Genomic DNA, 72,089 nt, shown 5'->3' with positions numbered 1-72,089 from the left:
TCTTCTACTACTTTTGTTGTTATTCTGTTCTTCTTTTTCTAGGGCTTTGAACTGTAATGTTAGGTTGTTTAGTTGTTGACTTTTCATTCTTTTTTGGAATGCATTCCATGCAATGAATTTTCCTCTTAGTACTGCTTTCATAGTGTCCCAGAGATTTTGATATGTTGTATCATTGTTCTCATTGACCTCTAAGAAGTTTTTTATCTCATCCCTGAGGATTTCTGTTTTCCATGTTTTATTCAATAGCATATTATTTGGGCTTGAGGTGTTGGAGTAATTTCTGTTTTATATTTTGTCATTGGTTTCTACTCTCAGTTCATTATGATCTGATAGAACACAAGGCAGTATCTCTATTTTTTTTGCATTTCCTAAGGGCTGCTTTGTGGCATAACATATGGTCTATTTTTGAAAAGGTTCCATGTGCTGCTGAGAAGAAAGTGAATCCGCCCATTGATGGATGGAATATTCTATATATGTCTATTAAATCTAGGTTATTGATTGTGTTATTGAGTTCTATGGTTTCTTTGGTTGGTTTTTGTTTGGAAGATCTATCTAGTGGTGACAGCGGTATGTTAAAGTCACCCAGAATTATTGTGTTGTGGTCTATGAGATTCCTGAAATTGAGAAGGATTTGTTTGATGTACAGGGATGCACCATTGTTTGGGGCATAAGTATTTACTATCATTATGTCTTCCTGATTTATGATTCCCTTAAGCAGTATGAAATGTCCATTTTTATCCCTTTTGACTAACTTTGGCTTGAAGTCTACTTTATCTGATATAAGGATGTAAACCCCCGCTTTTTTACTGAGTCCATGTGCATGGTAGGTTTTTTTCCCATCCTTTCACCTTTAGTCTGTGGATGTTTTTTCTATGAGATGAGTCTCTTGCAGGCAGCATATTGTTGGGTGTTTCTTTTTAATCCATTCTGCCAGTCTATGTCTTTTGATTGATGAATTTAGGCCATTAAAATTCAGGGTTATTATTGAGATATGATTTGTATTCCCAGTCATTTGGGCTTATTTTTGGTTTTTAAGTTGGCTCGGTTTCTCCTTCAAGTGGTTTTTCTCTAAGGTAGTTCCGCCCTTTGCTGACCTCCATTGTTGTTTTTCATTTCCTCCTCATGGGATATTTTGTTGAGAACATTCTGTAGTGCAGGCTTTCTATTTGTAAATTCTTTTAACGTTTGTTTATCATGGAAGGATTTTATTTCATCTACAAATTTAAGGTTAGTTTTGTTGGGTATAGGATTCTTGGTTGGCAACCATGTTCTTTCAGAGCTTGAAATATGTTGTTCCAGGCCCTTCTACCTTTTAGAGTCTGGGTTGAGAAGTCTGTTGCTATCCATATTGGTTTCCCCCATATGTAATCTGATGCTTTTCTCCTGTGGCCTTCAAAATCCTCTCTTTATTTTGAATGTTAGGCATTTTCATTATAATGTGACTTGGTGTGAATCTGTTGTGATTTTGTGCATTTGGTGTTCTGTAAGCCTCTTGTATTTGATTTTCCATTTTATTCTTCAGATTTGGGAAATATTCTGATATTATTTCATTGAATAAGTTGTTCATTCCTTTGGTTTGTATCTCTGTGCCTTCCTCAATCACAATTATTCTTAAATTTGGTCTTTTCATGATGTCCCATAGTTCTTGGAGATTCTGTTCATGATTTCTTACCATCTTCTCTGTTTGGGCTACTTTATTTTTAAGGTTAAATATTTTGTCTTCATTGTCTGAGGTTCTGTCTTCCAAGTGTTCTAGTCTTTTGGTTATGCTTTCCATTGAGTTTTTTATTTGATTTATTGTTTCCTTCATTTCAAGGATTTCCGTTTGGTTTTTTTTTTTTTTTTTTTTTTAGAATCTCTATCTCTTTGTTGAAATGATCTTTTGCTTCCTGCAGTTGCTCTTTCAACTGCTTATTGGTATTATCATTCACTGCCTGCATTTGCTCTCTTATCTCATCCTTTGCTTCGTGAATCATCTTAATCATGTATAATCTGAAGTCCTTTTCTGACATTTTTTCTACCATACTGTCATTGGATTTTATTAATATAGAATCTAGATTTGTTTGGATCATTTTCTTTTCTTGTTTTTTCATGTTGTTCATGTATCTTCCCCTCCAGCAGTGCAGATCTGGGGTATTGCAGATTTCCCCCTATAGGCTTATAGTGACCCTATAGGTTTCCAAAATCTTTTCTTTAAGGGGAGATCAATATTAACAGTGTCCAATTCAGACACTATGCAATCCTAGACCAAATAGTCCCTATGAGGACAATAAGAAAATTGTCATAATAAACAGAATGAGTTCAAATATTATCTTCAGTATAACAAACAGATGTGCAATAATGTCTGCAGTTTCTAATGGAGGACAAAGAGGATGAAAAGGGATGTAGGATGTAGCAGTTAATGGGATAAGAAAAGAATATAAAGAAGTTCTAGATAATAGAAAGTGTGAGAGTGTAATCAAAAGAAGTTGGATGTTAGCATGCAAAAAGTGAGAAAGAGACTCTGAGGGAACAGGTAAATAAAAGGAAAAGAGAGCCAAAAAAAGTAACAAAATTAAAAATTTAAAATTTTTCAATAAGGAGAAGAAAGAAAATCTACACTATAACAGAAATATAGTATTCAAAACTCCCAGTCTTCAGTATCCTGATGCATGAGAGGTACCTGACAATGAGCTTCAAGTCTCCAGCAGGTGTCTCAGGATGGGATTTGCCCCACCTAAAGATCAAAGCTACGACTTCCAGGATTATCCAAGATGGCCGCTCTGGCTTCCGAGTGTGTTGGCAAATGGAGAGCTACAGCTCGGGGTGTGGACATGGTTGGCTGGAGGTACTAGAGTCGGGGTGCCGTTGGTCAGGCAGGGGTCCTGTAGGTTGGGTGTGTTTGGTGTGTTTGCAGGATCCTGGAGGCTGGGTGCAATCAGTTGGTCTGGGGTCTCGGTGATAGGATGCAGTCAGTTGATCTGGGGGTCCTGGTGGCAGGGAGCAGTCAGCCGATGTGAGGGTCCCGGAAGCAGGGAGTGATCTGTCGGGCTGAAGGATCCTAGAGATGGGGCTCAGTCAGTCTGGCCAGGGGTCCTACGGGGCCTGGCTGTTGTCTCAAAATGACGGCAACCACTTGTAACCAAACCTGCAGGTACTGCGACAGAGAACTTTCAGGCAACAGCAGGCAGCTGGCACCCCACTGGCGGTCCATGGTCGGTCTGCTGGCAGCTGTCAGGCGATCAGGAGGTGAATCTTGGGTGGTGGGTGATGGGTAGGTGAAAGGCAGGCATGGACAGGCAAGAGGCAGGCAAATGGCGGATGATAGGTGCCTGACAGTGAGTAATCTGAACTCAAAAAAGGCATCAATATGCTGTCAGACTGCAGGTGATCACACCAGGCAAATGGGGTAAACACCAGGGGATCGATAAGCAGCAAAAACTGCCTCACCAAGAAACAGATAGCCTCTGCTTGAAACCGGAGTTACAGAGCAACAAGGAACACAGCCTCCCTCTTGACCGCCATCTTGGGTCTCCTGGGCATCGGAATTCTGAATCCATTCTTGACACAATTCAAGCTAATGTATTTACTTATTCTTAGTGAGAGAAAGCTTATGAAACAATAGATTATGCACCACACAAAGAGTAATGCTTTTCACAACATCCATGGTAGTACTGCATGAACAGTAATATCTTGACTTGGTTTAAGGTTTATCGATGCACAACTGTCAAAGGATGTTCATGAAAGTTCATGAGCATAACTATTTTCCTTTCTTTCTGTTCTTTGATATTTCTGTAGACTCCGTGACTTTTCATTTGAAGACACATCTGTATGCAGATGACTTCAGTGTCTCTTTTAGTGCAATTCCTCACCTAAATTATGTCAAACCACTCCTGAGCTGTTAAATCATGTGCTTAGAGTAGACACTAGTGCAGATTTGCTCCATACAGTTATAAAGGCTGAGGGAGGACATTAAGAAAGAACAGTCATGTAGATTAAGAAGAAATTTGACAATGCCATAGCTGTCTCAAAATCTCAGACTCTGCTCAGAAAAGTTGTTTCACTGATTGATCATTTTGTGAAATACTAATTGTCATACTATTTCTTAAGTGTTCAGAAATTTTATTAGTAAATAATAAAATTTTCAAAAATTTATTTTCAATTGGACTTTTTAGATCCATTAGTTTGCTTGATATATTTAACCTAAAATTTTCCAAATGCACATATTATTTTTAGACAGCTGCCTTGGATATGCTATAGAAAATTCTTTGGAAAGTACAAATTTCAGGTTGTAGTGATGCAAATATCAGAAATGATAAGTAGAAGTTAAATACTTCTTTGTAGGTTCATCATTATGTTATGTGTTTCATATAAATTATACATTTTAAAGATATACAAAATTGGTTCTTTTATTATCCACAACTTAGAGCTGGGGAGACTGAATTCTAAATACATTGTTCAGATCACTCAGTTAGCTAAGAGGCAAGTCTTTATATGAACCTTATGAAGCCTTAGATGATATCATGATTTTCTACAAGTATCCAGAGTGTCATCCACAACCTATACCTGGGGGAAGCTTAGTAGAAAGGCATTAGGAGTGGTGTGTTGCCATAGTCTGTTTTAGTACTATGTGGGAAAAGATCCTTGGAGCTGGCATCATTTACAATTTGCCGAAAGGCTATTCTGTAGGAAAATCCCTTAAACTTTCCTGCTGTCTTTTGCTTTTTCCCTCTTTGTTCTATTTGCAGCCACCTTGAAACCATAAGACAATATTAATGGGATGAAAAAAATCCAAGATGCTATATGTTGAAGGGAGACAAGATAGAATAAGCCTATATATTGATCACATTAAGACAGGTTTCTGTCTTGAGGTTTTGACCTATAGCATTTTTAGAAGAAAAATAATCCCCTATTTCATTGATACCACCATCAAGTTTACATCACTTTTAATTAAATTTACTTCTTGGTCTCATGGGAAATGTGGGTTTAGACTTCCATCAAAAGGGTAGATATGTGGTAATGGGCATATTGCCATGCAGGTAAAGTTAACTGAAGTATTGAACTCTAGAGGAATGTGAAATAAAATTTGTAGGGTATGGAAGATGAAGTGCTGTCACATAATGGATAGCTTTGAGACCCAGCCATAGGAATTTAATATCAAAATCCTATTAGATATTTTAGTGCTAACATAAATGAAATGAAGTAAGCTGCTATGATGTTGATTTAAATTTTTGTATTATAACAATTTTCTACAATAAAATTTTATTAAGTGAAGTTTTATAGCAAAGAGTACAATAACCATTCTTATACAGCATCATTATTGATTGAAGTTAACTTGACAGTTGCTTACAATGATAGTGACTTTACCAAAAATACCATTATTTTCATTTTTCAATTTAAGACTATTTGTTAAATATCCATTCCATCCATTGCTTTTTCCTAAGGTGTTAAATAATATGAAAAAAAAAAAAAAAGAAAAAATTACTCATGTTCTGAAAGCCATACACAGAAGATAGTATTTTTAGTTCTCTGGGTGTTCATGTAATTATATATGTTTTAAATAATTATATATAATGTCAATATTTGCTTTTAGTCTCATATGAAATTTTTCTAAAGAATAAAAAAAGAGGCAAGATAAAAAGTAAGAAAAAGTATCTGACTAGAAGTCTTGACACATTTAAACAAACAGAAAGAGGTTATATTGGCTTATTTGAAATATAAAAATGAACCAGCATTGTTAAATTCAATAAAAAAATATTTGTTTAACCCACACAATGTCTCAGGTACTGTCTCCAGTGCTATGAAATGAAAATTAAACAAAATGAAGATCTTGCTTGCAAAGAATGTAGATTATATTAGAATCAATCTAACCATAAACACAACCAGAGCTTATAATAAATAAGAACAAAATCGAATGGATAATGTTATATAGAGCAAGCTTTAAGACAATGCTGTCTTTATAGAGGTAATATTTGAGTGATTATCTAAAAGAAATAAGGGAGTAAGTCACATGGACAATCTTGGAAACTATGATCAAGGAGGAGCAAAAATCAAGAATGATTAGACCATCATGAGTACCAAGAAATATAAGAGTTAAGTTCAGAAAGTTAACCAAAAGTGGAACTTGGAAAGTAATTTTGACACTAACTAGGACTTAGGCGGATCAAGATGCAGATAAATTGAATGGTTTTGACAAAGGGGTAACATGGTTGATTTGTGTTTAAGATGATCCTGGTGGCAAGTGTCTATAAAAATAGGGTGTGAAGACTGGAGCATTAAATAGGGGTGTAGATTTGAGGACCAGTTCTTATGCCAGAGAGAGATGAGCAATGATGGTGGTCTGAACTGTGTTGATGGAGTAGTGAACAGTAATCAAATTCAAGGAAAAGATGATAGGAGTATTGATGGATTTTGTACAGATGGAGAAAGAAAAAATGATATTAAAATAGAGAGTAATACCTATTTAATAGCTATTGGAGATATTGAGAGACAACTTGGATATATCAGTTTATAGTGTAAAGAGGGAGTAAGACTAAGAGAGATAAAATTAACTGTCCTCAGGGCTGGGGATATAGCTCAGCTGGTAGAGTTATTGCCTCATAAGCACAAGGCCCTGGGTTCAGTTCCCAGCACTGCAAAAAAGAAAAAAAATAATAACTGTTCTCAGATTAAGACTTGCATTAGAATCTGTAATGCTATATGAACTCAGGAAGAAAATTATAATCAAAAGAACAGGAGTGGGGATTTATTCATAAGATTTTCTAATATTCCAAAGTTGGTGAAATTTATTCATCTGAATAAAATATTCTCCTGAATATTTTATTCAGGAGATGTGCCTGAGAATTAAAGACCATAATTTCCAATTACTCAAGGTCTAATGCTGTTAGATCAAGATAAGACTGAATATTGACAATTAATTGCATGTAGTGATCTGGAGATGATAATGATCTCTATAAGATAGACCATTCTGTTCAGATGCCAGTATAACTTTATCAGGCAACACTTTACTTTTCAGTTCTCCCTCATCCCAAACCTCTGGTGGAGACCAGAAATAATCTCATCATGTGAAGTTACCACATAGCCACTATTATCACCGTTCATCACATCGCTAGTCATGCTGTGCATCTGTCCTGCACTGTTAAGTGATTCACTTTCAGAATCTCATCAGAAAGCTGATGAGAGTTATGTTGGTATCAACTGTCTTAGCTGAGGTTTACTCTAAAACTTAGAGACTGAGATAAAAGGTGTGTTATGGGAGAATGATGCATTCGAATAGGAGTGCCTGAAAATGAAGTCAAGAAAGAAGAGGAAGCCATGCAAGGATTATATATCTGTTATGCATGTGGTGTATCTATTCACTACTTTGTAAAGAAGTCTTATTTTTTCCTCACCGGGAGTTCTGCTCTTTGGCCTCAGAATTACCTATTTCTGGATAATTCTGGATAATGATGGGAGGAGGATTGCTTGCCGTTTTCGTGGGTAGTGCTAACTCACCCACAGTTTTAGTTTGTGCTGAGAGCAGAAATGTCTCCAGCAGCATCCTACATTGTATCATTAGGAAAGTGAACAATTGAGGGTAAAAGTGGTCAATATTTGGCTGGAAGTAAGGCTAAGAGGATGTGAGTGAGTGCTCGAGATATTTCCGTGTTCTTTGTGAGAAACCAATGGTTTACAGGAGATCTTAAATACAGCAAAGAATTCACTTTCAGGAGTGCTCTGGTGAGGAAGGCTGCACGTAGACTTGCATGTTTCTGTAAGTGTGTGTATGTATTCATGAGCAGGGAATTAGAATGTCTGGTGGATGGAAATGTGTGAAGACCATTAAGAGGAAGGAAGTATGTGCCATTTGAGTACTTGAAGGAAAGAGAAAGTGGTTAAGATTCACAGAACTGTGAGGGGAAAAAAAGAAGCTAGAAGCATAGGCAGAAGACAAATTCCATAAATGTCTTCTAGAACATATTTAAGATAGACATCCAACAGCACTTTTTACACAGGAGAGAAGGATACCTATTTAGGTTTATTTTTAAAATAGGAAATAGGATATACAGCTGTGATATGAGAATATAGTAAAGGAGGTCAAGACCAAATGCAATAAAACACATGAGTATTTTTTGTTGTTGTTGTTTTGTTTTGTTTTCCCAGAAATCTAAGCTAGATATGATGGAAGTGTGAACTGACTTGAAAAAAAAAAAAGGAAAATAAATGGATTCAACTCATTTATAATACGTGTATGTATATGAAAATATCAAGCATTTTGTCAACTATACCTCAATAAGATTAAAAGAATGTTTTAAAAAGAAAGTAAATTGATTCAGGAGATATTTCAGAGGTATAGGAAAGAACTCAAACAGGCCTTATATGAATAGTCAGAGTAAAGAAAAAAGGATAGCTCCTGAATTATAAGACTTGGATAATGGGTTACATGGTAGAGTCATTGCTGAGATATGAAACACCGGAGGAGGGGGACTCAATCTTGGTTCTGATATGCAGTTCAACAGCTACATTTTCAACTTATTGATTTGTTGAACCTGGTGTCATTTGAGTAGAATTGTATAAACATGTTTTATAGCATGTAACTTGAACGAATCTAGTTTTAGATAATTACTTATCACTTTCCTAATTTTATATTGTCTATAAACTGCCAATGTATAGTTTGACAATTATTAAAAAAAAGACTACTAGACTTCTACAATTTAATAGACTAAACTACTGTATCAGATGTTGTTTGCTGCTGCTTCCCCTCTGATCCTCTTACTAGGTAGTGAGAGTTGACTGGCTCTCCCTGTTTCATAGCTCTACCATTCTCTAGATAACTGCCCAGGCTACATTCCTAGAGATGACCGAAAGGGCCATACTTCCTCACATCAACCCTAAAACACATTTCAGAGCCCCTTGCAGTCTCAGTATGAGGTGAGACTTCTGAGCTTAGAAGACATATTGATTATATAAATAATTTACTATATATATCTTTTTGCCCCTCCCTGTCCTGCTTTCCTCCCTTCTTTACATAGCTCTTGGATAAGAATTCTTTTATCAGGGTTTAATTCTTGGTATTCACCCTCAGATATTTTCAAGCATATCCTCCTTCCTCCCCCCAAGAGATTTAAGCACACTTAAAGTCCTTTTTTCATTAAAGAAAAGTTTTCCAGTAGGACTTTGACACAATTCTGGGCAAAAAGAAAGTTGGTCTTTCATTTGACTTCAAATTCCACTTCCTAATTTCCCTAACAAGAGCCCATGTTGTCACATGTGTATTAAGTAAAACTTAGTTACTCTGAAAAACAACAAATATAATGCTGATTTTTTTCAGGCACCCATCAGAAAAAACAACATGCTTAATGATAACCAGTCATGATGGTCAAGTGTTTTAGTTGATTTACTTTACCTAGGCACAAGTTATTTACTAATCCTGCCATATGACAAAATTTAAGAATCTGTTTGCTGAAATATTCTTTAAAGAAGAAATTACTAGGTCAATATAATATTATGTGAAAATAAGTTTTATGATTACATTACAAGATAACCAGATTTGTTGGTGATTGAACTTAACAGTACTAATAAGAATTTTGGAAATTTAACAGGAAGATACCATGTAATAACTCCCAATATTATTAAAATGAAGAGCATTTTATATCTGAACATCTTATTGATTTAGTATCCAAAGAAAAACTTAAGGAAGTCATTCTAGAACTCGCAAATGAGATCTCGCTAATGTTCTGTTTACTAACATCATCAAAAATTTATACATCCGGTTTAATACCCACTCAGTTTCCAATGCTTTTCAGGCTTATAATTAAATATCATTTTCTAGTGTTTATCAGTGCTGATGTAAGTTATATCATTTAGAAAATGCTTCTATTTCTACTGCAAACTCAGTTGAAAATGTCATCCACCACATTACTCACATCTTCTTATATTAAGACCCATGTTGTTAATTACTTCTTAGAATTGATATTAGAAAAATATTTATGCTTATAAGATGAGCTTCTGTTTGACTTTTCTCTGAGTAAACCCAGTGCTAAGTGCAATGTCAAATTGTCATTGCAAGCTCATTTTCAGTGTCTCCTAACATTAAAATATTTAATTATTTTTGCCCTTTTTTATGTTTACTTGTTCTGTTTCATACTGTATTTGAATAAGGTACTTTTGTACTTGACACTCAAAAGAGTGATCTTCATTAATTTGGAAGGGTACAGTAATAAAAGACTATAAACCTTAAATAAATATTTCATTAATATAAAAGTTGAGCAAGAAATTGATGCAACACAGAAATACCCTGGTTATTACATTGGATTCCTCAGAACATTTTATAAACAAAACTATTTTCTCTTTTTTAGTCTGGCTAATATGAAGAACATTTTTATTGACACCCAACTGTTCTGCAACTTCCTTACCTTTGAGGGGAAACAAATATGAGATGAATTTCTGTTAGACAAATGTTTATTATGATGCAAAATATAGTTTGCTATGAATGCAGGGACATGATTCATTGTGTTTTCCTATTTTGAATTCAGGGGGGAATGTTGAACATCTCTAAATATAAACATGGAAAACTTCCATAACATCTGCTGCTAATTTCTGCCAACTGAAAAGTGATAATGATGATGAATATTTTTGTTGATGATGCGGATACATTGGTCTAACTAAATTAACTTGTAGACTATGGGTATCTAATTGAAAACACATGATTGGTAATATCACATGGTTGGCTTTATGTTTAGTTACATCTCTAATTGTTCCAAAATGTATAGTTCTGTGACTTGTACTTTTTAAAGCTAAAAAAATACTACAAATGGGAAATGTGGTAGAGTATGTCATGCTGGCATAGACATTCATTTTTTCAATCACCACCTTATAGTTTTAAAAGCAAAATTTGAAAGTTGTACTTTCAGGGCAGGAACCAGCAGTCACTGAGAAGGGGAAAAGATGAAAATTCATTTAACTAAGACACTTTTAAACACTGTTCTACAATTCACTATTTTATTTGGACCAAGTAAATATGTCTTCAAGATATGCCTACATAATTTGACATTTTAAAAGGGTTAATATTAAAAGTCTTTAATATAAATTAAATGTTTAAATAGGCAAAATTTATTTATAAACCCTCTGCTACACAATAAACTCATTATAGCTTAGTGGGTCCAGGTAGATAAATAAAACTTCAATCTTCAGCATTGACTATAATAATAACTATAACACTTTATATTCAAAGCCTGTAGTAAAGAAGTTCTACCATTTCATGTGCCTTCTTATTTAAGAAACATGGGGCTATTTCATAACTTTTTTAACTGGAATGATTTGGTTGATGGCATTTTTGCCTAACAGGTTTTTTTGCAAATTCTCTGGACCAGAATATTAATGCTTGTTAAGGGTACATTATATACTTGCCTGGTAAAAGGCTTTGATTCAAAATCCTTGTGATTTATTATTTAACCAAACATGCAACTCTTATTAAATATCAATTAACTGCATATTTGGTTTTATTTTATAGTTTGGTTAACAAATTAAGACAGGTGCTATTATCCATAACAAATGTTTTACATGTAATTTTGCAAAATTAATATAAATGAAAAGGTACTTATGGCAGAATAACAGATGGAAAATGGTAAACTTTGAAAGGTGAGAATTTTGCCTTTTAGCAAACTTTTTTTCAAAGGCTCAACTAAAGTTCAGAATGAATTTCTGAAGTGGAAGCTATTACAGTTTTCCATTCTTCATGATTTATTTTGAACATGCAACCTGCAAAATTCTTTTTACTATTCACCAAGAAAACAAAGAAAAATTCATATTATGTACATATAATATCAGCAATCATTAATTAAAAATTCTTCATCTGTGATTTGCTAATATGCAAGTCCCTAAATGACTGAGAGCTACTTTTGAGTTACATTATTTCCCCGTGTAGTCTTTGTGTTGATTGGGATCTCTTACACACTTTCAAATACAAATTGCTGGATCACACCTTCATCACTTTTCTCATATCTCAATTCACTTCATTAATACTAATTTTCCTCAATGTTACATATTCAATAATCTCTTCCTGATGTACTCTGGAACTCTGTAATTTATTCTGGTAGATACATGTTAATAAGCTTCAGTATTTTCTTTTGATTACTCTACTTCAGTCTGTCCAGTACTTATGTATTCGTTCTGCCCTCCATTACTATATACTCATTCATAAACTCAGAAGTCTATCATCTCTAATCATTACAGGATTCAGGTATTCAATTTAGGCTTTCTCAAAGAGCATTTCTTATATTTCTGGAAATATAGCATGATTTGGCTTAAATCTCAGATCAGGAATTTATCTGTTGGGATACCTCGTCTGACTTACTTAATATTTTTGGAGAATAAGAATTCTCATAGAGGTTCTTGTTACTCTCTTTTGTCTGTTCCTTATTCTTTGGCCATACACTTGCATATAACCACTGTATTTAAACCTCCCCAAAACTCCCAAATTTGAGTATGCTGTTTCCTACTGAGACCCTGATCTTTGTGCTCTCTTATGTAATATGGAGCACCAATACTTATGTGGTCCATGAACCTGTGTCTTCAAACTATATGACTGTCTATGAAGAGATAAGTATCAAATGGGAGAGAGTCAAGTACTTAGAAACTTGAGAGAGTGTTTAGCAACTTGAAGCAATATGACATTGTCCTGACATTGCAATGTCATTATTCTTTTGGTCATTTCTTTTCATTGTATCAGTCCATGATCATTTTTAAAGATCAACTAAAATAGGTTCTTCTAAAGGTAGTTTGGGAGGTACGGGCATAGTAGTTTCATCCTTATTGAAATGTCCTGTTGATTCATTAACACTTTGGTGCTTTGTGGATTTGATCTCCTCCCTTGAAAGAAGGTTGTCAAGAAAACCAGTGTAATGAACTCATCCTGAAAAATAAGGTGGTGTTACATCATAAGTAGGAGATGAGCAAATTTAATGTAACCAGGCTCCTAAGTATTATTGATGAACAACAGACAGAGTCAGGATCTGGTCATTTGAGAATCAATTTTAAAAAAATAGAGAAAACAGAAAGACCTGAATAGAAATCCAAGCTGAATAGGGTAAATATTCATTTTAAAAAACTCTGCTTTGAAAAATTTTCACATGTATTCATAGTTACTCATTTAAATATGCTTTTTATTAAATATGTGACAATTAGGGCTGGGGAGATAGCTCAGCTGGTAGAGTGTTTGCCTCACAAGTACAAGGCCCTGAGTTCAATCCCCAGTACCGAAAAAAAAAAAATTAAATATGTGACAATTAAATCATGGACATATACTAAACAGTGATAGAGTCATAAATAAGAAAGATAAAATTCATATAATTCTCTACTTTTCTATGGATGAACAACAGATAAATGATAATAGTTTGACAAATCTTTATTTTGGAAAGAGAGGGAAAGAGAAAAAAGGAGTAGGAGGGTAGGGGGGAAGAGAGAGAGTTTTTACTCTGCAAACATCATGGAAGTAAAGACATTTATGTATACTCACATTCTAGTAATAGAATAATTCAAAATCTCTAAAATATCAAAGTGACATTTTTTCCTCTCACCAGGATTTTGTCCACCTAATATTTGGTTATAGGGAAAAAAGATGCAATAATAAATTATTACAAGCAGCATCCCTGTGGAAATTATTTGTACAGTTCTATGACTTCCTGTGTGGTGTGGAGCAAGAATGGAATTGTTGGGTCATAGCTTGTGTTTGTCTTTAGCTTAAACCACCAGCAGTGCATAACAGTTCTACTTGTTATATATCCTTACCAAAACCTTGAATTTTCTTTTTTTCTTTTAATTAATCTGCTAAGAGTTGAGAGGATGGATAATAGAGTTGCCATAAGAATACAATCGGAGTTTTATTTTTCCCCTAGTGACTAGTGATGGCGAGCACATAAAGTACTTAATTTTATGCTTTCTCCAAGTGTTTTAAAGTATGAATAAAAATTGCATATGCTAATCCTTAAATCAGTACAAGTTGAAACTGAATTTAGAGTCAGAAAAAAGTGAAGACTAGCACATTGGTTTGTTTATATTTGCCCACTGTGCAACTCTCAGCTATTTCTAATTATTACATGGTTTGTATGAATGTATTATTAATAAACTTAAGTATAATTAATTCATAACATATAATGCATATCATAGGCATAGGTTGTCTCTGCAACATTTGTTAATTATTTTTAACAATTGTGTGGGAATGATGAGCTGCTATTAGGACAGCTAAAGCCAATTCATTAGTGTTTGCTATGGTATTTCAGCAGGTCAGTAGTGTCTTGTTCACCTAACCATTTCTTTTTGGGAAAGTTTACACTATTTTAATAGTGATGCTTTAAAGAAATCTCTTTTCAAATACTATAATTCAAAGTAATGATGTGCTTCAAGTTTAAATAGTCACTGTTTATATAGCTAGTGATATGCTAGTAGGAGTTGTGGATATATTATTTTAATTTATCTATTGTTATCAGAGAAACAACTTATTGAGTACTGCATATATAAGCAATTTTACTAAGAAGTGTAATTTAAGTGAATATTAAAAAATAAAATATTTCTTACTTTTCCATTCTTATTTTCCTTTTATCAAATTTCCCATAATGTGATGTACTTCTAAGCTAAGTAAATAGAGCATAATATTACCACTAAAAATTCTATATTTGCCTTTTAAGATCTAATATATTTGACTGAAATAGGTAAGTAGACTTGAAGGCATAACTCAGTGATAAATCCAAAGTTAAAATAGAAAAGCAATGGTATTTTAAAATTTCTAAATAATACTCTGAATATTTGTATTTCACTCTACTTTAATGGCATAAAGGACAGTCCTGAATAAAAATATTTCTGATGAAAATATATAAACTATATTTCTTCTATGAACTAAATCAATTCATGAGTACTTGGTAAGCTAATTAGTGAATCAAATCATTTAAATTGCATAGAAACATCATTAGAAAAGTCTGTAATTAGGGTATAAGCAGAGATCACATATATTGAATTAAGGTACTGGCTTTAATGATCAATGAAATAATGTTCAAGTACTTTTAGAGAATAAAGTAATTAGAGATATTTACAGTGACCTTGAAAAATATTTATGTAACAAAGACGGGCTAGAAGTTACTGAATTTACTTTCTGTTTCAGGACACAACATTAAATGTAAAGTTTCACCCCACTTACCATATTGATTATTGCTTTCCAATGGAAAGTTAAACAAAGTGATGTATCATTGCCTATCCAGGGCAGTTAAAGTTCTGTATTTGTTCTTAATTTCTCTCTCTTCTCTCCTTTTCTTATTGTTTTGATGTAAAATATCTACAGAACATTTCAGAACTCAGGGACTTATGGAGACACTTAACCATGAGTCTGTTGCACTGAAATGTTTAGATCTGTTGTCATCAGATGATCTACCTCAACTAATGAAATTTCAATTTAATTTATGTATTAAGCACCAATTCCTTTGAAACCTCCTCAGTTAATACAAATTTATTCTCTGTCTTTAGATGGTAAATTCAGAAAATTTATTTACATTTCACCAGCAGTTGATTCATCTTATAATCACTGACTTCTTGAAATTCTTTTATCCCCTGAAATCCATGCTAACAGACTTTTTGACCTACATGATAGTCTGCTTCTTTTCAGAATTTTATGCCAGTGTCTCTTCTTTCCTTAAATGTTAAGAGTACTACAGAGGTAATCTTCAACTTTCCTCATGGTCATTATATCTTCTCTGGCTGATTTCATTCAGGTTCACCTCAGATCCTTTCTTTTCAGATCACCAACAGCTTTATTAGTTCTCTTCTTCATACCCAAATCTTGACACTCCCACTGGGTACCTAAGATTAAAAACAGCATATTCAAAAGAGAATTTTTATTGTGCTCCAAACTGTTTTTCTTTCTAGTCTTCTCCACTTTTGTTTATGGCATTAGCATTTGTCCAGAGTTATTTGGTGTAAAACTCAAGAAGTTATTTTTGATTTATCTCTTTCCTTCATTTTCTGCTTCTGGTCTACTTGGCTCTTTCTTCAAAATATATCTATTGCTTCTCATTATTTCCCCAGCTGCCTGTTTTAGTCAACTTTTCATTATTGTAATCAAAAGACCTAAGAAGAACAGATTTAAAGGAGGAAAACTTATCTTGGCTCATGGTTTCAGAAGTTCCATCTATGGTTGACCAACTCCATAATTCTGTGCCCAAGGAAAGGGAGAACATCATGGCAGAAGCCTGTGGAGAAGGAAAGCAGTTCAGGCCATGGCAATCAAGAAGCTGAGAGAGATCTCTGCTCACCAGGGACAAAATATAAACTCCATAATAACACCCCTAGGGACCAACTTTCTGCAGCCACACCCTAACTGTTCTCAGTTACCACCAAGTTAACCCATATCTGTGGGTTAATCTACCCAAAGAGTTAGAATTCTCATAATCTAATCATTTCACCTCGTATCATTCTTACATTATCTCACATTAGTTTTTGGGGACACCTCATATCTAAATCACAACACTTCTGAAGATGAAAGTCATGTTTCATCTGGATTTAAGCATTTTAAACAAGGAAGTGATATGACCTCACTTATAATTTCAAAAGACAGTGAGCTTCCTGTTAATGTGTTTTTCCCCCTTGATTCTGTTAGACAATAGAAAGTGGACTTTATTTTTGTTTTAGCAGCAATTAAATCATATATCTTCTCAACTCAAAAATCACAAGGTGATTCTGCTTTTTACAAAATCCAAATTTATACCATGGTGTCCAACTGCATCTCATAACATTAACCATGAACTGATATAAAGCTATAAAGACTGACATAACCACTGAATGAAAGAATTAAATTTTAATATGCTTTCATAAGTCAGAATAATGGCTCATAATTTATCAGTTAGATGAAATTTAGTAAAACATATTTAGTTTGAATAATGAATTAACTAGGTTTATATAGTCTAAAAGTCCAAGTTATCCCCCTTCTTTTATTTAAATTTGTGTGAATTATATTCAAAGTGATATCTGAAAATTTCTAAAGAAGAAAATGAGAGAGAGGGTGGTATGAAAAATGGTGGAATAAGACAGACATCATTATCCTATGTACATGTATGATTACACGAATGGTATGAATCTACATTGCGTGCAACCATAGAAATGAAATTATGTACCCCATTTGTGTACAATGAATCAAAATGCAGTCTGTAAAAATAAAAGCTAAATAAAAATAATAATAAAAAAAGTTTCTTGTTATCTATAGATTTTTCAATGTATCATTTTATTTGTTCATGAAACCAGAATGATTGTCCTATATTCTATAGACTTTCCACTCTGGATTTTGCTGATTTCATTTTTCTTTTAGCCATCTGCAAAAGTTTAATTTAAATGGTTATATATATATATATATATATATATATATATATTATTTTTACAGACTGCATTTTAATTCAATGTACACAAATGGGTTACGACTTTTCATTCTATGGTTGTATACAATGTAGATTCACACCATTCTTTTAATCATACATGTATGTAGGATAATAATGTCTGTTTCAGTCCACTGTGTTTCCTTCCCCCACCTCTTTCCACTCCCATTGCCCTCTACACAATCCAAAGTTCCTCCATTCTTCTACCCCACTACTCCCCACCCCCATTATGTATCATCATCCACTTATCAGAGAAAACTTTCAGTATTTGGATTTTTGGGATTGGCTTTTTTCACTTAACATGATATTCTCCAGTTCCATCCATTTACCAGCAAATGCCATAATTTTATTATTCTTTATGACTGAATAGTATTTCATTGTGTGTACATACCACAGTTTCTTTATCCATTCATCAATTCAAGGGCATCTAGGTTGGTTCCACAATCTGGCTATTGTGAATTGAGCAGCTATGAACATTAATGTGGCTGCATCACTGTAGTATGCTGATTTTAAGCTCTTTGGTATAAACCAAGTAGTGGGATAGCTAGGCCAAATGGTGGGTCCATTCCAAGTTTTCTGAGGAATCTCCATACTGTTTTCCAAAGTGGCTGCACCAATGTACAACTTCACCAGCAATGTATGAGTGTGCCTTTTCCCCTACATCCATGCCAACACTTACTATTGTTTGTGTTCCTGATAATAGTCATTCTAATTGAAGTTACATGAAATATTAGTGTGGTTTTAATTTGCATTTCTCTAATTACTAGAGATGACAAGCACTTTTTCATATATTTGTTGATCGCCTATACATCTTCTTCTGTGATTCGTGTGCCCATTTCCTTAGCCCATTTATTGATTGGGTTCTTTGTATTGTTGGTGTTTTTAAGTTCTTTATCAATTTTGGAGAATAGTGCTCTATCTGAAGTGTGTGTGGAAAAGATTTTCTCCCACTCTGCGGGCTCTTTTTTCACATTATTGATTTTTCTTTTGCTGAGAAAAAGCTTTTTAGTTTGAATTCATCCCATTTATTGATTCTTGCTTTTATTTCTTGTGCTCCAGGAGTCTTGTTAAGGAAATCTGTTCCAAAGTCAACATGATGAAGATTTGGGCCTATCTTTTTTTTTATTTGGTGAAGGGTCTCAGGTCTAATTCCTAGATCCTTGATCCATTTTGAGTTGAGTTTTGTTCAGGTGAGAGATAGGGGTTTAGTTTCATTTTGTTGCATATGAATTCCAGTTTTTCCAGCACCATTTGTTGAAAAGGCTCTCTTTCCTCCATTGTATATTTTTGGGTCCTATGTCTAGTATGAGGTAACTGTACTTATGTTGGTGTCTCTGTGTCTTCTATTCTGTACCATTGGTCTATCTGTCTGTTTTGGTGCTAATACCATGCCATTTTTGTTACTTTTGCTCTTTAGTAGAGTTTAAGGTCTGGTATTGTGATACCTCCTGCATCACTCTTCCTACACAGGATTGCTTTGGATATTCTGGGTCTTTTATTCTTCCAGATAAATTTTATGATTGCTTTCTCTATTTCTACATGGGATGTCATTGGAATTTTAATTGGAATTGTATAACACCCCTTCATGATCAAAACACTAGAAAAAGTAGGGATAAATCTGAACATCTCAACATTGTAAAGGCTATCTAAGCTAAACCCATGGCCAATATCATTCTTAATGGAGAAAAACTGAAAGCATTCCCCCTAAAAACTAGAACAAGGCAGGGATGCCCTCTTTCACCACTTCTATTCAACATCATTTTTGAAACACTAACCACAGTAATCAGACACACCAAAGAAATTAAAGGGATATGAATAGGAAAAGAACTCAAGTTATCACTATTTGCCAACAACATGATTCCATATTTAGAAGATCCAAAAAACTACACCAGAAAACTTCTAGAACTAATAAATGGATTCAGCAAAGTAGCAGTATATAAAATCAATACACATAAATCTAATGCATTTCTATTCATAAGTGATGAATCCTCTGAAAGAGAAATTAGGAAAACTATCCCATTCACAATAACCTCAAAAAAAAATACTTGGGAATCAATCTAACAAAAGAGGTGAAAGACCTCTGCAGTGAGAACTACAGAACACTAAAGAAATAAATTAAAGAAAACCTTAGAAGATGGCAAGATCTCCCATATTCTTGGAGGCAGAATTAATATTGTCAAAATGCTTATACTTCCAAAGGCACTATACAGATTTAACACAATTCCAATTAAAATCCCTAGTTTCATTTTTGTTAAATAGGATATATTCTTCTCATATCTACATAGGAGAACATAGTCAATGCTGTATTATTTCACCAAGAGAAATAAACTTGAGGAATGATTATTTATCATTTCTCTTTGTATAAATGTTAGAGCATGCTCAAAACTGATTTTCTGGGCATTATATTTAGAAAAATGTCCAAATTGTTTCTGACATATCTCTCTCATTAAGAAACATCTTTATAAGTAAAATAATAGAATTTTCTTAAGTCCCAATATAATCTACCAATAAAAGGAAGAAATTAGCTGAGCTTACTTTATGTCCAATATGATTGGTATTTAAAAAAATAGAACAATGATCAAGGACTAAAGGAAGCAATTTTGTTTCATTTTTCATACCTGCATTTTAATTTAATTCAAGTGCTTTAATATCTGTCACAAATATTCATATATGGAAATGAATAACATAAATCAGTATTTTCCAAACTTGTATAATCATTGGAAGATATAACTTGACAATTAAAGATACCTGGTATCCATTTCAGCAATTATCAGAATCTCTAGGGAAAAGGCTTGAGGGTTCTAGATTTAAAATGATTATACCAAATAACTCTGATGTGAAGTTATATTAAGAAAACAGTGGCATACACTGAAAAAGAAGAAAAATAAACTTCAGAATTTATTGTTTAATCACAGACAAAGATTTTTCCCTCTCTAGCTTCAATATTCATGAGGAGAGAGATTATTAATTTCAAATTCTCTTAATAATCTCTCTCTACTTAGCATAAAGTTTATGCTGAATTCATAGTACAAGTTAGTCACTCTTCCCAGATTTCACTTCTCTCTAAAACTTTAATGTTGACAGTAATTATTTTTTAAATAATTTATATAATTTATCAGTAAAGGTTTTGAAAAACTTTTAAATTGTAAATCTAATAATAATATACAATGCTTATGAACTTTTTCCTCTCATCATAATTAGTAGGTTGTATTTTGCTAGAAAGTCATCCATTTAGTCTTTTTTATTAAAATTTAAAGTAAAAATGGGCATGACTTTATACTTCTTTTATCATAATATCTGCACATTTTTTGTAAAGTATATTTTTTATTCCTGACATTTAATTTCAATATTTTTGTCCTATATTTGATTCCTCAGTCTTACTGGAAGCCATTTCTTAAAGTGCTAAAATATTACATTAAGAAAAATTTCAAATGCATACAAAATAATAAAACTATACCCTCCTCCCATTTATACAAATTCCAGTATAACTGTTAATCATGACTAGTCTTGTTATCTACCCCCATTCTAGTATATTCTAGTACATTTGCATAGGTCCTAAATTTCATCCAAACAATTAGTGTTTACTTTCACTGCACATCACCTGTAATCATTACACCATGTTTTAGCTTTCCATAATTGTCATACCCCACTATTTTGTGAAAAGATTTAGCATAAAATATGCCACAGTTATGCTCTGAAATATGGTATCACTAAAAAAAGGACACTTCCTGAAATATAATAACAAACCATTATCATCCTAATATTTAATAGCAACTTAATATGCTTGAATTTCCAGTCACCAAATTTGTCACCAAAGTTTTCATCTTTCTTTCTATATTTACTTTGATCAAATCAAAATTTAAGTAAAAAGTCCATACATTTTATTGGGTTGTGATGTACTTACAATGTTCTTTTTGTTGTTGTTGTTGTTCTAATTAGTTATACATGACTGTAGAATGCATTTATGCATTTTCATAAATCATACATAAATGGAGTATAATTTCTCATTTTTCTGATTGTTTGTATTGTAGGATCACATCGATCATGCAGTCATATATGTTCATGAGGTAATAATATCTATTTCACTCTACTATCCTTCCCACCCCTATATCCCCTCCTCTCCCTTCACTCCCCTCTACCTAATCTAGCACCCCCTGCCCCTTATTGTGAATTAACATTCACATATCAGAGGAAACATTGTCTTTGTTTTTTGGGGTTTGGTTTATTTTGCTTAGCATGATATTCTCCAGTTCCATCTATTTATCAGCAAGTGCCATAATTTCATTCTTCTTTACAATATTCCATTGTATATATGTATATATATATGTATATATATATATATATATGTATCACATTATCTTTATCCATTCATCTGCTGAAGAACAACTAGGTTGGTTCCATAGTTTAGCTATTGTGAATTGAACTTCGTAAACACTGATGTGAGTGCATCACTGTAGTATGCTGATTTTAAGTTCTTTGGGTATAAACCAAGGAGTGGGATAGCTGGGTCATTCCAAGTTTTCTGAGGAATCTCCATACTGCTTTCCATAATGACTACACTAATTTGCATTCCCACCAGCAATGTATGAGTGTATCTTTTCCCCCACATCCTTGCCAACATTTATTGTTGCTTGTATTCTTGATAATTGCCATTATGCCTGGAGTGAGATGAAATCTTAGAGTAGTCTTGATATGCATTACTCTAATTGCTAGAGATGTTGAACATTTTTTTCATATATTTGTTGATCGATTATATATCTTCTGTGAAGTGTTTATTCAGTTCCTTAGCCCATTTATTGATTGTTTTTTTTTTTCTTTTGGTGTTGAGTTTTTTGAGTTCTTTATATATCCTAGAGATTAATGCTTTATCTGAGGCTCATGTGGTAAAGATTTTTCTCCCATTTTATAGACTTTCTCTTCACATTATTGATTGTTTCTTTTGCTTAGAAGATGCTTTTTAATTTGAATCCATCCCATTTATTTATTCTTGATTTAACTTCTTTCACTTTAGGGGTCTTGTTAAGGAAGTCAAAACGTAGGTGTTTAGCTATAGTTTTTACTTCTCAATTATTTTACCTTTGTAGTATATATGTCTTTTATTCCATTAGATATTTCTATGTATGGGAATTTGCTCACTACCTCTTGTGCTTACCTTTACCTATTTCTATGTTGCCCTAAATTTCTCATAAACAGTAGTTTGATTTAGAGGTTTGAGGAGATTAAGGCCTGAAGGAATACTTCAGAGCTGATGTTGAGTACTTTCTTACCAAGACTTACCTTTTCTGTTTGCTGCTTTTGGGGGATGTTGAGAATGATGAGCTAGTTCAGTTGTTACCTGCCTGCTTTATCCACTATAAATTTTACTATCTCTCTTTCATCTATAGTTTTAGTGTCCATTGGTGGTTATTGCATATATTCATTATTTTACTACAGGTTACAAGATACTAAAACATTAATAGTGATTATTAGCTAAATATTTTTAGAGGTTTATCATTGTCTTTTAGTACACAAGCCATCTCAACTTTGTTAAACTTTTAAAATTGTTTCAAAGTCATGTCAAATTTTCTAGTGATTTTTGAAAATTTTCTTTACTTTGCCTTTTCACAAAAGGTTTTAAGTTCATCTTGTTCATATCCTGCCCCAAATGTTGAATCAGCAAATTCCCCCAGGACCTCTACTGAATATTAGAAAATAACATAGATGTCAGTATTCCATATTATTTTTACATTTATTTAACCTTATTTTTCTTTGAATTATGGCGTACTTAGAAGTGTTCTTAATTTTTATTTGTATAGGGAAGAGTCTCATTTTCTTTTTGTTATTGTTTTCTTATCTAATTGTATTATAACTAGGGAACATGTTCTACCTAAGAAGCTAGCAAACTATGGCCTGCTGGTCAAATACAGCAACCTACCATCTCTGTTTTTATGAGGTATTATTGATAAACTCCTTTATTCTCTGTCTCTCCCTCTTTCTCTCTTTCTTCTTCCCTCCCTCCATCCTTCCCTCCATATTGTCTATGGATACTTTCAGACTTCAGTGACAAAGATCACATTGCCCACAAAACCTAGGATATTTACCCTCTACTGTTTTACATAATTTTCATAAAATGAAAGTAGGAATAGGAATTCTCATCATTGAAATGCATTATGACTTGCTCTACAACCTGATATAGGTTCCTTTTGAAAAATATTTCATGTGGGTTTGCAAAAGTTGTGTAGCCCAAAGTAGTTGGATTCAATGCCCTGTGTGTCCATTTGGTTCTATTTACTAGTGGGTTGTTTAGCACTTTCATATTCTAACTAATGTTTAATCTGCTTATTTTATCAAAAACAGAGATTTATTCAAGTATCCTTTTTTAGCTTCTTATTTCTGTCTTTATTGTTGAAATTTAATGTGTTTCATCATTCTTTACTTTATATAATAGTTGAAAAATTACTCATTTTTTATTTGATTAATTATTGAGAGAATTATTAAAAGGTGGATCCTTAACTTATAAAAGTCTGCTGTTTATTGAAGTTTCATTATCCTATTAGGAAAATGCAAATTCCTATAGCATTTTGACTCTATTTCCTCCCCTCCTGGGAAAAATATGTGAATTTTCTTGATGTAGTTCTATATCCACATACATTTTAACAGTCACTTTTCATTTCATTTAACTTTCCATTCTTCTTTGTATCTTTTCATATTTCTATGATTCTAAAATTAGCTTCCTGTCTGAAATTACCAAACTTTTATTAGTTCCTTTAATGCAGGTCTCCTGATTGTGAATCCTCAGAATTTTTCCCTATTCATCTTACAATATCTTTTTTTCCTCTCATCAAAGCATATTTTTCAATCATGAATACAATTCTAATGTGAAAATTATTGTCTTAGCATATTAAAATATCTACTATCATCTGGCTGACATTATTGCTTTTGTGAGATAAACTGTCATTCTAAATGCTGTTCATTTGACGATAAGCCACAACCTCTGCAAACATAATATTATTAGGGGTGTGAGTGTGCTTGTGAGAGTGAGTGTGTATTTAGTAAAACTGTATTTTTTCCTCATGTGAATTTCTTTTCTCTTTCTACCTGAAATGAATTGGACTTTTTGGAACTTAGAACTCTCTCATCTGAATCTTTTCTAAAATATACCCTCGACATTCTTGCCCTATTCTCTATGTTCATTACCTTCTCACTTCCATACTTTTATCATTTTTCCTTTCTTTGCTTCTTTATAAGTGATTTACTTTTAACTATGTTTTACTACACTAATCTCACTTTAACTGGATTGTCATTTTTAAATTCACAATTGTGTTCTAATTTGCTTATTGTATTTATTTCTACCAATTTTAGTTTTCTTTTTTTAAATGTTATTTTACTGTTTTCTAGTTTTAATTCTCTGCTAACATGGATAAATTTGGTTTTACTTCCAATACGTAAGAACTGTATCAATTACTTCCAGTATTGAAACATAGTTTTTTTTTTCTAAAATCATGTTTTATGCTAATTTTCATTTGTTTCTTTTTTTAAATTTTATAAATGATTTCACTTTGATTTTGTTCTATAGTTGTGTTTCTAAAAATATTCCTACAAATAATGTGTGGTCTATGATCTTGCTTTCCTTCAGAAAGAATATTATCATATTCTGATAAATTGCTTGGGACACTAATAATCTGGGGTCTCTTTAATCCATTTCAGATGTTGAGATTTCCATCATACCTTGATAATAAGAGTTGGTATTGGATCTGTGGTCAAGATGCTTCTTGTAGTTAACTCTTACAGAAAGAGAATGGTTATTTTAATTTTTCTTGACAATAATTTCTCTTTGATTTTCAAAGCAACAGCCCTTACTCTGACTTTTAGTCCTACTAGCTCTGTAAAGTTGGTAAAAATTTTTCTCAGCATCTCATATGTACTTATAAATACCTACTGAGAAAAGTGTGATTAAACGTAAGCCCAGTGTGGTTATTTAACGTATGGTTAAACATAAGTGGATTTCTCTCTTCTTCATGTTAGTGTCACCTGGAGCCACATAAAATGATGTTTTGCACTGTAAAACCAGAAGTTACATTACCATTTCTGACATGTAAACCTACATATAAGTATATCTTCAGTAATTCCCACTAAATTAGTTATAAGTAATAACTAGTTTCTATCTATCTTATTTCAATCATCTATGGAAAATGCTTAATATAATTTCTATTCTATGTCTTAGGTATTGGTCAATGTTTTTTACTCCTACATAAGCAGAAACAAATGGTGTTCACAATAATTCATGTCCCACAGGATAATTTAGTTGCCACGGAGGTTTTATTGAATTCTCCAGATTACCTCTCTTATGAACTTTGGTCTGTAAAGTTGAAACTAACATTTTTCTTTGGTTTGCTCATTGACTTGTTTCAATTATGAACAGTAACTTTGTTTAAATATTATATGTGTGTGCAAAGAAAAGCAAGGGAAAGGCCTAGTAAGCAAAAATTTATAAACTTTCATGAGAATTTGAGGATTCCTGAAGGGAAAGAAATACTTCAGATTAAGCCAGTAGCTTATTTTTGAGTGACACAACATATAATCCTATAAGGGTATTGATGTTTTCTGAGTTTGAATTCATTAATAAGGTACACTGCCAATAACACCATTGCATTTTTCACTCTTGTGCTTTCTTAAAAGTTTCGATCATGATTTTTTAACAAGTTGTCATTCACGATCATGCTCTTGAAACTTCTTGCCTTAATTAAACTTGGAAGAGGCTCAAAAGCACTGAGGAAAGTAGGGGAAAGGAGCAAACCCTAAATCATTGCTCTATTCTTCTTCATCAATATTTTTTCCAGAGAGTTGCCTCTGTAACTGATGATGCTTCATAAAATTTCTCCCTGTTTATCACCCTCCTAATGTCACATTCTCTTTCTGTAGTCAAATATTATGTAGAAAAAGTAGGTATTAGTGGGAAACATTGGGATATTTTCAGTTATTCTAGTTTTAGAATGCCAGTAGATACTTGCCTCCTTTTCTTCTGTGAACCAATGGTTAGAAAGAGCTCTTTATTTGAATAACTATTCTCACACTTACATACAATTGAAAATAATGGCCTAATAACATATTATCCATGATCAATTTTTGGTCAATCATAGGAATAGTGTGAATTACATGAATTTTCTGTTTCTTACTCACTGCTGTGTCACCATGGCTTAGCAGTCCCTATATTAGTCATGAATATCTCCTGAATAAAAGCATGGCTAAATGAGTAAAAGTGGATAGATGGAAAGATTTATACCAATGTCCACAGTATTTGTCAGGGATTGAGTATTCTGTTCAGTTTGGTTGCTGATCAGGGTTGCTATCATTTCTCTTTCATAGTCACACCACCCTACAAAAGGGTTCCTTCATCTCAACACTATAGATCATTTGGGCAGAATAATTCTTGCTGGTGTAGGTCCCTTGCATGGCAGGATGGTTTTCCACACCCTTGGCCAATGTCCAGAAGATGCCATTAATACTCTTCCAATTCTATCAACCCAAAATATCTAGAAATATTGCTGAGTATCCCTGGGATGAAAAGATGACTCTGGTTGTGAACCATGGCTCTAAAAGTAGAGCAGAAATGGTCCAGTTAGTTAAGTCTCTAAGGTTTACCAGTAACAATCACAGTCTTCTCACACAGTTTCTTCATCCATGTTTGAGGTAGCCTCAGTGAGCATTCATTTATCATGTCTCACCAAGTTTATGAGCCTGGCTTCAAACTTGTGATTCTCCTGCATCAGCATCTCAAGTTGCTGAGATTAAAGTTGTGCCTAGCCACATTCATAGAAGTATTAATTCCTAAAATTAAGTTGCTAAACCAGGTCTGAAATCCAGATTTTAGTAACTTGGTTCTAATCTTTAAAAAATGCTTTATATGCTTTATTCCCAAGTCTTTGTGCCCCAAAAGTATTTGTTTTAAAAAGGCAAGAAAAGAGGAAAATAAGGTGCCAAGGAAGTGCTGAGAACAAAACCAGGTACCTCCAGCAGACTAATACTCTCTGCCAACAAGTGGCGTATTTTGAGGAAGTTAATGTGATTGGCCATGGGTCCTCGTGGACACTGCATGATTGCTATATCCACACTATTGTGCTCCATTACTGTCCATGCTTTCCCCTCGTGATCTATAAGCTGATTGGTTGTTGTATGTAATGTAAGGCACTTGCAAGAGCGGCCCGCCGCTGCCGGCCAGCCAGAAGTAACTGCTAGCAGAAAATAAAGAACTTGCCCCGATCCGGTTTCGTGTTTCTCTGCGGGCAGGGGGACGCGATAGATGGTGCCGAAACCCGGGAACGAGAAAAAATATAAGGGTAAGTTCACATAAGTTTTCAAATCAAGAAAAATTAGTCTGAGAGTTCAAAAGGTGAGACGTCTCGAGGTTCGCGGAGCTGCGACAATTTATCACAAAAGGATCCCCGTAAGAGGGACGAGTCATAAAAGAGGATCCCCATAGGAGGGACGATTCATCACAAAAGGATCCCCGTGGGAGGGATGATTCATCACAAAAGGATCCCCGTGGGAGGGACTATTCATCACAAAAGGATCCCCGTGGGAGGGACGATTTATCACAAAAGGATCCCCGTGGGAGGGACAATTTATCACAAAGGATCCCCGTGAGAGGGACGATTCATCACAAAAGGTTCCCCATAGGAGGGACGAGTCAAGTGGCCAGATACAGATTTATATAGTGGTACCAAACTGTGTGCGTGTGTGAGTGAGCGTGTGTGCATGCGCGCGCCTGTCTTTTGTTTGTGTGTTTAAACTAGTAAACTACCTCGTAGTCATGGGAACGGATCTGTCTAAGATTAGAATGCAGCGGCCTCTTAGAGAACTTTTAAAAAATCACGGAACACCATTGAAGGCAAACACGGCCTTCAAGTTCCTAGATACTGTAGAGAAAGTCTCTCCGTGGTTTTTAGACGAGGGATTATTAAATCTTCCTCAGTGGGAACAGCTAGGAGAGGATTTGCGCGACGCGGAGAGACGCGAGCCTTTGCCAATGGGAACTCTGGCAATATGGTCACTTGTTAAATCTTGTTTGATGCAGCAAGGTAAATCAAAAAACCCTTTTAGGGATTTAAAGGGGCCTTTAGAAGAAGGAAGTCAGATCTTAGAAGAAATTAAAGAGGAACGATCATGTTCTCAGACTTCAGAAAGAGTGGGAACATAATATAGTAGCCATAGTCCCCACAAGTATTGGGAGATAATTGTTTCATGATTTTCTGCATTCAAACCTAATCTGATTTCTCAACCAGGTAAAAAAGGGGTTAAAAAGTCCTGGGTGATCCTCCCTCCCCCCTGCCTGGCCTTGTCAAAACCTACAATACAATGTAAATTACAGCAGTCTCAGCGGGAAGGAGGAGGGGTAACCTGAAGAAAAGAAAAAAAAAGGGTGTCCGTTTTAAACTTAACTAACTTATTTTCTAGGATTCTTTGTTTGTTTTGTTTTTCTTTAATGCTGTATTTTTGAGCTCATAATTTGATCCTACATACCTAGGTTAATGATTTTTTTCTTTTTGATCAGTTCTATTTTTTATTCAACTGAAGTTTTTGAACATCTGTTTCATTGCAATGAACATTTACCTATAAAGTTACAAGGCCTTTGATTTTGTGTTATGTGTTATGTTGTGCTGTCTAATGTCATGTTTTGTCAAAACTGAGCGCTCTTAAAATTAAAATTTAAAAATGGATCCAAATACTTTTATTCACGTGATTTAAAAAGGTTCAATTTAAATTGGGTAAACTAATAAAAGTAAAATATCTTTAAAAATAACTTGCAAGTCTCCAGGTGGTCAAACTAATGAAATGTTAATGTTAACAATGTCTAATATCAATTGCTTCTAGGACTTTTCTTCAGCAGGAAAGAGGCAACGGATCCTGTTCAGGACACTTGTCTGATATCTTGGTTTTTATAAAATAAATAAATTGGAGTTAACATGTATGGGATTACTCAAATGTGTTTGTAGAGACGTCTGGTTAATTTACAAAGTTAAAATGCTAATTGTTAAATAACATCAAGTACTTTTAACTTCTTAAATTACATGGGGTATCATACTTAAACATTATTGGTGTTTTCATAGGTTGGTAAATAAAAAGGGTTTAAACTTGCTTTGTGTCATCACTAAACTAAAAACAAGGTTATTAGAAGTTATGTCCTAACAAGTGGAATTCTATATATAAAGGGTCCCAAAAGTTTCACCTGTGTTTCAATTAAGAGTACTATAAACAACAAAATATTTAATCTTATTAAAATAGAGTGATTTATCTAAATTCAAAAATTTCATAAGAGTTGTTTCAGAATGTGAACAAAAAGGGGTCAACAGATAGAAAAGACAAAATAAAAGGTTCTGGGTTTAAAATGTATTTAATAAAAAGGAAGAGGAAATGTTTCTGGGTAAGATAGTCTGTGTGTAAGTAAAGGGCAAGTTTCAACAAGTCTGTATATAACTAAGTTGGTTGTATGTATGTAAAACAGCTAAAGCTATTTAAGGTTTTTCCTAAGGTAAAATACTAATGTTCTAATATAAGCCAAAGTTTAATCTATATGGTAAAATGACATGGTAACATGGCAAGGATTTCTTAGAAACACTAATTTACTCTTAACTTTGTGTCTCTTAAGTTTTATTCTTTAGAACAATTAGTCTTAAAAATTGGGGTGTATACAATTATGGTTAAACAACTGTTAAAGTATTGTACTGTGTTACAGAGTCTAAATTTTTCTTTAAAAACTAAATTTGGTAAGAAAAAAGGTGTCAAGGTAATTGTGAAATGGTTTCTAGTTGTATATTAAATGTGTTCATATTTTTCAGGTATACAAGTTTTAAAGCAGGAAATTTATCAAGCTGCTATTCTCCAGATAAACTTGTCTGTAATGGTAATTTTAAGCTTATAAAGAGTAAATTTCATTGGGGATTAATTTCTATCATTTAGTGTTCTATTAGAGGACCTGTTATCAATAGGATATATATAAAATTGGTTATATTTTACATTGAGATAAAAAATTTCAAATGTAAATGTATTTCTAAACATTAGAGCCTGACTTGTTTAAAGGTTAATTTTGTGAAACATGAAAATATTTTGCCACTTTGACACACAAAAGGAAAGTTAAAAGCTCTCTCAGCCTAAGGAAGAAGCAAAGATCAACATCAGAATTAGAACACTTAAGATCTATAAAGAGTCACGCCTTACCTGAGATAAGGCTCTGCCTCCCACCTTACTGCATGTTAGAGTGACTCCAAAATAAGTCAGACTTCAGCTTATTTAAAGTTATAATCAAAAGATTGGTTTTTGTTGTAAAATTACTATGATCTCAAATAGGAAATATAATGTGGTTCTCAGTCAAAATTCAAGATAGCTATTATACAAGCAGAATATATTTTTACTCTTGCTAATTTCATTTTGTAAAACTGTTACCTGTTAATGTTTTACAAAAGTAGCTGCTTCAAAAACACGCAACCTAGGTAACTTATGATAATAAGCCATCACCTATAGAACAGATAGTGGTAACTTCCAGAACTAATGCAGACTCCAGTTAGATAAAAGGGTAAATAACTGTAAAGTTATAAACATTAAAGTTAAAGCCCAGTACTCTCACTTTATGACTGGTAAAACTGGCTTGCTGGATGATTAAGATCAAACTTAAAGATTGGAATTAAATACAGAAGGCAAGATAGGCCAGTATTTGGATCTTTTGCCCTCAGTCAGCCTGAACCCAGGGAATAAGAGGACTTCTCTAAGGAGTGCTACAACTCTGGGTCACACAACCTCCTGATCAAGGAGATTGTTGAGACTAGAGGATGAAGAATCGCTCAGTGCATCTGCTGCAGAGGAGGGTCATGAAAAAAGGGAGACATCCCTTAATGCTTCCTAAGGAAGTCACCTCATCAAGGAGACCCTGCCTAACCAATGGTACTGGAGGAGCTAAGAAACTGCTCTTCAGTTCTCTACAAGTGGCCCCTGTGGGAACTCAGCTGACTCTTTAACAAGACAGGAACCAGGTCAATTTGACCAGCTTGATCCTAGACACCCAGCAAAACAGTAAAAACCAAAATATAGCCATTCTTGGGCATTTAAGAGAAATAATAATTAAATGTAACTTAGGATGTACACTTATGTTAGTCCACTATAATGAAGACTAGAAGCTACAAATATAAGAAAGATTCTTCAGCAAATGTGCCTGATAACTATCAAGAAAAACTGCCAGAGTCAGAAGTTTTTAGTCAGTTTAAGGCCTGCAGATCTTCCTAAGCTACACAGGTAGACTTAATCTATGTTTGCTCGTATGATTACCTCACCTTAAGTACACAATCAGATGACTTAAGTAGCTTAACTATATTTTTTGGGATATCTATGACATTAAGAGTTAAATGTTGTGTTTACATTCCTGATAACCTGGACTATGTTAAAGTTCCCAAATAAAGGCCTTGTCCTTTCCAGCCTTTGCTAGGTCTAGTTATGGGAACAATTTCTCAGTTCTTCCACCTCCTGGTGAAAGATTGACTTCTGTCATTTTCATGATACTCAGTGGCATGTTCCAGATGCTGCAACATTTACTTTGTACTAATTTCATTTCAGTACTCATGTCTTTTTGTTCTTCTATCATAGAAGCACCCACCCCCAGATGACTTCAACCTGCTCCTCCCCAACCAGACTTCTACCTCGGACCCCTCGATTGACCCGATTTTTAAAAAAGGAACTCCAAACTGCTTGCCCCTCACTGCCCCCTTTCAGCTTCGAAGCAGCCAGAACGACCGACGCCCCCTTTTCCTTGAAGCAGTTGGGAGTTCCTATAGCTAAAGCGGGGAATGAAGCCAGAATTAAGGACAGGTAGTTAGTGTAGAAATAGGGAATCGGGTCAATTCGAGGAAATGAAGCCATGAAGCCATCTGCCTTGTAGGGTGTGCTCACTTCTCGGGACTTTCAAAATATCAGCTTTCTCCCTGCCGGGAGAAGTCTGTATTATTCCCTTTAAACAATCCAAACTATGGTCCTTACTCAACAGTACCAAATGATTAAGCAAACTGATAACCGAGGCAGGATAGACAAATGGATATAAGATTCTATCCATTCAGGTCCCCTAAAGATAAACTTTCTCTTTGTCTCTTTGTTTGGGTTTTTTTTTTAACTCTGGGTAATAAGGGTAACCCGGTGCTTTACTGGAGCTGCGGCTCAGTTTGTGTGTTTCCACGGAATAAACTAACTTACAACCTCTGTTTAGTCTCTTAGGAGGAACAGTTCAACTATGTAACAAAACAACTGCTTCTCTCAATTGTACCTTAGATTTGTGCTATCTCTCAATGTTAAAATGCTTCTAGGTTCCTGCTGGCAGACTTAATGTGTGTTCCTACCTTCCTACCAGTCCCAGTCTCTGTTACAGATGATGAATTGCCAGTATTGCTTTCCAGAAATAAGAGGGACTTTGGAATCACCGTAGCAGTCATTACCACCATAGTTGCATCAGCAGCAGCAGCCGCCGCAGCAGCTGTAGCCTTGACGACATCAGTACAGTCAGCAACTAAGCTTAATGAAGTGGTCCAGCAGACAGCTACTGCTCTGTCTACTCAACAAACAATGGATCAACACCTAAAAGCAGGACTACTTTTAGTGAACCAGCGTGTGGACTTACTTCAAGAACAGATGGACCTTTTACAAGAACTGTTAAGCGTGGGGTGTATTTATCATCTGCCGGGACTGTGCGTTACACCTGTAGCTTATCATAATCTTAGTTATGCAGCAAATTTGTCTAAAATCATATCTACTCAGCTACGTGCTAATTGGTCTTATAAATTTGATAATCTTACTGCCATTCTTAGATCACAAATTGTTAGCCTTAATTCTACTAGAGTTAATGTAGCCCCTATATCTGAAATGCAAAATTGGTTATCTTCTTCCTTCAGTTTTGTAAAGCAATGGGCAGGAATGGGAGCATTGTGTGTGTTAATGATTATTACAATTATCTTCCTCACACGCTTTATCATGCGTATACGCCAAGTTCATGCCAGAGATCGCATCATTTTCCATCAAGCCATGATGGCCTTAGAGGCTGGCAGCTCTCCTCAAGTCTGGCTGAGCATGCTGGATCAGTAGTCAATGACGGGTAAGGAAGGAGGTAACCGCGTACCGACCTAAGACAGGAGCTGTAGCATGCTCTGCAATTATCCGATGACGGGTAAGGACGATGGTTGACCACTCCGCCTAAGACAGGCACGATCCCAAGCCAGCATTCTTTTAATAAATAAAAAAGGGGGAGCTGTCGGGGTACTGCAGACCCCCAGCCCTTCGGCGTGGCCAAGATGGCGCCTGGCAAGGTGCCAAGGAAGTGCTGAGAACAAAACCAGGTACCTCCAGCAGACTAATACTCTCTGCCAACAAGTGGCGTATTTTGAGGAAGTTAATGTGATTGGCCATGGGTCCTCGTGGACACTGCATGATTGCTATATCAGAAAGAAGAGAGGAGTCAATACTGTACCACATAGTTTGCATGATGTTTTTCTCCATCTTAGAGCTGTGTAGTAGAAATTTTGTTTTTCATAACCTAGTATCCTAAATGTTGAAGCTCCAGAATAATTATTTTATTCTCTGGGTCTCCATCATCTGCCATCCCTCTTTTTTCCCCTTGACTAGGTACCACAGAGTAGTATCTTTGAATTTATCCCATAAAGAAAAGTATTTTGCAGAAGAGTGAGAGATTATTTTGACACTCCCATTATCAGTAGTGGAATACTTTTAGTGACTATTTTCCATTTATCTCCTTCATGCAAACAAATTATATTTAGATGCTTGAAATGCTTTCCATTACTTGCTATTGCCAGCTGTTCTCTCTTCAGTGACAAGAGTCTTTTTGCACTCACATTACAGATCACATTGGTTTTGAGCCATAATAGAGACGAAAATGAATATTTAAAACAAATAAAATACACTTCAGTGTTATATTGCAAATCCTTATTATTCTGATTTTACATTTAGAACATAAGCATGTAAAAAAGAGATGAGAGCAATAAAAATAACTGGTCTTAGTTCTAAATATTTAGTTATGGCATTTTTCATGGAATGCCAAGTGTACACAATATAGAAAGTACATATAGAATGTATATGTATTACTCTGTATAGTATTAATCTATGAGTATGCAGATGAGCAATATGATAATTATTCTGAACTCCCTCTGGACTGTCAAGGAAATCTGGCCTTTGCACTTACTGTCTATATACAATTGTCAAAATTTTGCTTATCTCTGCTATAAAGAGGATAAAAAGAGACTTGATTTGGAAACATAAGCATCTTGAGTAACTTTATATTAGCCTTGAATATAGGTTAATAGGAGTCAATGTCAAATCTCCTTTGATGATTTCCCTGAAGACTCTAGCCAGGGCTCCCACTGTCATAGAGCCATAGATCTACAAAATTAGTGTACTGGTTCAAGACATTGTTGTGAGAATTAGATGGCATTTCTACATAAAATACTGAGGAAAATACATGGTGTGTTTGTGTATGTGTGTGTGTAAGAAAACCAAGAACTTAAAAACAATTATTTGTTTCCAAAAACAAAAGTTTACTTCAACGTTGAACAACTAACTATGCACATGAACCATGGTCTGACTATATATAACAATAGAACTCTGACCTATAATGTCTGCAGCAACTAGCTTGGGAAGCCCAAACAGGACTTCTACAGTACCCAGCCAAGAGAGTCAAACCTATGCAGCAATTAGCCCAGAATGGTCAGGACTTGACCAATGACTGCCACCCTTTATATGTTTTGATTGCCCATTTCAACTGAGGATCAACCCAAGAGATTCAGATGTGTTCCCCAAATCAGTTATGTATGAGGCCCCACTTTTATTTATTTATTTAATTATTTGATACTGTGGATTGAACCCAGGGGCACTTAACTATATCCACTGTACTTTTTAATTTTTATTGTCAGATAGTATTTCTAAGTTGCTTAGGGCCTCACTAAGTTGCAGAGACTAGGTTTAAATTTCCAATCTTCCTGCCTGCCTCCGAAGTGACTGGGATTACATGCATACACCACCACTTCTGGCTGAAAGGCCAAACTAATTAGTCCAGGTTCAACTTCTGTATGGAATCAAGTCCTATCACAGTACAGCTGAAAAACCTTCCTTTCTTTCTTTTTTTTTTTTTTTCATTATGAAACTGTCCCACTACTCTGCCAACTTTTGAGTTTGAATAAAATGCAAGTGACAATGGTCAATTTTCTTGGTCATGTATTTTATTTAGGAAACATTAAAAATTTAACACAGTAATATCAAAGTTCTATCAGCAACTGGGTGCAGTGGGGAATGTTTATATCCCAGTAACTCTAAAGCCTGAGATAGAAGGATCTCAAGTACGAGGTCAACCTGGATAACTTAAGTAGACCCTATCTCAAAATAACAAGGGTTTTAGGGGTATAACACAGTAGCAGAATGCCCCTAGGTTCAATTCCTAGTTCCCACCCCCACAAAAAAATTCATCATCTTCTTTACTGTCTGTCATGGTATCAATCAATTAGAAATCATACATTCCCTAAATAAGAAGTACAATTTAGGAGTAGGTACTCATATCACATTTCAGAAAGGGCCATTGGCTATTTATGACATGGTTATAGTTGAATTGATGCAATTCTTAATCCACAATTATATTTTAGGTTTATTTGGCAGTGCAATAATTGCCACATCAAAAGTAAATCAGATTTTTGAGAAAAACTCCAATGAATGTCCTCCAAAACTGAGAACGTGAAAAAAAATCATCATCTATTTTTTATTTAGTTGTGGGGGTTCTTTTCTTCCAAAAAGAATACTAACCTGAATGGTGGTTACAGAAGTGCTCAGTAATTAAGATAAACATGTTTTGAAAGAAAAAAATTGTTCATATCTACTGTGGCACATTTTCTTCACTAGGAAATCAAGTATGACATCATGTAAGAAAAAGTTTTTCTTTTAATTCTTGGGCAATGTTAGATGGAACTGATAGGATTAAGGCCATATTATAATAGATATTTAATGTCTATACTTTAAATTTCTTTATGTGTTCTGACTTTATTCTTTTGTGCTGGGATTCTCTGTAGTTATTTTAGATGTAAGGAACTGCATTTCATGCAAATTATATGGAAATTATTGCAAACGATGAATGGGAAGGTAGGAAGACATTTTTTGGTAATTATAAATAATTTTTGACTGACTCCATTATGACTTGAATTTTGCCTGATTGACCAGTGTGCATAGATCTCAGTGGCTTTTGTTTAATGTCTGAGATTTTCAGGTTATGGATTTACTGACTTGCTCCACAATTGAAGAGATTGATTATGTAATAATAATTGTTTCTTTTTGAATATTTTCACAAGAAGTATTGGGATTTCATTTCCACCTTGTAGGATACTCTACATCTTTAGTGTTTCTTCTAAAAGTTGCTAGAAATCAATGAACAATATGAATACTGAAGATTTCTCTTTCTATGAATTCAGTTGAAAACGTGCACATACAGCTAGTCAGAGGTCTGCGTGTGCATCCTTTGGGGCCAATTGTACTATAGGTGGCTGGGTTAGAGCAAATTTTCAAACTGATCAGGTAACCAGGCACTGGACCATCTAGGAAACCACAGAAACAATAAATGTGTGGGGTTCTCCTGCCACATCCCGCGTGAATGAGGGAAAGAGTTTCTGTGGCAGGATGGTGTCAGCTATTGATTAACCACCAAGAAACTTATCTAATCAAATAAACACAAGAGCCAATAATCTTTTCAAATGGAAGGGGGTGTGACAGATTGGGTCATGCCAAGATCTGGCCTCAAAACAAGATGGAGAAGCCCTTCTTCCCTTATTTTCTTGCAGGTAAAGGGGAACCAGGAGGGGCTTCTGTGAGGAACAGGATGGGGTGGAGTTAGGGAAGCCATTTTTTTTAGAGAATTAACATGTCCTCAGATGAACCAACTCTGTACAGGATCACCTACCCTAGGCTATCTGAAACAGTCTCTCATGACTGTAAGTTCCTGGGAGTCAGACCTCTGTATCCCATGGCTCAGCCAAGTCTGATTCTGCTAAACATGATGGCTTCCCACGAACGACAAGATGGGAAACAACCCATATACTCTTCCAGCCATCCCAGGGTTTCCTTTATGTCAATTCCCTTTGGAGAATGTGTCATAAATAAGTTTCTGCTCTCATCTACTTAGTAGTCCAAAGAGTGAGGGCGATATTCTAAAAGCATCATTGTGTAAAGTGGTGGCTGCCACCAAGTGTCAGAAAGTCCATACCTGTGTATAAAGGTAGATTTGGAAACTCCTAAGGATAGCTTATGAATTTCTCATAATTATGCTAATAATACAGTTTCAATTAGAATAAATGTTAAAAACCACTCTCTTTTTTTTTTAAATTATAGAGCCTTTCAAAGTTCTTCCTACAAAAATTAAAAGATCCTCATCATTGGATAGGGATCTTAACACCACACTTTTGGCCGGTGACACAGGAGCCACATCTCAATGACCGATATGACCAGTAAACCAGTTACGCATGACAAAACATTTGTTCACAATTTTTTTTGTATCTCTTTTTTTTATCATGCTAAATCCATCTCCTAATTCTGTACATTTTACTTCCTGCAGAAACTATTTCATTACATCTGCACCCATTGCCACCACCCTGGTCTAAGTTATCATGTCCTACCTGAAATACTGCAATAGTTCTCTTATTTGTCTTCAGAGCCATCTTTTAAAAATGTCAATTCAAACAGATTGAAGACAAAATTTCTTAGGATGACCTAAAAGATTTTACAAGATTCACCCATCAACTATTACTAACCACATCTGGAATTGTTTTCTGATTTGCTCTTTTTTTTAAAATTTATTTTTATTGTAAACAAATGGGATACATCTTGTTTCTCTGTACATGAAGTAGAGGCATACCATTTGTGTAATCATACATTTACATAGGGTAATGATTTGCTCTTTAATTCAACAATACTGAACATAACTTTAAGTTAGACAATGTGCCATGCAAACTCCAACCACATTCTGACACTGGTTATTATAAAATATAATTTATATATTTTCATATTAATTGTTATTGCAGTTCCATATCAGACATTTCTGGAATTAATTAGGACCAAAGCATTTGAGCAAGATAGACTTAACTAACATCTTGAAAATATTCCATTTTTGTCTGAGAATTAAAAAAGAAAAAACCTTATCATATTCAAATCAAAATTACATCTTAATTTTTTTCATTTTATATTTTAATGAATAAATTTCAGTAACAACTTGTTGTCAATGATAAATAATAAGTCAGAAAATATAAAATGCTGTATTTGAAACCCTTTAGTCTTCTACTTTCTTCTATTAAAAAGATATTTATTCATGTTATCAGCAATAAAATTATATCAAAGTTTATAAAAATTAGTTATTCAATCATCTTAAAGACATGCTTTAGAAATGTAATATCTGCCTAGAAACAAAACCAAGGTTAAAACATGAAGCAAAACTCAACCTGAATGTTCTTGGAGAAAAATAAAATGCTTTTTGAAATTTGAATTTTTGCATAAAGGCAAGCAATTGTATATTATATTAGAAAATCAAAGCTATCAAGCAAGGAAAGAAACTTCCATTTAGAATAATACTTTGGAATGTAATAGACTTTAAAAGAACACTTTAAAGATTTTTACGCCATTTTTGTGTCCTCTCTAAGGAGTTGTTTTATTGTGAGAGTCTTTCTTGAAGAAATACATATATTTTATTCCCAATTTATCCTTCCTCCAGTGAGAGAAGAACAGAGAGGAAAGAAAATCATATTGTTGTGCAGTTTTTCCAGAAACACACTGTTACACCTATTTTCTAGATCCTTTTTAACAATAGAGAGATCTGGCAAGTAAATTACCATTCTTTTTAAATCTAAAGGCATTCTTCATGGTGGATTCTTGAAGCAACACCACATTAGATGAAGGAGGTATTGAGTGATGGAATAATTAGTGTAAATGCAAAACTTAAAGAAATATATTTGCAAATTTTTGTTGACATTTTTTGTTCAATATAAATAGTAAGACATATCTATATGTTATCAATGAATTATATACATGAAATAAAAGGAATGTTAAGAAATGGGACATTAACAATCTATGCCCAAGAATTAAGGTGTTTACAAAATAAAGACAAAATATCTTCAGACTTGAGTATCCCGAATCTTTTCATGTAAGTCAAATATAGAAATTGTTCAGGGCTGTTGATGCATCTCAGTAGTGGTATGACACTTGCCTAGTGTGCTATGAGGCCATAGGTTTGATTCACTAACACTGAAAAACAAAAGAAAAGAAAAACATTGTGTTTATGGTAAGAACTGAGATACATCATTACCTAATAGAGGGATAAAACTCAACTCAGTCAGAAAACATTCATCCTAGTGTTACAGAAAGATCTGTTAATTAGCCTGATTTGTTTATTCCACAACATATTTATGCATGATTACATCACATAGTGCTCCATAAAGTTACATTTGTCAATTAAAAATAAAATAAAACTAAAAAAATAAACATTTATATGTACAATGACTGTCAGTCCCCAAAATGGCCCCAAAGGATCCCTGCTTCCTGATTTTCATGGCTTTGTACAGAGAAAATTTATGCATCCAATAGGATATAGAATGTGATCTCCAGGAGCAGTTAAAAGACAGTGTGGCTTTTGTTACTCTGTCTCTTGCTATACTTAGTCTGTGGGAAGCTGGTTGGCATGTTGTAAGAGAATAGGTATAGCACTACGAGTAGGTCAATAGAGACAATATGTGAATTCTTTTGCCAGTAGCCAGTGAGAACACAGCCAAATAATCCCTATGTTGAATAAGCCATCTTAGAAGTGGATTCTCCAGACATTCATTACCTGGCCTTTAGATGAATACAATCCCAGTTGACACCTTGACTATAACCTACTGAAAGAATCATTGCCAGAATCATCCAACTAAAATACCCCAAGAATCTCTGAGATAATAAATGTTTATTATTTAATTAGTTAATTGAGGTAATTTGTTATGTGGCAATAAATAGCTAATATATTTGCCAAGGGCCTTTGGTCATTTATTTTTAAGAAAGTATCTTGTCTTCATTACCCCTCTGTTTGTACATGTGCATCACACGCACACATGCATACTCACATGCACTTACACAGTGTACCAACAGAAAACATATGCTAAAAATTATGTTTTCTACTCCAAATTCACTCCATCAGAAAATATTTACCATTTCCAAATAATGCCCTCTTTGTTACTGCTCTAATTTGGACTTTGGCATGTTTCCCTCAAGGGTTAATATATTGGAAGCTTGGTCCTTGGAGTGACACTGTTAATAAGTGATAGGAGTTTTAAAAGATGAGGCCTAGTAGGAGGTGCAAGGTCATTAGGAATGTACCCTTGGAAGGATTAACATAATTTTTGTGGGACTCTGAATCAGTTCTTGGGAGCAGGCTATTATAATAAGGCAAGCCTTACTCTTCCCCTCACTTTGACTCTCTGTCTTCCAATGTGATCTTTCCTTTTATGGGTGCTGCCATTGTGATGAAATCTCCTCTGATACCTTTACCAGAATTGAGTGATGCTGATGTCAAGTCTGAATCTCCAGAACTGTGAGCTAAATTAACCTTTTCCTTTGTAAAAAAACTCAGCCTCTAGTATGACATTGTAGCAACAGAAACAGACTAATAAATTTACTTTCATTGCATATTATAAATTGCTGTAATTACAAAATACATCATACTGATTACATCTAAAAAGTCAAAAATCAATTTTACTTTTTAAATACTTTTGTATTATGCTCAAATAAATTTAATCTATTATTTATAAGGTATAGTAAGCTTGAACTCTAATACACAGTATATCATTAAAAATTAAACCTTGTTCACCCTCTCATTTGGTGTTCCCATGACTAAGAGTTTATGCTACCAACAGAAACTTTTGTATTTCAGTATATACAAAGGTAGCCTCAGGATTCACAAAAAATAGTGGACCTGACACAATGTTTCTTGGCTAAGGCCTTTACCATAACACATAAACAAATTTATAAAGGTTGATTGTTTTGCTTGCTTGACATAAAGAACTCCTTAGAGCAATGTCTTCAAGACATCCCTTATATATAACACCACAGGGAACCCCTTCTGCACTCCCAATTTGGTGTGTGTATGTGTGTGCATGTTCACTTTTTTGTTTTTTTGAAGTGGGGCCACTACAGATTGGAAAGGCATGCAAGGATTGTTTGTTTCCCACAAACCAGTCATCTTGCTGTGAGAAAAGGTAAATTCCCAATTCAAGCTTCTGTAAAAATGCACTGATTGGCACTCTGCTGACTTGTTGATCTTAAGCGCAGCTAGCAGAAGCCTGATTGTAATTATTCTTTTTCTTGCTCTCTCTGTATATATCTGGTGCAGCAAGCAGGGCTCTCAGGGATGTGCTGTTTAGTATCAAAACGCAACAGAGTTGGAGAGTTCTCCTTCCTCATTCACTGGTCGGCAAGGAAATACACTTAACATGACTAAGTTGTTTCCAAGCCAAGTCAAACATGGCAGAGCTCATGATTGGAGACTAGCCAAGTGCTCATAGTGGGTGGTCAATGCACATTTGTCTATTTTAATTGAACGATCACAGAGAGCTTTAAACTAAACTGGAGCTTTAAAAGTTCCCATTATATGCACTAGCTTTTAACACTAAAATATGGTGTCAGTTCATATTCTTAGAATGTGACTATGAGAGTGTTTCTGGAAACTTCCTGAGGTACAAACTGTAATTACTGTATGTAACTAGTGGAGCGACAAAAGAAGCTTCCCATCATAGTTTTCTACCCGCAACCAAGAGCGTTAATGGACTATCCAATATCATTTTAATGAATCCATTCTCTTTTTCAATTATTCAGTTATTTTTTTAATTTCTTACAACTAAGAATCTTGACTGGTACAGAGGTGCTTTACAGAACAGATTCCAGAGTTTTAAACTTTTATGTCATTTAAAAGGAAATAAAAACTGAACAAATATAGAGCTGGTAAGCACATTATGAAATTAAAATATACCACTTTGATTTATTATTTTTAAATGATATTATAACAACCAAAGTAAGAAAAATGCAATTTCTGAATAAAAAGTTCATTTAGATTTACCATATGCAGCCTCACTGCAAAGTGAGAGCAATTATACACAAGAATTTGGAAACTACTACTCTAGAACATTCAGCTGCAATTATATTACTAACCTTCTTTTCCACCGTGCTTCATAAGCTACCACTTTATTTCATTATTACCCGATTAGTATCTCCTTTTATCCCTATGAAATGATGTTGTAATAAATTTTAGTAACAGTCTGTGATGAATCGGACTCGGAAAGAATTGTTCAAAAATGAATAAATCCCAAATTGGACTATACAATCCAGAAAATCTCTACCCAAATCCAAAATGGTTTTGGGGCAGGGGATTTTTGTTATTGTTTGTTTGTTGTTTTGTGGTGTTGTTTTTTTGGGTACCTGGGATTGAACTCAGGAGCCCTACTTAGCCACATTCCCAGCCCTATTTTGTATTTCAGTCAGCGACAGGATCTCACTGAGTTGCTTAGCACCTCACTTTTTGCTGAGGTTGATTTTGAATTCTTTTTTTTTTATTATTGTATACAAATGGGATACATGTTGTTTCTCTATTTGTACATGGAGTCAAGGCATACCATTTGTGTAATCATACATTTACATAGGGCATTGATGTTTGATTCATTATTTTTTCCCTTCCCCCCCACCCCTCCCACCCCTCTTTTCCCTCTATACAGTCCTTCTTTCCTTCATTCTTACCACCCTCCTTATCCCTAACCCTAAACCTAACCCTAACCCTAATGCTAATCCCTCCCACCCCCATTATATGTCCTCATCTGCTTATCAGCGAGATCATTCGTCCTTTAGTTTTTTGAGATTGGCTTATCTCACTTAGCATGATATTCTCCAGTTTCATCCATTTGCCTGCAAATGCCATAATTTTATCATCCTTCATTGCGGAGTAATATTCCATTGTATATATATGCCACAGTTTCTTTATCCATTCATCAACTGAAGGGCATCTAGGTTGGTTCCACAATCTGGCTATGGTGAATTATTTTGAATTCTTGATCCTCCTGCCTCAACCTTCTGAGCCACTAGGTTTCAGGCATGCATGACCCTGCTGGCTTGTTTTGTTTTGTTTGCAGAAATTGACAAGCTGATCCTAAAACTCTTCAGGAAATGCAAGAGACCAAGAATAGCCACACACACACACACAAACTTGAAAACAACAAAGTTGGAGTGTTCTTATTTCCTGATTTCAAAACCTAATGCAAAGCTATAGTAAACACATATAGATCAAAAAATGAAATTGACAGTTCAGAATTAAACCAACTCATTTATGGTAATTAACTTTCTACAAAACAATTAAAGAGTGAAAGAATAGTTTTTTTGTTTTGTTTTGTTTTGTTTTTATGATTACACAAATGGTATGCCTTTACTCCATGTACAAACAGAAACAACATGTATCCCATTTGTTTACAATAAAAATAAATTAAAATTAAATAAACAAAACAAAAAAAGATGAAGGACAAAAAAATTGGTAGGGAAAAAAGAAAAGTTGATTATATTTTTGAGGAAGGGTGGTGAGTCACATTTAGTATCATCACAAATTGAAGTAAATTATAAAAATAAAACAAAATGCATAATGCTAAACTAGAGTCAGACAGTGAAATATCATTGAAGGATTATAAATGATAGAGTAACATGAATAATACTATGCTTCAAGAAGTTTAATTATGTGACTGAGAAAACGTTTTGTGTTTGTCAATATTTTGTTACTGTAAGGAATACCTGAGATGATAAATTTGTAAGGAGAAATGGTTTATTTTGGGTCAATAAGGTCATTGATGAGGTAAATAGTTCAAATTTTTTGAAAACAATTTATGTTATTTTTGTTTTACACTCACCCTTAGGGAATTTAATAAAGAAATGAATTATATATATACATAATATATATAATATATTATATATAATATAATATATAATATATATTATAAAATATATATAATTTTATATATTTCTAGATATTATCTATTAATTGCTGTCAGATAATCTGAAACACAAGATTGAGTGATAATGCTGTCACATGATAAATATGAGATATAAAAGTGAATTTCAAGTCCAGAAGTACTTTTATGGATCTCAGAAATGTAGACAGTTTGCACTTATCTTCGAACAGTTGACAAATATCTAACTACATAGTAAAATTAACTTCAATCACACATGCCCTAGATTTTTTTTTTTTTAAGATGATAGGAATTTATTTTATCACAATTCTGGAGGGTAGAAAGTCTAAAATCAAGGTTCTGGCCAATTTAGTTGTTGGTGAAGGCTCTTTTCCTGTTTTGCAGATGGCCATGTTCTATGTCCTCACATGGTTGAGGGTTCAGGGAGAGAGAGCCCTATCACTTCCTCATAGGCCCTAACTGCAATTACAGTCACATTAGGACTTAGGACTTCAACATATGAATTTGTGGGATGGGGGCACAAAAAACATTCAGTCCAGAATACTAGGTTAAAATCAGTCCTAGATTTTTCTATCAATTTTGTACACCTCTGAATTTTGAAAAGCTAATTTTTCTATTTGACACTATTTTATTGTTACAAGAAAACATTGTGCTTAGGAATCTACAATGAGATATAAGAAGCATACATTTTGAGAGTGTACTAATTAGGCAAAACATGGTAAATCTACTTTTTTTTTTTTAACCAAGGGTGTTGAGCTACATCCCAAGTCCTTTTATATTTATTTATTTTTATTTTGATATAGGGTCTCACTAAGTTGCCTAGGGCCTGGTTAAGTTGCTAAGGCTGGCTTCAAACTTGCAATCCTCCTGCCTTAGCTTCCCAAGATCCTGGGATCACAAGCATGGGCCACTGTGACTAGCAAGGGCTAGCTACTTTTTATCATCACAGTATATTTTATTATTCTTTGTTGTTTTATATAATCTATCTACTTTTAAAAAACTAAACACCACTGTGAATAATGAAAAAGATACATTGACTTTCCAAAAAGTTGGAACAGTTTCTTAAAATTTTAACTCCGCCTACTAATGATAAATCCATTTCATTTAGAGATGTTTGTGTAACAGGAATAAACATTTGTCCATAAGAAAATTTGTAATTGAATGTTCATGCCAACTTCTTTGCAACACCAAAAGCTAGAAACACAAATATCCATAAAAAGATAAATAATAAAATGAATTTGGTATATCCATTCAAGGGAACACTACTCAACAGTAAAAAGGAAAATCTATTAATATGCACAGCAACAGGGATGAATCTCAAACTAATTCTGCTAAATGAAAATAGTACAAAATATTATTCAAATTCTATGAAATTGTAGATAATGTAGACTTGTCTGTAGTGATAGAAATAAAAGATTAGTGGCTGTTTCATTAGAGAAGGAGGGGGATGGGATAGTTGGGTGAGAGGAATGCCTTTGGCATACTACACATGTTCAATAACTAGACTTAGACTATGGTGATGGCTTCACACAACTGTCAAAACATATTCAATTGTATGATTACATATATGCAATTTGTTGTTATAATTATACCTCAGACTACTTTAAAATTACAAAATGATGTTTAATGCTTTTTTAGAAAACAGTAAACAGATGTATACATGTGACAGGAATCTTTAGATGCAGTGGAGTTTAGGAGGAAATATTGGCCCCAATCTGTAAAGTGTTTCTAATTTGTGTTGTTTTCCCCATCCCATGAAGAAAAATTTAGACTCATTATAGTGCTCTGTTCTTAATTAGGTTTTGTTGCTTGTGATGGTGGCAGAGTTCTGTGTATTGAGTACTGTAATGACTGCCAAAGAGAATAAGAGAAACCAAAGCAATCTCAATACTGCAATAATAAACAATCCATAACTTGTTTCAATAGTTTGTCTATTCTTACACTTTCTTTATAAGCATGAGTATGAAAACCAACTATGAAAAACACAGAAAAATTAAAAAATGACTAATAGGTCTAATTATAAGTATATGAGCTGCTTTAAATGGGTAAATATAGCAACAAAATGCAGTCATAAACATAGGCTTACTATGCTACTTTAAGGTTTACATTATATAAACTCTATCCAGGCTCCTAAAGGTATATGCTTAAAATAAAAAGTAAATAAATAAATAAAATCACTATATGAATTCTTACACAAGCATTAATAATAGAATGTCTTAGACTTACAGAAAAGTTACAAAGTTGGTACAGAGGGTCTCTCTCTACCCCAACTCCAGGTTTTCCTCTTATTAGCATCTCCCACTTGAATGGCATATTTGAATCAGCTAATGAATCAACCTTAACACTAGGACATATTTATTTGTATTTTTTTCTTTTTATATAATTATTTTTTTCTGATCTAGAATATTCCATCCAGCACCCATATTTTATTTAATATTCATGTGTCATGAGTCCCCTCTGGACTGTGACAAGATTGCAGATATTTCTTGTTTGGATGATGTTTATTGTTTGAGAATTACTGATTACATACTGTAAAATGTCTCACCATTTAAGGTTATCTAAAGTTTCCCTCATGACTAGAGGTGTTGAGTCATTACTAGGGGTTTTAAGAGGAAGACACAGGAGTAAAGTGCCACCCTCAGCATATCATGGGAAAGATATCTATTACCAACAAGGTTTTTTAATTGACAGTGTGCTCTTTATTTCAGGCCAGAGATTGTATGTATCCAATTAAAACTAACTAAATTTTTGCCTTCTTTTCATGATGTATTCTTTGGAAAGAAGCTATGCTTTATATCCTTGAGGCATCAGTAACCAAACAAATATTTATAATTACAGGATATTTGTCTACTCATCTCCATTTATTTAGTTTGTCAATCATCTATTTTTATCAATTCAGACTTATGGATATTTATTTCTTGCTTTAGATTATAATATAATCATATTTTCCTTATTGGTGCTCAAGTTGCTAAAACTCTGGTTTATAGGTCTGTCTTTTAGTTTGCTTCCATGTCCCTCTGACAGTCCCCATCCTTTTCTTTTATGAATATTTCCTTTCTGGAACTAGAGGCTATTTCAGTCTTATTTTGCATATTCTTGCTTTATCTCCAGAATCAGTAATTTCTCTAAGTTTATTTTGTTGGAAAATGGCATTAGAAACTAAGATCTGGGAATTAGTCTTATATTAATTTTTAATTTGTTTTTCAAAGGCCATTTCCCATGTGTGCCATCTTAACATAATGGAGACCAAAAACTATGAATTATTAACCAGAATCCCAATATTTTGTATTATATTCCATATATTATAAAATGATTAAATGTTCATATGAATAAATCACATTAAATAGTTACAAAGTGAATTCAAAAGTGCAATATAGTAAAGTATAAAATGATGTAAGTTTGACATAAGAAAGTCTACGAGTCATTAAGTCTCAATGCATGCTTGACTTTCTTCTTTCCTTCCTACAAATCCACTGGCCCTTGGTCAGGCATAAGTCTTGATGCTATGTACTATAGGATTAAGTGCCAAAGATACATTCTTCATCCTACCATGATGAAATTAGGCTGCAAAAAATTTTATATATAGTCCACTCACTGTACTTTCTTCTGTTTTTTTTTTTGCTTGTCTTTCTTTTCTATCCCTTTATTTTTTAATCTCTCTCTTCATCTAGTCCTAAAAATTCTGATCTTCTATGTGTATAGGTATCACACCCATATTATCTTTAAAATTGTACAGTTTACAGTATAAAACATAAAAAAATTTCTGGAGTAAGAGGGAAAAAATTCACAAATTATACAGCTTAGGCACAGTAAAACTGAAATTAATGCTGAAATTTTAGAAATTTAAAACATCAAAGTCATCTATAAAGCAGACCAATTTAAAATAAAATGTTGTTTTCATATGAATGTTCCCACTGTCAGTGTTATGGCCAGGAAAATGGAAGAATATTAATAAGATCAGTACATTCTCTTTTCAAATACCAAAAAGAAAACAAAATATAAAATTTTCTCATGTTCTATTTCTATAACCTCATCATAATGCATTCAGCAGAGTAAATTACAGAAAGATGATAAGAAAGATGATAAGTCTTGTTCTAATTCCAGGTCAGTCCACATTGATTTTCTGTTATCATCCCACTAAATGGAGAAATTAAAAACTTCCATTACTACTTATACAAATATAATTAGAAGAAGTGATTAGGTATGTGTAGACATACTAAAATATGATTTATTTCAGTAAATTCCATCTGTCTTTAAATCAGTTAACACTTGAATTTTCTTGCATAGAATATTCAACTTTCTGTAAACAGTAGGTAGAAGTAGGGTTTTCCAGTAGTATTTTTCCAGGACAAATATTACAGATTTATTTAGAAAGTTATTTAATATGACTTAATCAACCTCTAAAAATAAGTTTTAAACCACAGTTTCTTAGTAAGCATCAGTCAATCCTTTTATAAATTATCTTTATGTTTTATTTTTGTTTATTTAGTTTTGCTTATAGTTTCATTATTTGCTTATTGTTTCATTTTATGAAAATTATTTTAAACCATTCTTCATTTTTAATTATTCTTTATTGTCTTCTTAAAAATTAGTTTGCTGAGGGGTGGGGAAGGGATAATAGTGGGAATATGATCAAATTATGTGCATGTGTGAATATGGCATAATGAATCTTAATGTATATAATTATAAGGCAGCAATAAAAAAGACTCACTTTAGATACAATGACTCTAAAAGGCTCAAAGTTAAGAAAAAAAGAATAAACATTATGAAATCAGTAAACAAAACACAGTAGAACAGCTATACTGATATCAGACAAAATAGATTTTAAACAATAAAAAAGGTTTAAATTATTACAACATTTCTGTTTTGTAAAATGAAGTGTTCTAAATCTTAGTGATTACTGTATAACAATACAAACATACTTTATATCATTGAACTGTACCCTTAAAATGGTTAAGATGTCAGACCTTATGTGAATTTTATCACAATTTAAAGTTGAAGAAAAGAAACAATTATTTTAATGAGAAAACTTAACCATGGTCAAGAGAGATTTATTCCAGGAATACATAGTTGGTTCAAATCTAAGAAGTTCATTAATAAACCATAAGAATGGTTATAAATAACAAAATATTTTACTATCTCTATAGTAAACAGGAAAAAAATATGGAGGGACATGATGTATAATATTGATGCCTCAAATACCTAAAATGGCATAGTATGTTGTAATACTCTCAAAAAATTCACATTCTTATTACTCCCACAATGCCTTTTTCCATGAATTCATTGTTTCATTTAATGCAGGGGTCATATACATGCAGTAAAATGTTATGAAAACTGAAGTAGGAACTGATTCCTTAGTTTGAAGTTTATTTAAAAATGAGATCATCTGTTCTTTAAAAAAATCTTTTTAGCTATGTAGAACACCAAAATACCCCTGATAATTACACGAGCATGGAAAACAACTTGCTCCAATTCAGTCCCCAGTCCCCAGTACCCTTCCCCACCCATCTACTCTCTCCTCCCTCCACTCCTCCAAACCCTCTATCAAACTATTTACGGTTTACTTTTTTTCTTTTAACTAGTGTCCTGTGGATATACCAATACTGGGACCCATCATGCCACATCTATGCATGCCATGCAAATGTTTGGTCAGATTCATTACACTGATCTTCCCTTTTCCTATCCCTTCTTCCTCCTCCTGAATTCCCTTCATTTACTCTACTGATCTTTCCTCTATTTTCTCTCTCACTATTTTCCACTTTACCTCTTTCTTTTTTAATACCCCCCATCTTATTTTGGGTTAGCTTTCCTCTATCAAAGTAAACATTTGACCTTTGACTCTTTGGGACTGACTTATTTCACCATGATAGTCTCAAGTTCCATCCATTTACCAGCAAATGCCAAACTTTCTTTCTTCTTTGTGACTGGGTAATACTTCCTTGTGCATATGTACTACATTTTCTTTATCTATCATCTGTTGAGTGGCACCTAGTTTGGCTCCATAGGTTGGCTATTGTGAATTGTGCTGAAATGTTTGCATCACTGAAATATGCTAAAAGGCTCAAAGTTAAAAAAGGAAGAATAAACACTCAATGAAAACAGTAAACAAAACACAGTAGAATGGCTATATTGATAGCAGACAAAATAGATTTTAAATAATAAAAAAGGTTTAAATGATTATAACATTTCTGTTTTGTAAAATGAAGAGTTCATTTTAAATCTTTTGAATATATACTGAGGAGTGGGATAGCTGGGTCATTTGGTGGTTCCATAACTAGTTTTTTTTTTTTTTGTTTGTTTGTTTGTTTGTTTTTTTGAGGAAATTCCATACTGCTTTCCAGAGTGCATGCAGTAACTTGCAATTCCACCAATATTCCCCACATCCTTGCCAACATTTTATTATTTGTGTTTTTAATAATTGCTATATGAATGGACTGAGAGGAAATATCAAAGTAGTTTTGATTTGCATTTCCCTAATTGCTAGAGACATGGAACATTGTTTCATGTATTTGTTGACTTTGTGTATTCCTTCTCTTCAGAAGTATCCATTTAGTTCTTTTACACAATTTTTGATTGGTTTATTTGGTTGTTTAGTGTTAAGTTTTTTTGAGTTCTTTGTATATTCTGGGTATTTATGTCCTATCTGAGGAACATGTGACAAGATTTTTAATCTTCTTTGGCCTTGTACCATATTTATATCCACTCATCACAAACCACTTTCCTTCCTTATCTATCACCATGCTCCATAAAGCAGCAAAAGGAGTGTTTAATGCAAATCTGATCATAAGACTCCCATATCTAAAAGCACTTCTGGTTTTTCATTGCACTGAGCATTAAGACAAAAAAACAAAACAAAAAACAAACAAACAAACAAACAGACTGGTTATGAAGTGCCAAATGAACTGGTACAGGAGAATCTATGCAGACTCTTCAAATGAACTCTTGCCCTTATCTGTGATCCAGGCATATTATTCTGTTTTAAAATTTCTAAATTCTCCCTGCTTCACCCTTATACAGAATTTCTGTATCTATGGTTCTTTTACCAGGAACAATCCTGTATTGTGTAGTCACTCCCTCATAAGCCCTACTCTAATATAATCACCTATTTAATAATATATTTCAATGAAAATTATACTTATGGTGAACCCTAGCATATTTAATGTTCTCAGTTTGTTGGTGTATGCATATGTGTACATATTCAAATATTTCTACTTCACCATTATATATATATATATATATATATATATGCATGTATACACACATAAAGGTCCCCTACATATGTATCTGATACATATATGTGTGTATATGCACATACATGGTTATTTATATAGATATACATACATGTATCTACTTATCATTTCTCTCTTTCTACATACATACATATACACACAAATATATAATGTGTTGCTATTATTGTTTTCCTGATTAATTTGATTAAAGCCTGTCTTCTAAAGGAAACTGTATGCTTTCTGAGAACAGGGACCTAGTCAGCCTGCTACATTTTCTCCCTTTTTTATTGGCAGTACACAGCAGAGTGACTCAAGCTTCTGGACCCTCCTGAATTTTGAATAAGTGAATAGATTGACTCATCTATTTTATATTCTTTGTTACTCTAAATGTAATTTTGTGTGTATGTGTCTGCATGCACCAGAGGGTTTTGATGATTTAGACAACCTGCAAATGCTTAAAAATTAATGAGAGAATAAAATAGATGCCAGATGTTTCCTCCATTTGGCAACTGTCTGGACCCCTAACAAAAACTTGTAATATGGGTTTTTGTGCTTCCTTACCATGTAGTTTATACTTAACTTATTTTCAAGAAATTGTAGGAAAAAAAGAGCATGATAAATCTGAAGCCATCCCCTCCCAAGTGAAAAAAAATCATAAATTGGATTAAAAGTTAGTGAAATATTTTACTATTGCATTTTATCTCAGCATTTGCAAATTATATCTAAGAATCCTGATAATTTTAAAACCATTGTCCTCATCTCAATCAGTGAAGGGCCATGACAAAGTTCTCATGTTATGAACCAGAAAGTCTCATGCAAAAGAAGAGAAATTAGGTTATTAAAAGAATGTACTGTATAACTTGCCTAATGGCCTGTAATCTGCTGAAAGTACAGCTGCTGTGGGCTGTTTAACAGGTGCTATAATTATGGAGCATAACAAACATGTTAGGATTTGTAGTGCATTTAATACCTTACAAACAAGTGGGCTAATTTGGACAAGGCTAATGGATTAGTTCAAATGACACTCTTATAAAAGGTCTGTGATCATGTTGTGCAAATTTGACTGAAATTCTAAGTGTAACAAATGTATTCAACTTTAAAATGATAAAACTATTTTTAAAAATATTCCATCACTGAACTTCCATGCTATTCCCTCCATATATAACATTTACTTTCAAATGAAAATAATCATCTTCATGGTATTCTAGCAGTTTCTACCAACATAAAACCATGGCTTAGTGTTCCACTAGTTCAATCAAAATAGCCCACATACTGTTTGAAAATGAGCACAAATCCCTGCCCTGAAACCATCAGAGCAAATGATTTAAGGTTTTTCTGCCAAGCAATCAACCATACATATGTTATTTAAGCATCTCTGAGGAAAGTGACAGGGTTTTTTTCTGTATAGATTTAAAACTAATTACTTAATAATTGACAGATTGACTAAATTCCAGAATATGTGGGTCCAAAGGCAGGTGTAACCTGCCTAATGGCAAAAAGAAAGTGTCATAAATAATAAAACCTCCAGGATACATTGTGGAAAATCCACTAGACTTTTTAAGAACAAAGAATGAAAAGTTGCATAGGAAAAATAAGAAAAAATAGCAATTCACTTTGACGTGAGCAGTGGGTACAACAGGGATTCAAATGACTATTTAGAGGGAGGTGTTAATGGATAAGGCAACTCCGAAGACAGGACCTGCCTAATGGTAAAAATTTAGAAACCATTAGCAGATTTATTGGAGCTATTTAAGTAGATCTACAATTAAAAATAGGTGTATCTAGAGATGGGAGGTGGTCTGAAGACCAACTGCTGAAGAGCAATCATAAAAGGTTAGAAAGAGGATAAACGGCAAGAAGGCTGAACATGGAGAGCACCATTGGTACAGCAAAACTCAGAAGACTGTGACTCCATGGAAACCTAGAGCAGCAAGTGTCCTGAGAAATGCAAAGACTGTTTCAAAGTTCTGTCAACTGTTGTTGAAGAAACAGCAATGGCTTTTAGACATGAACCATTTGGATTGAGTTGTAAGGGAAAAAACATAATTGTGAGGTTTTAAGTATAAATCAAGACATATCTCTGGTAATACATTAGCTAGATAAACATCTATTTGAATGTGCTACCAATTACCTAAAAGACATAGATTAAATATAGTCAATAAACAACTAAAATTCAATGCTGAACACTGAAGAGTGTAAAAGATGATTTAGAGTAACAGATTAAGAAAAAATAGAAGTGGCAATTGGTAAAATAGCACTAAATTTTGAATTTAACAAATACTACATATAATACTACCTATAGAATATAATTTTACTTATCTAATGAGTATTTTTCTGTATGTATATATAGAATTTTATATTAAATATGCATTTAATAATTAAGAAAATAAAATGATTAACACAATCTAAAAATTATACATTATATTTCCTGCCTTTCTATTTTTCTACATTTTTCAAATTTTAGTTATGTGACTAATATTTGAGAAAATATATAATAGAAATGGGAACAAATAGAAGACAGTGTAAAATACCAGATAAACGGAAAGCTATTTTAACATTGCAAGCTTAATAAGAAGTTCTGATATATCTGCTATGAAAAAGAAAATTTCTATAGCAGATTGACATATAAGATAATAGAGGGCCTGAATATTTATAAGTTGACAGAGAGACAGAAAAGGACATCTACAGGTGCAAGCTAATGTGGCATCAAAGTGGCATTAAAAAGGTGAGCATTTAATGTCTCCATCACATATTTTATTCAATATAGTTGGAAATGTTTTCCATGGTAACATATTTCAAGTCATAAAATCAAAGTCCTTCAGAAATGGGGAACAGAATAATTAAAGTACACAAAGTGATAACTTAGCACAAGCTGACTCCTTCCATGGAGACAGAGTCTGAGAGCTGGTACATTGCAAAACCAAAAGTAGGGGCCTTATTTAGCAAACAAATGAAATAAATATCTAGTGGTTCACTATCAACTCTCAAGTTTACAAAGGAGGTGATTCAAGCACAGTAGAGTGATAGAGGGAAGCAAAATTTAGATGTCAGAGGCAACAACTAATTTTATGGGAGACAGAAATGTAGAGAATGATTAATGAATCTGATGACTTTTTTACATAACATTAATTTTTCTGAAATTGTGATGCCTATTTCTAAGAAGCATTTTCAAAGGTTCTATCTTGTCACACACAGAATTCCTATACGATAACATGATGCTGGTAGAGTTATCATTATTGTGTGAAGATGCAAGACCAAATTGGATGAGGGAGAATGACTTTCTCATTGTGGATCATATCAGTCCTCATTCACCAGACCTATAGTTTTTCTTTTTTCTTGTTATATAGAACAAAATAGCATTTATTGGATCGTTCATTGCTTTTGAACTTAAAATCCACAATTTCAGTCCCTGCAAAAACAACCCTGTGGATCAATATAGTTCTCATTACCTATCTTTATCTTAAATGACAAATTCTTTTTTGTTTGTTTTGCAGTTTACATATTGACATCTGTATTTTTCACTCAATAATGCCAACACTGATGAAACGGAATCTTATTTCAGAGGTCGTGTCTTCTGCTGGTTTTCCCAAACTACAGACAGAACTTGTCAACTATACTGAATTTCTCTTCAAAAGCATTTTCCAAAATAAAAAAAGAAATATTTTTCACCGCTTTTTCTGTGATGCATTCTGGTAGGAGTTGAGCAGGTCATGAATTGTATTTTTATATCATTCAACTTTTCCACAGACATTTAGATTAATTCCTCTCTACCAAACTTCTAATATCTTAACTTCTACCAACTTCTAATATCTAAACTTCATTTACCATAGGTTCTATTGAATGGAGGCTATAAGCTATTAATCAAAGCCAAAAGCAAATCTAAAAAAAAAAAAAATTCATGATCACTGAGAGCTGTTAGAACTAGTATGTTGATATAAAAATGAATCTTCAAATGTTAATCTATATCAATGTATTTATTTTAATATATAATTATCTGCCTTTATGTATCTGACACAAGAAATATACATTCTCACACACATTTCTCAGATTCTTGCTATTATAAGAATGAAATGTTTCAATTCTCTTATTTTATTACCTTTATCCTTCGAGTTCTTGATATCCTGAAGGAGGCAGGAATCTGACTAGCAGCTGATCTGGGGGCTGTGAGAGTGGAAGGAGAGGGTCATCAGAAGAAGTGTCATTCCTTTGCCTGGGAAAACTTCAGGAGTCTTTCTCCTTTTGCTGACCTCCAGTATAAGATAAACTACTCCTGAGTATACATAAATTAAAGTGGAAATGAACTGGAGGCAATTTGAATGGATAAGTTTATAACTTCTCACATTCATTTAAGATGTATTTATAGCTCTTACCCTGAAAACTCTGTAGCAGAAATGTGATAATGAACTGCTGTCATTGTTTATCAGTTTAACAATTTTATACAGGTGTGATTGACATATGAAAAATGTCCACATTATTGTGTACATTTTAATGAGATAAGGATACAGTCATAAAATCATTGCTATAAGCAGTATCATAAACATCCATCTGCTCCAAAAGTTTTTATTTGATTTGTGATGAGAACACTTAATAGAAGATCTATACTATTGACAAAGTTTTAGGTACACAAGACAGTACTGTAAACTATAGGCATTATGACATACAGTAGCTTTCAAGGACTCATTCTTCTAAAACTGAAGCCTTTTGAACTCTGACCAACCTCCTCATTTCTTCTCCCCAGTCCCTGGACCACAATCCCACTCTATGATTATCTGTATTTCACCATTTTAGATTCCTTATATAAATGGAATCAGGTAGCATTGTCCTTCGATGGCTGGCTTATTTCATGAATCCTACTGTTCTCCAGGCCCATTCACATTATTGCATATGGCAGGAATTCCTTTTTAAAAAGCACATTTCTCTTTTCTGCTTGCAAGCCTCATTCATGTGAATGTGACTACTAGAAGAAACATAACTTCTGAGTAGTTGGGGAGCAACATTTTGCTTGTTTTTCTAATTTTCTATCCTCTAAAGTACATGAAATCAAGCTAGAAAAAGAATGGAATAAAGATGGTGAAACTTTAAATATTAAACATGTCCAACTCTCTCAGATATGGCTGTGACTTAGAGCCTACTTACATGACTTGAATGGTAATACTCTGTCTTGGGAATTAAAAAAAAAAAAACTGATGAGGAAGAATATAATTAATGACCTAACATTTAAATTAACCAGATAAAACACTTTTCCCCTCAGTTTTCCTCCAGATAGTATTTGATATTTATTTCTAACACAGTTGGAACTAAATTATACCAAAAGCAAAAATGCCCAGATCTAAAATAGTATGAAATATGTATGATCAATTGTGCAGCTCAAGAAAACTCTTGAAAAGATAAACAAATTCTGCAGTAAGTGATGTATCTCATACACAATTGTACACCGAATTTTATTTTAAAATAAATGCTTAAAACATCTATGTCCTGAAATATAAAATTTGAAAAATCTTCCATTCACTCAGTTGTCAGTATAAAATAATTAATAATTACTTATCTCAAAATTATATACATTGTTTTGGCAGTGATTTCCTGGCTGGACATTAATAATGAGATAATTTAAGAAAGTATTAAAAATGATTTAAAGACTCTGCATTTTCTATACTACTCTAACATTTCACTTATAATCTTTTGCAATATTGTACTGATACCAAATGTGATTTCTACCAACTCAATCCCATAATGTCTTAAGACAAATAGAGTCTTGATATTAACAGCCCCCTCATCTGTGAGCTCCCAGACCACTTGGAAAGGGGCAAGTAAAAAAAGCAGTCAAAAATTAATGTGTAAGCTTTATTTTTATCTCTTTAGACTGTATGAAAGCAGTACAGTTGAAGAGGTAAATGGGAGGGATGTACTGTTAATACAGTATAAGTTCCTTCTTTGGAACTCTAACAGATGATGATGCTTCCACTTCATTCTTAACCCAAGAAAAAGAGTCTTAAGAGATCATTAAGAGAATCTGGCCTATTTCCCTTGACATGTTTGGGAGAAGGGTACACAATGGTTGGTTCCACACACATGCCTTGAAATTCCGATAGCTTGATAAGATGATCACTGGACCTTCTGAATGCAAATAAGCTGACTATGTTGGAAACATTCTTCTTACTTATAGTTTGTCTTGGCAAAGGACGTTAGATATACTCCACTTAGACATGGACAACAATAAAAACTGACCTGAACACATTTTAAAAGGATAATTTCCAAGACAGTTATGGGTGAAATGTCAAAAGACAAAATCAATGGAGGTCTACTATCATAAACCAGAAGCTGACAACATGCTGAGTAACCAGATGAAGGAAAAAGTGTTAAGGAACTCAAAGGGTATTGATGTATAAGAAAAGAAAGTCTCTAAAAAATCTACACATTTCTTCTCAATTAAAAATGTCACTCTCAATATCTTCCTTGGCTATAAGAAATCAACCCACACTTATATCAGTTTCAATTCAATAAACCACTTCATTACTCTTACATCTTTTCCCTCTTCTTCCTCCCTCTAGATCTGGAAGAATCAGAAAAGGAAGTTAAATAACTACGAGTGGATTAGGACATTGAGGAAAAGCAACACTGGTGAACAGAAGAAAAATGGTAACACTTCCTCATCCTGCTCTAGACATCTGTAGAAGAAACAGCCTATGCTGGGATAGGAGAAAAAATTTAATTTTTAATGAAGTTCAGAAATATTACTATGCACTTGGGTGGTCAAGTTTATTATTGAACTAAAACTTTTTGGAGACAAAATTATCTGAAAGTTGGTATTAAGGAGTGTTAATAAATAATATTCTTGGAATATGTCTCAGGTTTTACTCAAGTTCATGAAAAAATTAGACCCACAAAATGGATCAATGTGGAAAATTTGAGGGAAATAGTTACATTATTATTGCATTTCTGTACATTCCATGAATGCAAAATAGTACCAAAGATGAGAATTATTTGAAATTATTTATTAGTTTTTTTTTCTGTATCTTCCACATATGTAAAAACACATTTAAAATAATTTCATGGTAAATACTTATGAAAAAATAAAAACCCCCAAAATGGTGGAACTAGTGGTTTATCGGATTATAAAAGCTCAAAATTGAACAAGGTTTTGTTAAAACACTGTAGAATTTTGTATTTGAATAATATCTAAACTAATCTTAAATTTTTAAAATAAAAGTATTTTTATATGTTTTATACAACAAATCCTATAAATGTCAGAAAAGGAAAACATATTTGTATTCTTTTTGTCTACTATAAGGAATAGTTTAAAAAAAAACCCTCAAATTATATTACCAGTTATTTTAGCTATAATTGTAGTGAAATTTTTTGAGTTCATATTAATTATTTAATAACTAATCTCTGAGACTAAGGATCCTAGTTATAAACTATTAAAACAGTCATTCTACTTTGTGATACATACACGACTATAATAAAATCATGTTATGAAGTTTTTGTTTCATCTCTATAAGTTCCATTTTCAAATATTTCTAATGAATAAAACTTGTTTACTCCTTACCAACTGAAAGTGACATCCCAGAGTGTGATGACCCCACAGCGGCTGCTGAACGGGAGCAAGGTGCCGGTGGCAAGAAGGTCAAGGGCTCTGCAGGTCTTCAGTCAGGCCAGGGCTGGCCACCCACAGTGCCTACCCTCACGCCCCATTCTTTTCCTGGATCATGTGAGCAGCGCCTGGAAGACAGCAATGACAGGGTCCTCCTGGGCGGTCAGCACCAGCACACTGCGGAACTTGTCCAAGAGCAGGAGAAGCTGGGAGCGCCGAGTGTTCTCATTGTACATGATCTCCTCCAGGTGGTGGTGGCCCCAGAAGTAGTGAAGGAGCCTGGCAAACATGCGCAGATCCTCAGGGTTCTGGGCAGAAGGTACACTGAGGCTGGCTGCCCGATCGTGCTCTCACAGACTGGCCACAGGTTCTCTGTCATCCGCTTGTTCAGTGGTGAATCCCCACTGGGGAGCAGCTCTGCACTGAGTTGTCCATGCTGAGGCTGGTGAGGGTCATGTCATCACTGCTGGTTGGAAAGCCAAAGCTTAAGACATTGGGTGTGCTGAGGCTGCGGCCACCAACCCGGGCAGTGAAAGGGACGTCCTCCTCCCGCAGGCGGGGCTCCTTCTCACTGGGGGAGGCCATCAGGCAGACATAGGTGTGCAGCTGGATGAGGAGCCAGTGCAGCAGCATCCACACCACCATCTGGATGAGCCTGGTTTCCTGCAGGGGGCGCCAGGGGGTTCCTGAACTCCGACAAGGAAATGAGCAAGGAGAACTTGGCAAGGATGAATGGCAGGTCGTAGGATGGGAACTGGCGGGAGAACTGCTCAGCCAGTGCCGGTACAGACACACGCTGGCATTGGGAGACAGCACACAGACGTTGTTCTCACACAGAGGGTAGATGATGACAGCCTTGCCCCAGTACACCAGGTGAGCCGCAAGCTGGAACACTGCAGCAAAGCCAGGTCAGCGTCCTAGGCTAGCTGCTGCAGGTTCTTCACAGCAGATGTGGTCTTGATCATCCACACCAGAACCGGGAACAGTCGACGGGCAGCTCACCCAGCAGGGACTTCTCATCACTGAGCAGTAGCAAGACATGGTAGGGGCGGATGGCTTCCAGGCCCCGCTCAATGGCCTCAGAGGGGGATCAGACTGGAGGCAGCATAGTGGATCTTGTGTGGTAGGCAGAAGCTCACTTCCAGCCAGCTGTTGATGTGGAGCCGCACCCACCAGACAAGCACAAGCTGTCCCACGCCTCCTTGAGGTCGCTTGCCAGCTTGCACTTGGGCAGGATGTGATGGAACGGGGACTGCGGACCCTCATTTGCGTCAGCCACGGCGGACACCTCATCCTGCAGCGCCAGGATCATCTTGGACTCCCGAGTGAGGTACTGGCAGTGGCGCTCCTCATGCTGCAGGACCGTGGCAATGCGCCGGGACAGGGTATGCAGACAGTTGATCACCGAAGGGTCGTCGTTGGCCCTCAGGGCGAACACCACATTAAAAAGAATCATGGTATGTCGTGTCCCTCGCCCGCAAGAAAGCACGACACAGGAATCTTCCTTCAGCAGTTTAATAAGGACCTTAATATTATAAAACCATGGTTTTTCTTCTTCTCCCTCTTGAGCCGAATTCATACACTTTTTATACTCTTGCAATAGCCAATCTACTCCTGCCACTTGGCCTATGTTCATAGGTGCTCCCATTTGCAACAGTTAGCTCAACCAAATATGGGCTTGTTTACCTAGAAAGCACTTCAGGAAACCAGCGCCATCTTATCATGGTGGCAAGGCGGCTCGCCACAGCTCCCCCTTCTTTATTTTATGAACACAGGTGAAGGTAGAGGCCCTATCCTACTGTGCAAAAGTGGCAAATAGTGAATGTCAGTCCCAGAGTGGCGCCTTCTCCGGGCCTAATATCACCTAAGCCAATGTCTTTTTTCGTAGGGTGGGACGTGGACATCAAACCCACATGCAATAGGGCATGCCTTCCTTGAGGTTTAAAAATAAAACTCTCAAGTGCAGTGCTTTGCCTCGCATCCTGTGTCCATGAAGACATAGCGGTATGGAAAACCATACTAGGGGGAGCTTATCCAGCTTACGCAACTGCAAAGGCCTGAGGTAAGAAAACACATTACTCTTCTTGCCAACGCTGCACAATACAGGGGCACCATAATGAACACAAGGCATACAGTAACAGTTCTCTCCTCTAACATTATTGTTATAGCTTAAGATTAAAGGTGGAAGTTACAAGGTAATTGAAGCTTTAATTAGTACAAGAAATCCCTAGGATGTAAATTCACAGTCCTCAAAGAAAAGTACATAATAATTACAGCAGTACTCTGCAGACACCTAGCGTAAATGATAATTCTAACTCTAACAGAGATATATTAAAAATGTCACTTATTCCCGTGCCAGATTAGCCAACCACACAGAAGGTGACACCCCTTGTTCAATGGCTAACACAGCTTGAATTAACACCGCCTTTTCACGTGCTTGACGCACTCTTAGCTTGCAAATAAACCAAAGGCAAAGTCAAATGCCTGCAAAACAAATACATCCAAAGATCCCCACACCAACCCATTCTTTAAAATAACTAAAGGCAGAGGTGAGCCAGTTAGAGAACTGACTCAAAGTAACAGGCTCAACACGAGTGTCATTTAAAATCGCAATCTGCAATAATTGTTGAGTCATCATCTTTTCAGCTTCTAGGGACCAATTGCCTGCAAGAAAGGCAGAAATCAAGTGGCTTTGATTTTTTGTTTCTTCATATCTTACTGGAGTTATACACATGTGTTTATGATTCCCGATGCATCCAACTTGTGCAATGTTGAAAAGTTCATCCAACTGTACTTGTAGTAAATCTATCCTTTGATTTGCCGCCAAGATCCCTGATAGGATATGTCTGTTGACGCGGTCCTGGGATTCTAGCACCTGTGCAGTTTGCTGTATGACTTGATTAATGGTTTGTGCCGTTTGAACTTGATTGGTCATGGCTAGAGCAGCGGTAGTGGCTGCAGCAGCAGAGACAGCAATAGCAGTTATTATGGCTGCAGTAATGCCAAAGTCTCTCTTTTCTCTGAAGAGGTTCACCAACGGAAAATTATCTGGATTGACCTCCACTGGGACAGGTACAAAGGTGGGTACCTTTACAATCACAGCAACAGATTCACTACCGTTCCAACACTCTGAAAGCAGGCAGGTAATATTGTCATTAGAACAATTTAAAATCACTTCTGAACTGTTTGATACGAGAAATAGAAAAAGGGGGGGCAGGCGGCGAACAATGTCTGTCAGCCGCAGAATTATCATGTGCATCCAAAGTTAAAAAATTAATGGTAAAAAGAGCCAAAGACAAACGCTCTTTAGGAGTACGGCTTGCTCCTATTCCCCATTTTTGTCTTTGTAAAAGTTCTTTAATCGTTCTATGAGCTCTCTCCACGAGTCCCTGACCTTGGGGGTTGTAAGGTAAGCCATGAGTCAGTTGCACTCCCATAGTGGAGCAGAAAGAGGTGAATTGTTGACCAGTGTACGCTGGCCCATTATCTGTCTTCAAGGAGCATGGAAGGCCCCAGGCAGCCCAAGCCTCTAGGCAATGGGAGATGACATGATGGCCTTTTTCTCCTGTCAAAGCAGAGGCATGTATAATTCCAGAGAAAGTATCTACTGAGACATGAACATATTTTAGGGAACCAAACTCTGCAATATGAGTTACATCCATTTGCCAAATCGTAAGAGGTCGCAAGCCTCGGGGGTTAACGCCAAAAGAAGGGAGATGATGAAATGGAACACAATGAGAACAATCTAAGACAATCTGTCTCGCTTCTGCTCGAGGAATAGAGAAGCGCTTACGAAGTGTTTGGGAGTTAACATGAAACTTATTATGAAAGTCTCGAGCACTGTCAAGAGAAGAAAGAAAACAAATTGTGCGGGTAGCGGCATCTGCCCTTGCGTTTCCTTCAACAATAGGTCCAGGAAGAGTTGTATGAGCTCTTATATGTACAGGAAAAAAGGGTGCAGAACGGCCCAAAATCAAATTTTGTAACTGAGTAAATAAAGATGAAACTTTGTTGTTAGGATTGATGGCACCTACAGTTTCCAACACCTTAAGTGCTCCTTAGAGAAGTCCTCTTATCCCCTGGGTTCAGGCTGACTGAGGGCAAAAGATCCAAATACTGGTCTATCTTGCCTTCTGTATTTAATTCCAATCTCTAAGTTTGATCTTAATCATCCAGCAAGCCAGTCTCACTAGTCATAAAGTAAGAGTACTGGGCTTTAACTTTAATGTCCATAACTTTACAGTTATTTACCCTTTTATCTAACTGGAGTCTGGAGTCTGCATTAGTTCTGGAAGTTACCACTATTTGTTCTGGTATCTGTTACCACCATTTGTTAGGTGATGGCTTATTATCACAAGTTACCTAGGTTGCGTGTTCTTGAAGCAGCTACTTCTGCAAAACATTAATAGGTAACAGTTTTATAAAATGAAATAAGTAAGAGTAAAAATATATTTTGCTTGTATAATAGCTATCTTGAATTTTGACTGAGAACCACATTATATTCCCTATGTGAGATCATAGTAATTTTACAACAAAAAAAAACCAATCTTTTGATTATAACTTTAAATAAGCTGAAGTCTGACTTATGTTGGAGTCACTTTAACATGCAGTACGGTGGGAGGCAGAGCCTTATCTCAGGTAAGGTGTGGCTCTTTACAAATCTTAAGTGTTCTAATCCTACAACTAATTTTTGCCCCTTTTGCCATGACCAGCATGACCAAATTTTTAAGTTCAGTGAGGGTCAAAGGAATATTAGAAAATAAAGGTTTATAAACACAGATTTTGAAGATTAAGCTGAGATCAGATGGAGCTCTGTTGTCTGATGGAAATGTAGATCTAAAGAGTTATGTTAGCAACATTTATACATGTCTTATTATTAAGTTAAAGACTATGTAAGCATTATTCTTTGTTTTCAGGAGAGTTACAGAGACTAGACCATCTACATAACTTTTTCTCACAACTGTAAAGTGCAATGTTAGGAACTCTGTGTAGCTTTCAAAGAAGTCCACTGTCCAAAGTTACTGTAAGGTGGGCAGGAACTAGAGAAGGGAACTGATGAAACACTGGTTATCTAGCAAAACAATTTCTTTCGGCCCAAGAGCTGTGTGCTTGATATCAATGTAAGAGCTGATAGGACTCCTGTACAGAGCCTCCCCAGGGAGGTTACTGCCACAGCAGTTAGGCATCTTGTGCTCCTACATAGGAACACTTCCAGGCACCAGGCATGCTACAGTCATGAAGTCAGGGACCCCAATCTCAGTCATTGTTGTCCCATTTTTGCTATAATGCATTATACTCTTTCTTAAATGTCATTTTAAGAAGTTTATATATATTGATTTCTGAGTCCATATAAACATTAGTTAACACAGTCTAACATAATATCCAAAACAGGAATCAATCAAAGAAAGGCTGAGAGAGCTTTTACCTTTTTTTTGTGTAGCAAAATGCTTTTACCTTCTACAATATGAACCTTTAAACAAATCAGGCTGTCACTAACTCTTAGATATATATTTACATTTAAATTTTTATCTCAGTGAAATAAGTAACCAATGTTACATATACCTTACTGATAATATGTCCCATAATAGAACATTAAATGATAGAAATAAATCCCCAATTAAAATTTACTCTTTATAAGTTTAAGATTACCATTACAGACAAGTTTAATCTGGAGAATAGCACAGCTTGATAAATTTCCTGCTTTAAAAACTTGTATACCTGAAAAATATGAACACATTTAATATACAACTAGAAACCATTTCACAATTACCTTGACACTTTTTTTTACCAAATTTAGTTTCTTAAGAAAAATGTAGACTCTGTAAAACAGTACAATACTTTAACAGTTGTTTAACCATAATTGTATACACCCCAATTATTAAGACTAATTGTTCTAAAGAATAAAACTTAATAGACACAAAGTTAAGAGTAAATTAGTGTTTCTAAGAAATTTTTGTTATTTTACCATGTCATTTTATCATGTAGATTAAACTTTGGTGTATATCAGAACATTAGTATTTTACCTTAGGAAAAACCTTAAATAGCTTTGGCTGTTTACATGTTGAAACTTGCCCTTTATTTACATAGACGTTCTTAGCACTTACTTAGACCCTCATGTATTTCATCATACAAGCACTTTCTTACCCAGAAACATTTTCTTTTTTCTTTTACTAAATATATTTTTATATCCAGACCCTTTTATTTTCTCTTTCCTATCTGTTGACCCCTTTTTGTTTACATTCTGAAACAACTCTTATGAAATTTCTGAATTTAGATGAATTGCTCTATTTTAATAAGATTAAATATTTTGTTGTTTATAGTACTCTAATTGAAACACAGTTGAAACCTTTAGAACCCTTTGTATATAGAATTGTACTTGTTAAGACATAACTCTTAGTAACCTTGTTTTTAGTTTAGTGATGACACAAAGCAAGTTTAAACCCTTTTTATTTACCAACCTATGAAAGCACCAATAATGTTTAAGTATGATACTCCTTGGAATTTAAGGAGTTAAGAGTACTTGATGTTATTTAACAATGAGCATTTTAATTTTGTAAATTAATCAGATGTCTCTACAAACACATTTAAGTAATCCCATATATGTTAACTCTAATTTACTTATTCTGTAAAAACCAAGAAAGCAGACAGGTGTCCTGAACAGTATTTGCTGTCTCTTTCCTGTTGAAGAAAAGTCCTAGAAACAATTGATATTAGACATTGTTTAACATCAACATTCCATTAGTTTGACCACCTAGAGACTTGTAAGTTATTTTTAAAGACATTTCACTTTTATTAGTTTACTCAATTAAATTGAACCTTTTTTAAATCACGTGAATAAAAGTATTTGGATCCATTTTTAAATTTTAATTTTAGGAGCGCTCAGTTTTGATGCAGACAAGACATGACACCAGACAGCACGACATAGAAATAACACAAAATCAAAGGCCTTGTAACTTTATAGGTGAATCTCCATTGCAATGTAACAGATGTTCAAAAACTTTAGTTGAATAAAAAATAGAACTGATCAAAAAGAGAAAAAAAATCATTAACCTAGGTATGCAAGATCAAAATTATGAGCTCAAAAATACAGCATTAAAGAAAAACAAAACAAAACAAGAATCCTGGAAAATGAATTAGTTCTGTGTAGCAACCCAGAAGTTTAAAACAGACACCCTTTTGTTTTCTTTTTCTTATCTTCAGGTTACCCCCCTTTTCTCGCTGAGACTGTTGCAGTTTACATTCCAATACAGGCTTCAGCAAGGCCAGGCAGGGGGGAGGGAGGATCACCCAAGACTTTTTAACCCTTTTTCTTCCTGGTTGAGAAATCAGGTTAGGTTTGAATGCAGAAAATCACAAAACGTTATTTCTTACTACTTTTGAGGAATGGAACTGCTGAGATCTCTGCCTAGGGGGAGGACTGCTTCAAGGACATGGGTGTTCCCTCCCTAGGTGGCCATGGAGCTGCGTGGAAGGGATCAGGAGGGGGGCCTTTTTCTGTCTCTTGTGATAGTTTTTCTTGATTTAATAAGCCCTTATCTAAAAACCAAGGGGCTTTGTCTTCTACAGTTTTTAAAAACTTCCTAGCTGAGGAAACCTTTAAAGGTGCTCCATTAGCCTTTAATAAAGCCTTTAATAGTCCTTCCATGCGAAGGAAGGCAGCTGCTAAGCCTGCATTTGTTAATGGGCCACCTATTTCTCTACAAGCTTTCATCCATGCCTCTATGTCTTTGCTTTTAAATGGATTAATAGCATTTCTGCATTCTCTTGTACATTGTTCATATACTAATTGTTTAATTAAAGGCATAGCTACATTAGCATCCCCGAAGATCTTCCCTGCTGTATCTACCATTCTAGCCACAAAATCTGAAAAAGCTTCTGTAGGGCCTTGGACAATTTTTGTTAAGTTACCTCGCACCTCTCCTTTATTAGGGAGTGCTTTCCAGGCAGCAATGCAGATCTTATTAATTTGTTCATAAACCTCTAATGGAAAGCCTGTTTGTTGATTGGCAAATCTACCCTGCCCCAGAAGCATATCCACATCCCAGGCAGGTTTGCCCATAGCTTGGTTACGTGCAGCCTGTTCATTGGCCCCCTCTAACACAAAGGCTCTCCAGTCTAAATATTTACCTGGGGAAACACAAGCTTTCACTAAACTGGCCCACTCCAAGGGGATCATGCAAAATCTATTGAGCCCCTCTATTTGGGCAATAGTAAAAGCAGCATCCACACCATAAGTGCGGACAGATTCTGCTATATTCTTTATCATTTTAAATTCTATAGGTTCCTGATGTCTTCCCCCATCATTGTCCTGGAATACAGGACAGGCAAACCCCAACTCTACATGGGCAGCCCTCCAAGCTGTAAAGTTAAAAGCTCTACCCGTGCCTGGAACCCCTCCCACATATGGGGGAGGATCATAGGCTAGAGCTGGCTTCTGTTCTTCCTCATAGTCCTTCTGTCTGAAATCTTTTTGCCTCTTAGTTCCCCCTTCTTTTATCTTCACCTTCCGTAAGTGCTGCGTTAGCTCTTTCACTTTCTCATCACCGTCTGATTCTGACTCCCCTGTATCTTCTGGTGTTCTAAGGGCTTTTAAATCTGGGTATAGTCTCCTCTTTGGAATAGCTCCATAAACCTGCTCTCCTGCACTATGTTTCACTCCTTTCTCCAATTGTCCCTGCTCCTGAAGGAAATCCAAATCTTTCCCCAACTTATCCCAGCTGGCAGGAGTCAAGCTTCTGGAGACAGCAAACCATGGGGCTGCCTTATCAATTCTTACAAGGAATGTTTCTAAAGTACTGCGTTTAACCTTGAGCTCTTTAGAGCGCAACAAAAAATCTAAAGACTGTATTAATGAACTAGATGGAGAATTGCCCATAATGAAAGCAGCATTCAGAGCAAGCAGAATGAAAGCAAGAACAAAATATTTTTCTTTGTTGATCGACTATACAAAGTCGATTAAATCCTAGTCCACAGACTAACCTTTGCTGATCGACTATACAAAGTCGATTAAATCCTAGTCCACAGACTAACCTTTGCTGATCGACTATACAAAGTCGATTAAATCCTAGTCCACAGACTAACCTTTGCTGATCGACTATACAAAGTCGATTAAATCCTACTCCACAGACTAACCTTTGCTGATCGACTATAAAAAGTCGATTAAATCCTAGTCCACAGACTAACCTTTGCTGCTCGACTATACAAAGTCGATTAAATCCTACTCCACAGACCCCATTTACCTGTGGTACTTACCGGTGCACCCCCTGACCACTGAAAGTTCTGATTCCCGGGTTTCGGCACCACTTGTCGTGTCCCTCGCCCGCAAGAAAGCACGACACAGGAATCTTCCTTCAGCAGTTTAATAAGGACCTTAATATTATAAAACCATGGTTTTTCTTCTTCTCCCTCTTGAGCCAAATTCATACACTTTTTATACTCTTGCAATAGCCAATCTACTCCTGCCACTTGGCCTATGTTCATAGGTGCTCCCATTTGCAACAGTTAGCTCAACCAAATATGGGCTTGTTTACCTAGAAAGCACTTCAGGAAACCAGCGCCATCTTATCATGGTGGCAAGGCGGCTCGCCACAATGGTAGGTGCTTTCCCTCTTCGGGACGGATCTGTTTTGGAGACCTGCCCCAGAGCATGCTGCAGCAGTGTCCGGTGCCCAAAAAACAGCACATTATCTACCTTCAGTTCAAATTTTTGGCCGCACATTTCAGACTTGGTTGCCAAAATTGTTGCCAAAATAACATCTGAAAACCTGGAGTCACCATCCTGGTCATCGGCATGGTCACCCGCATTGTTAACAGCATATCTGCTACATGCCTTATCTGCCAATTGTCCCATAGCAGCCAGCAGACTGACTGCGGACCGCCAGTGGAGCGCTCCTTAAAACTCTATGTTTTCTTCTGTGATAGTTGTAATGCTTATAATACTACCAAGAAATTGATGATGTAAAGGTAGAGTGGAGTGAAAGTAATAATCGTAAATGAGAAAGAAATTAAATGACAACCATATGCCAGTTTGATGATAATACAGCATAAGCAGGCAAACATGCTTTATTAAGTTAGCTGTACCTAAGGTTATACAAAATATTTTATGTGGCATTGATATGTCAACATAATTTTAGTGTCATAAGTGACATACCTGTGCCAATCATCATTATAAGAACTTAATAAAGGCTGGTCTAATAAAAAATGTATTTTCTGGGCTGGGGAGATAGCTCAGTTGGTAGAGTGCTTGCCTCACAAGCGCAAGGCCCTTGGTTCAATTCCCAGCACTACCAAAAAAAAAAAAAAGTTCATTTGGGAAAATTATACAGTGTCGCGCTCCCTGCCCGCAGAGAGACGAGACGCAAACCTGGTTCTTTTTTATGAGCTCTTTATTTTGCGCGCTTACTTTCCCTTAGTTCTTTCTTTGTTCTCTCTCTTTGAGGAACTTACACTCCAATATATACAGTACTTGTAACCAATCAGCATTTTCGCACGAGGGGAGAGCATAACAGATACAGGCAGCAAAGGCAGGCATATAGTGGACCTGTACTGTCCATCAGGGAGCTTAGCCAATCCCTGGAACTTCCTCAAAATAATGTCAGTTGTTTGTGCAAAAGTAAACTGCTCTGGCTCACTGCCAGGCGCCATCTTAGCCTTGCCACACCTAGGGCCAGGGGTCCGGCCGAAACCCCGACAGTTCCCCCTTTTTTCTTTTAAAAGAAAAGCTCGGGACCAAGCCTGTCTTAGGCGGAGTGGTCAACTACCGTCCTTACCCGTCATCGGATAACTGTAGAGCATGCTACAGCTCCTGTCTTAGGTCGGTACGGGAGTCACCGCCTTCCTTACCCGTCTGGTCAATGGTCCAGCCTCGCGAGCCACACTTGTGGGGAGCTGCCGGCCTCTAGGGCAGCCATGGCCTGATGGAAGATGATACGATCTCTAACTTGATCTCGGTGCATGTGCATGATAAAGCGTGTGAGGTAGATAACAGTAATAACCATGAACATACAAAAGGCTCCCATACCTGCCCATTGTTTTACAAAACTGAAAGAAGAGGATAGCCAACTTAGCACTTCGGACATAGGGGCTACATTAACTCTAGTAGCATTGAGACTAACAATTTGAGATCTAAGAATAGCAGTAAGATTATCAAATTTGTAAGACCAATTTGTTTGTAGCTGAGCAGACAAGATTCTAGACAAGTTTGCTGCATAGCTGAAGTTATGATAAGCTATGGGTGTAACACAAAGTCCTCTTAGGTGATAAATGCATCCTACGCTTAACAGTTCCTGTAAAATGTCCATTTGTTCCTGGAGTAAGTCCATCCTCTGGTTCACCAAGAGAATTCCCGCTTTCATGTGTTGATCTACTGTTTGTTGAGTAGACAGAGCAGTAGCTGTCTGCTGGACCACTTCATTAAGCTTAGTTGCTGACTGTACTGATGTCGTCAAGGCTACAGCTGCTGCAGTGGCTGCTGCCGCTGATGCAACTATAGCGGTAATGACTGCTGCGGTGATTCCAAAATCTCTCCTATTTCTGGAAAGCAATACTGGCAATATCATCTGTAACAGAGACTGGGACTGGTAGGAACACACATAAGTCTGCCAGCAGGAACCTAGAAGCATTTTAACATTGAGGGATAGCACAAATCTGAAGTACAATTGAGAGAAGCAGTTGTTTTGTTACATAGTTGAACTGTTCCTCCTAAGAGACTAAAAAGAGGTAGTAAGTTAGTTTATTCCCTGGAAACACACAAACTGAGCCGCAGCTCCAGTAAAGCACCGAGTTACCCTTATTACCCAGAGTTAAAAAAAAAACCCCAAACAAAGAGACAAAGAGAAAGTTTATCTTTAGGGGACCTGAAGGTCTCCTCTATTCCCCCTTTTTTCTTTATAAAGAACATTTTTGAGGGTGAGATGTGTATGTTCAACAATACCTTGTTTTTGTGGGTTATAAGGTACATCTGTGGTTAGAGTTATTTTAACTTTAGTGAGGAATTGGTTCTTACCAATTTTAGTTTTTAAAGAAAAATTTAGACTTTATAATGTAGTACAATCTTTAACAGTTGTTTAACCATAATTGTATAAACCCCTATTTTTAAGACAATTGTTTTAAAGAATAAAACTTAAGAGACACAAAGTTAAGAATGAATTGGTGTTTTTAAGAAAACTTTGTCATTTTACCATGTCATTTTACCATATAGATTAAACTTTGGCTTATATCAGAACATTAATATTTCACCTTAGGAAAAACCTTAAATAGCTTTAGCTGTTTTACATACACACAACCAACTTAGTTACACACAGACTTGTTGAAACTTGACCTTTGTTACACACAGACTTTTTTATCCAGAAACATTTTCTTTTTCTTTTTATTAAATACATTTTTAAACCCAGAACCTTTTATTTTCTCTTCCCTATTTGTTGACCCCTTTTTGTTCACATTCTGAAACAACTCTTATGAAATTTTTGAATTTAGATAAATCACCCTATTTTAATAAGATTAAATATTTTGTTGTTTATAGTACTCTTAATTGAAACACAGTTGAAACTTTTGGGGCCCTTTATATATAGAATTCCACTTGTTAGGATATAACTCTTAGTAACCTTGTTTTTAGTTTAGTGATGACACAAAGCAATTTTAAACCCTTTTATTTACCATCCTATGAGAACACCAATAAGGTTTAAGTATGATACCCCATGGAATAAAAGGAGTTAAGAGTACCTGATGTTATTTAACAATTAGCATTTTAACTTTGTAAATTAACCAGACGTCTCTACAAACACATTTGAGTAATCCCATACATGTTAACTCCAAATTATTTATTTTATAAAAACCAAGATATCAGACAAGTGTCCTGAACAGGATCCGTTGCCTCTTTCCTGCTGAAGAAAAG

The 72,089-nt window shown here is 34.9% G+C and overlaps 1 pseudogene; it reads right to left on the bottom strand.

Annotated features, from left to right (window-relative positions):
- Nucleotides 1-59,171: 59,171 nt before the first annotated feature.
- Nucleotides 59,172-69,014, bottom strand: LOC124975786 (GATOR complex protein NPRL3-like; annotated as a pseudogene).
- Nucleotides 69,015-72,089: the final 3,075 nt, after the last annotated feature.

The sequence above is a fragment of the Sciurus carolinensis genome, unplaced genomic scaffold, assembly GCF_902686445.1.
Source record: "Sciurus carolinensis unplaced genomic scaffold, mSciCar1.2, whole genome shotgun sequence".
Classification (NCBI taxonomy): domain Eukaryota; kingdom Metazoa; phylum Chordata; class Mammalia; order Rodentia; family Sciuridae; genus Sciurus; species Sciurus carolinensis.
Note: the sequence above shows the minus strand (reverse complement) of the source record. Positions and strands in the feature narration are given on the sequence as shown.